Source organism: Oncorhynchus nerka, linkage group LG7, assembly GCF_034236695.1.
Source record: "Oncorhynchus nerka isolate Pitt River linkage group LG7, Oner_Uvic_2.0, whole genome shotgun sequence".
Lineage (NCBI taxonomy): Eukaryota > Metazoa > Chordata > Actinopteri > Salmoniformes > Salmonidae > Oncorhynchus > Oncorhynchus nerka.
In genome coordinates this window covers 87,174,119-87,246,207 of record NC_088402.1, presented here as the reverse complement: position 1 = coordinate 87,246,207, position 72,089 = coordinate 87,174,119, and the positions used below count along the sequence as shown (strand labels likewise).

At 46.2% G+C, this 72,089-nt stretch overlaps 2 protein-coding genes across 3 annotated transcripts; one reads left to right on the top strand and one right to left on the bottom strand.

The window, feature by feature from the left end:
• The first annotated feature begins 12,317 nt into the window (after nt 1–12,317).
• Nucleotides 12,318–18,595, top strand: LOC115122753 (LHFPL tetraspan subfamily member 5 protein-like). The gene is made up of 4 exons (XM_029652000.2): nt 12,318–13,323; nt 14,292–14,462; nt 17,856–18,092; nt 18,262–18,595. The coding sequence occupies exons 1-4, from the start codon at nt 13,047–13,049 to the stop codon at nt 18,270–18,272; spliced, it is 696 nt and encodes a 231-aa protein (XP_029507860.2). The 5' UTR covers nt 12,318–13,046; the 3' UTR covers nt 18,273–18,595.
• A 4,544-nt stretch (nt 18,596–23,139) lies between these two features.
• Nucleotides 23,140–63,632, bottom strand: LOC115122752 (SRSF protein kinase 1-like). Of its 2 annotated transcripts, none has more exons than XM_065020940.1 (15): nt 63,557–63,632; nt 62,845–62,899; nt 51,969–52,105; nt 49,284–49,392; nt 48,780–48,867; nt 48,432–48,626; nt 44,706–44,871; nt 44,539–44,564; nt 42,136–42,376; nt 41,156–41,827; nt 39,981–40,081; nt 39,604–39,711; nt 38,327–38,396; nt 36,075–36,167; nt 23,140–24,875 (listed from the first exon to the last, which is right to left on the bottom strand). In XM_065020940.1, the coding sequence occupies exons 1-15, from the start codon at nt 63,567–63,569 to the stop codon at nt 24,688–24,690; spliced, it is 2,262 nt and encodes a 753-aa protein (XP_064877012.1). In that variant the 5' UTR covers nt 63,570–63,632; the 3' UTR covers nt 23,140–24,687. The 2 variants fall into 2 exon arrangements, with proteins under 2 accessions (XP_064877012.1, XP_064877011.1); XM_065020939.1 differs by lacking the exon at nt 36,075–36,167 and adding an exon at nt 25,266–25,358 and having other exon boundaries at nt 63,557–63,629.
• Between the last annotated feature and the right edge of the window lie 8,457 nt (nt 63,633–72,089).

The following is a 72,089-nucleotide window of genomic DNA, read 5'->3' as shown; positions in this document are numbered from 1 at the left end:
CTGTTAACCATTTACCATTTACCATTTACTGTTAACCATTTACCATTTACTGTTAACCATTTACCATTTACTGTTAACCATTTACCATTTACTGTTAACCATTTACCATTTACCGTTTACCATTTACCATTTACTGTTAACCATTTACCATTTACCATTTACCATTTACTGTTAACCATTCACCATTTACTGTTAACCATTTACCATTTACCGTTTACCATTTACCATTTACAATTTACTGTTAACCATTTACCATTTACTGTTAACCATTTATCATTTACTGTTAACCATTTACCATTTACCATTTACTGTTAACCATTTACCATTTACTGTTAACCATTTACCATTTACTGTTAACCATTTACCATTTACCATTTACTGTTAACCATTTACCATTTACTGTTAACCATTTACCATTTACTGTTAACCATTTACCATTTACTGTTAACCATTTACTGTTAACCATTTACCATTTACTGTTAACCATTTACCATTTACCATTTACTGTTAACCATTTACCATTTACTGTTAACCATTTACCATTTACTGTTAACCATTTACCATTTACTGTTAACCATTTACCATTTACCATTTACTGTTAACCATTTACCATTTACTGTTAACCGTTTACCATTTACCGTTTACCATTTACCATTTACTGTTAACCATTTACCGTTTACTGTTAACCATTTACCATTTACTGTTAACCATTTACCATTTATTCTTAACCATTTATAATTTACTGTTAACCATTTACCATTTATTCTTAACCATTTATAATTTACTGTTAACCATTTACCATTTATTCTTAACCATTTATAATTTACTGTTAACCATTTACCATTTATTCTTAACCATTTATAATTTACTGTTAACCATTTACCATTTATTCTTAACCATTTATAATTTACTGTTAACCATTTACCATTTACTGTTAACCATTTATTGTTAACCATTTACTGTTAACCATTTACTCTTAACCATTTACTGTTAACCATTTATAATTTACTGTTAACCATTTACTGTTAACCATTTATAATTTACTGTTAACCATTTACTGTTAACCATTTATAATTTACTGTTAACCATTTACTGTTAACCATTTATAATTTACTGTTAACCATTTACAAACACACTGAGACAGTCGCGAAGTGGGCACGGCAAAATCTATTCCCCCTCAGTAGATTTGGCATCGGTTCTCAGATCCTCCAAAGATTCTACAGCTGCACCATCGAGAACATCCTGACCGGTTGCATCACCGCCTGGTATGGCAACTGCTCGTCCTCCGACCGCAAGGCACTACAGAGGGTAGTGCGAACGGCCCAATACATCACTTGGGCCAAGCTTCCTGCCATCCAGGACCTCTATACCAGGCGGTGTCAGAGGAAGGCCCTAAAAATTGTCAAAGACTCAGCTACCCTAGTTATAGACTGTTCTCTCTGCTCCCTCAAGGCAAGCGGTACCGGAGCACCAAGTCTAGGTCCAAGAGGCTTCTAAACAGCTTCTACCCCCAAGCCACAAGACTCCTGAACATCTAATCAAATGGCTACCCAGACTATTTGTATTGCACCCCCTCCCCCTCTTTTACACCGCTGCTACTCTCTGTTGTTATCATCTATGCATATAGATGTACATATTACCTCAACTAACTGGTGCCACCACACATTGACTCGGTAGCGGTACTCCACCGTATATAGTCTCGCTATTGTTATTTTACTGCTGCTCTTTAATTACTTGTTACTTTTATTTCTTATTCTAATCCGTATTCGATTCCAGGCTGTATCACAGTGATCTAAGGCACTGCATCTCAGTGCTAGAGGCATCACTACAGACCCAGGTTCGATTCCAGGCTGTATCACAGTGGTCTAAGGCACTGCATCTCAGTGCTAGAGGCATCACTACAGACCCAGGTTCTATTCCAGGCTGTATCACAGTGGTCTAAGGCACTGCATCTCAGTGCTAGAGGCATCACTACAGACCCAGGTTCGAGTCCAGGCTGTATCACAGTGGTCTAAGGCACTGCATCTCAGTGCTAGAGGCATCACTACAGACCCAGGTTCGATTCCAGGCTATATCACAGTGGTCTAAGGCACTGCATCTCAGTGCTAGAGGCATCACTACAGACCCAGGTTCTATTCCAGGCGGTATCACAACCGGCCATGATTGGGAGTCCCAAAGGGCGGCGCACGATTGGCCCAGCGTCATCCTGGTTAGGGTTTGGCCGGGGAAGGCCGTCATTGTAAATAAGAATTTGACTTGCCTAGTTAAAAAAAAAAAAAGAGAAAGAGAGAGAGCAAAATTCTTCAATCCCTGTCCTGAGTAGCAGAGGCATTGCTGGTTCTGTCCACTGGAGGGTACTGTTGACCATATTTTTTTACTAGGGTTTATACATTGTTCCCACATAACACTCACATGATGACCAAAATGGCTCCGTGCCCATGTGAGTTTGTTTACCCCCATCAGACGCGGTTTGGACATGCAGGTTCAAATATCAATTCGTGTTCTGAACCAACTGCCAGTGGTGGAAAAAGTAGTCAAAGTCAAACTGTAGTAAAGTAAAGATCCCTTCATAAAAAATGACTCAAGTAAAAGTGAAAGTCACTCAGTAAAATTCTACTTGAGTAAAAGTATTTGGTTTACAATATACTTAAGTATCAAAAGTAATCGCTAAAATATACTTAAGTATCAAAATCATTTCAAATTCCTTATATTAAGTAAACCAGAGGGCACCATTTTCTTGTTTTTTAAATGTACAGATAGCCAGGGTCACACTGACAACTCAGACATAATTTACAAACTAAACATGTGTTTAGTGAGTCTGCCAGATTAGAGTCAGTAGGGATGACCAGGGATGTTCTCTTGATAAATACGTGAATTGGAAAAAAATGTCTGTCCTGCTAAGCATTCAAAATGAAACGAGTACTTTTGGGTGTCAAGGAAAATGTATGGAGTAAAAAGTAATTATTTTCTTTAGGAATTTAGTGAAGTAAAAGTAAAAGTTGTCAAAAATATAAAGAGTAAATTAAATTACAGAAAAAAAACTGCTTCTGTAGTACTTTAAAGTATTTTTTACTTAAGTATGTTACACCAATGCCAACAACTATATATTCATTTGGGGACAGGTCGAAACACATATGAAATAATCATGAACATTTAGCTATCTAGCTTGCTTGCTAATTTGTCCTGGGATATAAACATTGGGTTGTTATTTTACCTGAAATGTACATGGTCATTTTTGTTGTTGTTGCTGGATCTTTGTAGAATGTTGACCAGTTGTGGACACAAAACCGTGTGTTCTCTGATCCAACAATTAAATGACAGATAAAAGGAGAACTCTCGTTTCTCTCCTCTTTAAGTCTTCTTCTTCTGTGGATTGTATATGGTGGTTGACAACCCACTTTAAGTTCTATTTTAGAACCAAATTCTATTTTTTAGAGACAATTGACACTTACATGCAACTTCTGCTATCAGCATAAGAAGATGGCATTGAAAAGACAGGTCTAGATGCACAAATGTTGCTTTGTGGTCTGATTGTGTTCAGATCTGGCTGACTTCTTCAGGTGTATGGATTTCTCCTCAGTCTGGACGCAAATCAGGCTACCGAAATCACATACAGTGGGCGAAGTCCTCAGCATTCCTCACACTAGTCTCCAGAAAACGTGTGTTTTGTGACCCAGGGGCACCTCATAAATGTTATCATAAATGTCTTATATTTAGAAATAAAAATGTTTTGTTTGGCTAGCGTTATGCTAACCCGTTTGCGATCCCTTTAGCGTTGCTTGCTAGCTTGCTGACTAATTCTCCTAAAGTAGTTAGTTACCGTCATCAGTTGTTGTGTTATTATCATATTTAGCCTATTCCACCATTTGTAGAATAGAAACTGGCATTTGATTATAGAGCAGGGACAGGAAATCCAGACACATTCATGTAGATGTAGATGCATGACCGTTCGGAATTCCATGATCAGAACTCGATGATAAATTCTAAAGCTGCATGAACTGTCAAGTCTAGACACGGGCCTATGTCGGCCTTCCCTCGTCTGCGGTGGAAGGTGGCCAAGCAACAGCGGTGTTTGTCAGACCATGAGACATCCAGAAAATCTATCTTCTCACAAAAAACGTCTGTAGTGTCTGAATGGTTGGCCTAATATGACGACTTAAGGGAAAGATTTTATTCTTACAAATGCCATTGTGTTCTCCGCAAGTGTCACGGGACCAGTCTGAAGGTAGCTGTTACCGGTTTTTAAAATGAATGGATGTATAGAGAGGTACAGTGGGATGAAAATGTATGTGAACCCTTTAGAATTACCTGGATTTCTGCATAAATTGGTCATAATATTTGATCTGATCTTCATCTAAGTCACAACATTTAAGTCATTTAGCAGACGCTCTTATCCAGAGCGACTTACAAATTGGTGCATTCACCTTATGACCTCCAGTGGAACAGTAGTGCATCTAAATCTTTTCAGGGGGAGGAGGGGTGAGAGGGATTACTTTATCCTATCCTAGGTATTCCTTAAAGAGGTGGGGTTTCAGGTGTCTCCGGATGGTGGTGATTGACTCCGCTGTCCTGGCGTCGTGAGGGAGTTTGTTCCACCATTGGGGGGCCAGAGCAGCGAACAGTTTTGACTGGGCTGAGCGGGAACTGTACTTCCTCAGTGGTAGGGAGGCGAGCAGGCCAGAGGTGGATGAACGCAGTGCCCTTGTTTGGGTGTAGGGCCTGATCAGAGCCTGGAGGTACTGAGGTGCCGTTCCCCTCACAGCTCCGTAGGCAAGCACCATGGTCTTGTAGCGGATGCGAGCTTCAACTGGAAGCCAGTTGACGTGAGAGAACTTGGGAAGGTTGAACACCAGACGGGCTGCGGCGTTCTGGATGAGTTGTAGGGGTTTAATGGCACAGGCAGGGAGCCCAGCCAACAGCGAGTTGCAGTAATCCAGACGGGAGATGACAAGTGCCTGGATTAGGACCTGCGCCGCTTCCTGTGTGAGGCAGGGTCGTACTCTGCGGATGTTGTAGAGCATGAACCTACAGGAACGGGCCACCGCCTTGATGTTAGTTGAGAACGACAGGGTGTTGTCCAGGATCACGCCAAGGTTCTTAGCGCTCTGGGAGGAGGACACAATGGAGTTGTCAACCGTGATGGCGAGATCATGGAACGGGCAGTCCTTCCCCGGGAGGAAGAGCAGCTCCGTCTTGCCGAGGTTCAGCTTGAGGTGGTGATCCGTCATTCACACGGATATGTCAGCCAGACATGCAGAGATGCGATTCGCCACCTGGTCATCAGAAGGGGGAAAGGAGAAGATTAATTGTGTGTCGTCTGCATAGCAATGATAGGAGAGACCATGTGAGGTTATGACAGAGCCAAGTGACTTGGTGTATAGCGAGAATAGGAGAGGGCCTAGAACAGAGCCCTGGGGGACACCAGTGGTGAGAGCACGTGGTGTGGAGACGGATTCTCGCCACGCCACCTGGTAGGAGCGACCTGTCAGGTAGGACGCAATCCAAGCGTGGGCCAAGCGCCGGAGATGCCCAACTCGGAGAGGGTGGAGAGGAGGATCTGATGGTTCACAGTATCGAAGGCAGCCGATAGGTCTAGAAGGATGAGAGCAGAGGAGAGAGAGTTAGCTTTAGCAGTGCGGAGCGCCTCCGTGATACAGAGAAGAGCAGTCTCAGTTGAATGACTAGTCTTGAAACCTGACTGATTTGGATCAAGAAGGTCATTCTGAGAGAGATAGCGGGAGAGCTGGCCAAGGACGGCACGTTCAAGAGTTTTGGAGAGAAAAGAAAGAAGGGATACTGGTCTGTAGTTGTTGACATCGGAGGGATCGAGTGTAGGTTTTTTCAGAAGGGGTGCAACTCTCGCTCTCTTGAAGACGGAAGGGACGTAGCCAGCGGTCAGGGATGAGTTGATGAGCGAGGTGAGGTAAGGGAGAAGGTCTCCGGAAATGGTCTGGAGAAGAGAGGAGGGATAGGGTCAAGCGGGCAGGTTGTAGGGCGGCCGGCCGTCACAAGACGCGAGATTTCATCTGGAGAGAGAGGGAGAAAGAGGTCAGAGCACAGGGTAGGGCAGTGTGAGCAGAACCAGCGGTGTGTTTGACTTAGCAAACGAGGATCGGATGTCGTCGACCTTCTTTTCAAAATGGTTGACGAAGTCATCTGCAGAGAGGGAGGAGGGGGGGAGGGGAGGAGGATTCAGGAGGGAGGAGAAGGTTGCAAAGAGCTTCCTAGGGTTAGAGGCAGATGCTTGGAATTTAGAGTGGTAGAAAGTGGCTTTAGCAGCAGAGAGAGAAGAGGAAAATGTAGAGAGGAGGGAGTGAAAGGATGTCAGGTCCGCAGGGAGGCGAGTTTTCCTCCATTTCTCGGCTGCCCGGAGCCCTGTTCTGTGAGCTGCAATGAGTCGTCGAGCCACGGAGCGGGAGGGGAGGACCGAGCCGGCCTGGAGGATAGGGGACATAGAGAGTCAAAGGATGCAGAAAGGGAGGAGAGGAGGGTTGAGGAGGCAGAATCAGGAGATAGGTTGGAGAAGGTTTGAGCGGAGGGAAGAGATGATAGGATGGAAGAGGAGAGAGTAGCGGGGGAGAGAGAGCGAAGGTTGGGACGGCGCGATACCATCCGAGTAGGGGCAGTGTGGGAAGTGTTGGATGAGAGCGAGAGGGAAAAGGATACAAGGTAGTGGTCGGAGACTTGGAGGAAACGAGGTTAGTGAAAGAACAGCATCTAGTAAAGATGAGGTCGAGCGTATTTCCTGCCTTGTGAGTAGGGGGAAGGTGAGAGGGTGAGGTCAAAAGAGGAGAGGAGTGGAAAGAAGGAGGCAGAGAGGAATGAGTCAAAGGTAGGCGTGGGGAGGTTAAAGTCGCCCAGAACTGTGAGAGGTGAGCCGTCCTCAGGAAAGGAGCTTATCAAGGCATCAAGCTCATTGATGAACTCTCCGAGGGAACCTGGAGGGCGATAAATGATAAGGATGTTAAGCTTGAAAGGGCTGGTAACTGTGACAGCATGGAATTCAAAGGAGGCGATAGACAGATGGGTAAGGGGAGAAAGAGAGAATGACCACTTGGGAGAGATGAGGATCCCGGTGCCACCACCCCGCTGACCAGAAGCTCTCGGGGGGTGTGCGAGAACACGTGGGCAGACGAAGAGAGAGCAGTAGGAGTAGCAGTGTTGTCTGTGGTGATCCATGTTTCCGTCAGTGCCAAGAAGTCGAGGGACTGGAGGGAGACATAGGCGGAGATGAACTCTGCCTTGTTGGCCGCAGATCGGCAGTTCCAGAGGCTACCGGAGACCTGGAACTCCACGTGGGTCGTGCGCTGGGACCACCAGATTAGGTGGCCGCGGCCACGCGGTGGAGCGTTTGTATGGTCTGTGCAGAGAGGAGAGAACAGGGATAGACAGACACATAGTTGACAGGCTACACAAGAGGCTACGCTAATGCAAAGGAGATTGGAATGACAAGTGGACTACACGTCACGAGTGTTCAGAAAGTTAAGCTTACGTAGCAAGAATCTTATTGACTAAAATGATTAAAATGATACAGTACTGCTGAAGTAGGCTAGCTGGCAGAGGCTGCGTTGTTGACTATGTAGGCTAGCTGGCATTGGCTGCGTTGTTGACACTACACTAATCAAGTCGTTCCGTTGAGTGTAATAAACACAGTCTGCTTAAACTAATAACACACAGACAATTATAATTGTTCATGTCTTTATTGAACACACCGTGTAAACATTCACAGTGCAGGGTGGGAAAAGTATGTGAACCCTTGGATTTAATAACTGGTTGACCCTCCTTTGGTAGCAATAACCTCAACCAAACGTTTTCTGTCGTTGCGGATCAGAGCTGCAAAACGGTCAGGAGGAATTTTGGACTATTCCTCTTTACAAAACTGTTTCAGTTCCACAATATTCTTATGATGTCTGGTGTGAACTGCTCTCTTGAGGTCGTGCCACAGCATCTCAATGTGGTTGAGGTCAGGACTCTGACTGGGCCACTCCAGAAGGTCAGGACTCTGACTGGGCCACTCCAGAAGGTCAGGACTCTGACTGGACCACTCCAGAAGGTCAGGACTCTGATTGGGCCACTCCAGAAGGCATATTTTCTTCTGTTCAAGCCATTCTGTTGTTGATTTACTTCTGTCTTTTGGGTTGTTGTCCTGTTGCATCAACTAACTTCCGTTGAGCTTCAATTGGCGGACAGATAGCCTTACATTCTCCTGGAAAATGTCTTGATAAACTTGGGAATGTCTTTTTCGGTCGATGACAGCAAGCTGTCCAGGCCCTGAGGCAGCAAAGCAGCCCCAAACCATGATGCTCCCTCCACCATACTTTACAGTTGGGATGAGGTTTTGATGTTGGTGTGTTGTGCCTTTTTTTCTCCACACATAGTGTTGTGTGTTCCTTCCAAACAACACAACTTTAGTTTCATCTGTCCACAGAATACTTTGCTAGAAGCGCTGTGGAACATCCAGGTGCTCTTTTGCGAACTTCAGTCATGCAGCAATGTTTTCTTTGGACAGCAGAGGCTTCTTCCGTGGTGTCCTCCCATGAACACCATTCTTGTTTAGTGTTTTACGTACTGTAGACTCATCAACAGAGATGTTAGCATCTTCCAGAGATTTCTGTAAGTCCTTAGCTGACACTCTAGGATTCTTCTTAACCTCATTGAACATTCTGCGCTGTGCTCTTGCATTCATCTTTGCAGGATGGCCACTCCCAGGGAGAGTAGCAACAGTGCTGAAATGTCTCCATTTAAAGACAATTTGTCTTTCCGTGGACTGATGAACATCAAGGCTTTTAGAGATACTTTTGTAACCCTTTCCAGCTTCATGCAAGGCAACAATTCTTAATCTTAGGTCTTCTGACATCTATTTTGTTCGGGGCATGGTTAACTTCAGGCAATACTTCTTGTGAATAGCAACTCAAATTTTGTGAGTGTTTTTTTATGGGGCAGGGCAGCTCTAACCAACATCTCCAATCTCATATCATTGATTGGACTCCAGGTTAGCTGACTCCTGACTACAATTAGCTTTTGGAGAAGTCATTAGTCTAGGGGGTTCACATACTTTTCCCAACCTTCTCTGTGAATGTGTGAATGATGTATTCAATATAGACAAGAAAAATACAATAATTTGTGTGTTATTAGTTAATTAAACACACTGTGTTTGTCTATTTTCGTGACTTAGATGAGGTTCAGATCACATTGTATGTCAAATCCAGGTAGTTCCAAAGGGTTCACATACTTTTTCTTGCCACTGTAGTTTTGTGCGAACAAAATAAGGGCTTAAACATGTGTCCGAGAAACCACATGAAAACCTTATTCCTTATCATTTATTTCTGGACTGTCTGTGTTGACATTTCTGAATGTGTTATTCAATGTGCTTCTATGGGCCCTAGTAGTAAAGGCCTCAGTCTATATTTTGTCAAATCATTTTTTAAATATTTGTTTTACACCTACAGGGGTCCTAAAATTCTAAATCGAATAACTAAATGATGGATGTAATGACCATCTTAAAACAATTCCATATGTTAGTTTAGTTGAACAATAGTAAATGTATCGTTAATCCTTGTCATTTTGGTTACATTTAATTTATGTAACTGCATTTATTAATCACAGTCGTTTTACCGTTCTCATTCTCAGAGTGGAAACGTTGTTTGCAGAGTTCACAACTTGCTACCACTTGGGAGAAACACGATTTTTGGTTTATGCCATAACCATCAAATCAAATGTATTTATAAAGCCCTTCTTACATCAGCTGATAACTCAGAGTGCTGTACAGAAACCCAGCCTAAAACAGCAAGCAATGCAGGTGTAGAAGCATCATTTACGAGTTTTATATAAATACATGTTTGTTGTGCTCCATGTGAACAAAGAGCACGTGTCTGTCTGTTCTGTCCTGTTAATGTTGAGGGAGCCTGAACATAGAAGTACTTTCTTCTCCGCAGAATGTAGGAAAGTCAACTGTTTTTTTTTAGTATCCATTGCGAATGATAATATAGCCTATTAAAACTATAGTTCCTCACAGTAAGTTATTTAAAAAATATATTTCCTACAATCTCCCCCTCAATAAACAACTAGCCTCGGTGTGAAAGAGCAACATATAATGATCTGAAGATCCCATATAACCAGTGGACATTTCTTCAAATACCTCAACACTTTTTCCCTTGTGCAAAAAGAGCTGTCTGTCCCGAGCTCAGTGGCCCGTTGATAAGTTAGTTGATAAGATGTTGATAAGGCTAGTTGTTAAGGCTAGTTGATAAGGCTAGTTGATAAGATGTTGATAAGGCTAGTTGATAAGATGTTGCAAGTTCCCTGGCGAAAGCTTCAGGACAGACACGATTGATTGATTTGATACAAATGTTGCATTTCACTATAATGATTAGCTCAAGACAGATAGAAGGGGAGGCAGAGAGGCTGAGTAGAGAGTTCAATGTGATTGAAAGAAACTGAGTTTATCATCATATTTTCTACTGTTTTTATTTGTCAGCATTATGTAGGCCTATTTTTTTTTACATAGTTAGCTATTAAAAGTATAGGCCTACTGCTGGAATGGTCTATAGGATATGAGTTCCTATAGGATATGCGCTCATTTCTTTACCCGCCAATGATCACAGTGAATCAGAGCGTTGGGCCAGTAACCGAAAGGTTGCTGGATCGAATCCCAGAGCTGATAAGGTAATAAATATGTCGTTCTGCCCCAGAGCAGGGCAGTTAACCCACTGTTCCCCTGGGCACCTAAGACGTGGATGCTGATTAAGGCAGCCCCCCACACCTTTCTGATTCAGAGGGGTTGGGTTAAATGCGGAAGACACATTTCGGTTGACGAGGTATATCCATTTCCATATAGCAGAGGCTGGTGCTCTCGAATTAGTAGTTTTTACTTTTTGATGTTTATCATTTTAATTGACTGACAGGGACCCTAAAAAATTATTGGAACATTAAGTAAATTGTTTTCAATATTAAATTATGAAAGTATCATCAATAATATAATATTGTATTTACAATGTACTAATAAAACGAACAGTTTATTTTTATTTTCTTGTTTTTGGAAAAACGTCAACTTCACCGTCATCGACGGGGCTGTAGTGGAGCAGGTTGAGAGCTTAAAGTTCCTTGGTGTCACATCACCAACAAACTAGAATGGTCCAAGCACACCAAGACAGTCGTGAAGAGGGCTATTCCCCCTCAGGAAACTTAAAAGATTTGGCATGGGTCCTCAGATCCTCAAAAGGTTCAACAGCTGCACCATCGAGAGCATCCTGGTTGCATCACTGCCTGGTATGGCAATTGCTCTGTCACCGACCGCAAGGAACTACAGAGGGTAGTGTGTATGGCCCAATACATCACTGTGGCTAAACTGCCTGCCATCCAGGACCTCCACACCATGCGGTGTCAGAGGAAGGCCCTAAAAATTGTCAAAGACCCCAGCCACCCCTCTCTACTACTGCATGGCAAGCGGTACCGGAGTGCCAAGTCTAGGACAAAAAAGCTTCTCAACAGTTTTTACCCCGAAGCCATAAGAATCCTGAACAGGTAATCATCTATTTGTATTTAGAATTGTTGCTTGATTATAATTATAAAAGCACATGCTTTACTCCAGCAGCAACCAGATGAGGATCTGCAGGAGAAATCCCTTTCAAAATATGCTGTGCTTGTGTGATAGTTGTGTTGGATAAATAAGATACATTTACAACTAACGAAAATACACACAGGCCAATTTAATTCCACACAATTATGCAAATTCTTTTTTTTTTAAAAATATATATATTTCTCCCGGTCATTTTGACCGGAAACAGTTTTATTTATCAGCTTTTCATTTAAAAATAAAATTGGCCAAAAAACAGCAAATGTCGGCTAATGGAAACCATGGGCCAGAGCTATATAATGTTTCTACAGTATTTAGCTATGCCTTGTGCTAGAATGACTGCCCCCTCTCACTGCTAGAATGACTGCCCCCTCTCCCGAGAATGACTGCCCCCTCTCATTGAAGCAAGTTCAAGGCCGACCGCGGTACTGCAGAAAACATGATCGGGAATGGGGAAATGGCAATCTTCGTGGTGAATCTTCACTTGAAACGATTATTTTTTTGAATTGCACACATAAAAGTTCTAATGATAATTTAGTTGCTGTCGGCGTTCAACTTAAGTTACTCAATTAGAGGGGGCAGCACTGAGAATTCACATCCTGGAGAACCTCAAACTGCGCGTATTATGTCTCCATGAGATGCCATCTTAACCGATTTAACTAGGCGTTAATGCGCTATTGAGTCTTCAAATAGAAATGAATGGTGTTAAGTAATTGATGTCTTTGTACTGAAATGTTACCCAGAAACGATTTGATATTGAGATAAAAACGGGTACATTGGACATTTAATATTGTAACAAAGCTATATTGTGTTATTAAAAACAACTACTTTTTGCGTTTGTGAACAATGTTGAGGTTAAAACATCACATTGGAGAATTGTCCCGTTAGTCAACAGCCTTATAAATAAATCAAATGATTAACACGTAGCTAGATGTATCTGGTTCCACTAAGCAACGTGGTCCATCACTCCTAACGCCTCTCATCTCCTTACCTTGAATAATTCAACATATCACACCCTTACTGGCACGGTTTGATTCCAACACCTTAGGAGACACGCCAACTCTTAACAAGTAGGATCTGTCTGCTGCTACAGAGCACTGATCTTCTCACGGACTTCAAGGCAAAGTAAAACATGATCTGAGCGCTCAGTGGGTCTTGTATTAGAAAGTTTTGTGGACTTAAATCTTTATTTTATACATTAAATTATCATTTTATATGACAAGTTCATCTGGATCCTTGGAAGTGTCTGGCAGACGACCAAACGGAGCGTTCACTGAAAACAAGTTGGCATTGAAGAGAAACTCAAACTGACAGTAACTGAGAGTAAGCCCTGAGAAGTATCTCACCTGAAAGCTTCATGCTCATACTCTCTGCTGACTCAAAGCGGGTGACTTTCTGGTGACTCGAGAAGAGTTATCTGCGCATCTTCCACGTCTTCACCCTCACCACCCTCTATTTCCTCGTCAACAAGATGTCAACAACAGAGAAAGTTGAGACCAAATCAAAAAGTGATAAAATGCTCCCTGCACAGGAGGCGGCCAAAATCTATCACACCAACTACGTCAGGAACGCGCGAGCCGTCGGTGTCCTGTGGGCGATATTCACCATCTGCTTTTCCATCATCGAAATGGTGGTGTTCATCCAACCGTACTGGATCGGGGACAGCGTCAACACCCCGCAGGCCGGATACTTCGGCCTGTTTCACTACTGTATCGGCAACGCGCTGACCTCGGAGCTCATCTGTAAAGGCAAGGCACTTAACGGGCCAATCTGCAATTGCTACATCCATTTTTGGACATAAAAATAAGTGATATGAACCCGTTGATTCTTGAAGAATATAACTTATGAGCTTAGTTAAACTTAGTTAAACTATTGTACCTCATCAGAACCCAAAACTATAAAATTGTTTTACTCCAAATGTTTGTAATCAAAGTACATGTTTTCAATCACTGTACAGCCTGAAGGTATGGTTACAAATATTATTTTGATATCATGGATGGTCAGTCCTTGCATCCATAGCTCTGTCTATACATTTGAGAGTGGTAAAATGTATCCAGCCCGTCCCTCTGATTTTTACCGAAAGGAGTCGCTTTGTATTTGTTTCAACAGCAGATTGCCCCTTTAAAGAGTCACTTTACACAATAACTATCTTTTAGTATTTTGTTCATTAGTCCACAGTTGACACAATGTCAGCAGTTCATTCTTCAGTACAGAGTATCTGTGATGAGAATGAAAAAAGGCATCCCCTTGAACCATTGTTATAATCACTAAACTCCTTAATGGGCTGCCCTCTGCTCCAGCCTCTCCAACCCACAGAGATCCTATACTAATAACACGATGTCATCTTCTGCTCCAGCCTCTCCAACCCACAGAGATCCTATACTAATAATACGATGTCATCTTCTGCTCCAGCCTCTCCAACCCACAGAGATCCTATACTAATAATACGATGTCATCTTCTGCTCCAGCCTCTCCAACCCATAGAGATCCTATACTAATAATACGATGTCATCTTCTGCTCCAGCCTCTCCAACAACCCACAGAGATCCTATACTAATAATATGATGTCATCTTCTGCTCCAACCTTTCTGTATGTGTAGCCTATTCTGTGTGTCTTTCGGAGGGGTTTGAATAACGCAGAAGACAGAAGATTTTTCAGTGGACATCAGAGATCATTGCAGTAATCTTCTTCTTCTCTTCCTCCTCCTTCATAAAGGAAGTGCCTTGGACTTTGCTTCCATCCCGTCCCCAGCCTTTAGGACAGCCCTCTTCTTCGTGGGTACATCCATGCTGCTGATAGTGGGCTGTATGGTCTGTTTCACACTGTTCTGGTTTTGCAACACCGGGAGCGTCTACAAGATCTGTGGGTGGATGCAGTTTGCATCAGGTGAGATTAGAAGGCATTCTCTAACCTAACTAACTTGTACATTTTAATGTATAGTGTCCTGTGTTTGGTGAGACAACATGTACGTCCAGGAGTGGACCTAGGGGAGATTGGGTGGGGGGGGGTTCAAAATGCCCTTGCTGGTCAACCTCTTTATCCAGCCTCTAGGCAACCTTGGCTCACAAACAGTCATACGGCATGTACAGTCATACCGGCCTCTGGTTGTAGTTGTCATCCCCGTTGTCCAGAAGAGTTGACAAACCTATCGGGTACAGTCATGTGACTCCCCAGTGTCATCTCTCCTCTTTCAGAGGTGGCTTGGGTCCAGTGCTATTGTCAGCAGGTGACAACAACACTGTGGACGCCAGCCCAAAGGGATTCTGTTTGAGTCCAGATTCTGACACCTACGTTCAAGCCTACCTTCAGGGGGTGGATGGATTACATGGAACATGATACATGTGATGTTTTGTCTCTTAGTGCAAGTCTATATCTGTATGAAAGCCTCCGTACATACTCAGGTTTTACAACTGACATACAAGGCTTTTGACACAACAGTTATGATACATCAGATATTATTGGCACAACCATTGTGGATAGCCTGCCCGCCCGCCTGCCCATATTACCTCAATCATTCACTGTATTTCTATACATTCACCTCCATATGCATTCAGACAGTAAATTGTAAATGTGTCTCTATACTCCAGCGAGGCGCTAGTACAGAATATCACCTTTTATTTTGAGGATTTTTTTCATACATATCTGTTAAAACGTTTAGAAATAAAATGGGCAGAAACAAATACTTTTTTTCTGAAACTCGTCAGTCTGTTCTTGTTCTGAGAAAGTAAGGCTTTTCCATGTGAGAAATTGCCAAGAAACTGAAGATCTGGTACAACGCTGTGTACTACTCTCTTCACAGAACAGCGCAAACTGGCTCTAACCAGAATAGAAAGAGGAGTAGGAGGCCCCGGTGCACAACTGAGCAAAATGACAAGTACATTAGTCAGAACAAGTACATTTCTCAGAACAAGAATAGACTGATGAGTATCAGAAGGAAGGTCTTTGTTTCTGCCCATGTTGAGCCTGTAATCAAACCCACAAATGCTGATTCTCCAGATACTCAACTAGCCTTAAGAAGGTCAGTTTTATTGCTTCTTTAAATCAGAACAACAGTTTTCAGCTGTGCTAACATAATTACAAAGGGGTTTTCCAATGATCAATTAGCCTTTTAAAATGATAAACTTGGATTAGCTAACACAATGTGCCATTGGAACACAGGAGTGATGGTTGCTGATAATGGGCCTCTGTACACCTATGTAGATATTCCATTAAAAATCTGCCAATTCCAGCTACAATAGTCATTTACAACATTAACAATGTCTATAACTGTATTTCTGATCAATTTTATGTTATTTTAATGGACGGAAAATGTGCTTTAAAAAAAAAAAAGGACATTTCTAAGTGACCCCAAACTTTTGAATGGTAGTGTATATACAGTAGCAGTCAAAAGTTTGGACACACCTACTGATTCAAGGGTTTTTCTAAAAAAAAAAAAACTATTTTCTGCATTGTAGAATAATAGTGAAGACATCAAAAATATGAAATAACATGTATGGAATAATGTAGTAACCAAAAAAAGTGTTAAAGAAATCAACATATATTTTAGATTCTTCAAAGTAGCCACCCTTTTCCTTGATGACAGCTTTGCACACTCTTGGCATTCTCTCAACCAGCTTCACCTGGAATGCTATTCCAACTGGCTTGAAGGAGTTTCCACATATGCTGAGCACTTGTTGGCTGCTTTTCCTTCACTCTGCGTTCCAACTCATCCCAACCATCTCAATTGGGTTGAGGTCGGGTGATTGTGGAGGCCAGGTCATCTGATGTAGTACTCCATCACTCTCCTTCTTGGTCAAATAGCCCTTACACAGCCTGGAGGTGTGTTGGGTCATTGTCCTGTTGAAAAACAAATGATAGTTCCACTAAGCGCAAACCAGATGGGATGGTGTATTGCGGAAGAATGCTGTGGTAGCCATGCTGGTTAAGTGGGCCTTGAATTCTAAATAAATCACAGGCAGCGTCACCAGCAAAGCACCATTACACATCACACCTCCTCCTCCATGCTTCACGGCGGAAACGACACAAGCGGAGATCATCCGTTCGTTCACCTACTCTGCGTCTCACAAAGACACGGCGGTTGGAACCAAAAAGCTCAAATTTGGACTCATCAGACCTAAGGACAGATTTCCACCGGTCTAATGTCCATTGCTCGTGTCTCTTGGCCCAAGAAGCAAGTATCTTCTTCTTATTGGTGTCTTTTAGTGGTGGTTTCTTTGCAGCAATTCAACCATAAAGGCCTGATTCACACAGTCTCCTCTGAACAGTTGATGTTGAGATGTGTCTGTCACTCAGTGTCCAATGTTTTGTAAATTATATTTTAGAAATATAGTTCTTTAAGTAAAAACGATCTCAATCAACATTGAAAAAAATAATAATTGAAACTATAATTTAATATGGACCTACACTTACAGTCTCTTCACTGTCCATCTAGATAAGAGTCATCTATAGTCTCTCCACTCTGTCCAGCTAGATAACAGTCATCTATAGTCTCTTCACTCTGTCCAGCTTGATAACAGTCATCTATAGTCTCTTCACTCTGTCCATCTTGATAACAGTCATCTATAGTCTCCTCACTCTGTCCATCTAGATAACAGTCATCTATAGTCTCTCCACTCTGTCCAGCTTGATAACAGTCATCTATAGTCTCTTCACTCTGTCCAGCTTGATAACAGTCATCTAGTCTCCTCACTCTGTCCATCTTGATAACAGTCATCTAGTCTCCTCACTCTGTCCATCTTGATAACAGTCATCTATAGTCTCCACTCTGTCCATCTAGATAACAGTCATCTATAGTCTCTCTCTTCCAGCTAGATAACAGTGTCAGTCTCTTCACTCTGTCCAGCTTGATAACAGTCATCTATAGTCTCTTCACTCTGTCCAGCTTGATAACAGTCATCTAGTCTCCTCACTCTGTCCATCTTGATAACAGTCATCTAGTCTCCTCACTCTGTCCATCTTGATAACAGTCATCTATAGTCTCCTCACTCGGTCCATCTTGATAACAGTCATCTATAGTCTCTCCACTCTGTCCATCTTGATAACAGTAATCTATAGTCTCTTCACTCTGTCCAGCTTGATAACAGTCATCAAAACAAAATCTAAACAGTCAGGGAGCATCAAAAATTCCAAAAGTGACGGATAGAAAATTACACTATTTATAACAAATTTGACTGAATATTTTTAAGTGCGGCCCTCCGGCCCACTGTGAAAATGAGTTTGGCACACCCTAACCCTAATGGTAATGTCTGTCTGTCTGTCCGTCCCTCCCTCCCTCCCCAGCCATCCTGATGGTGATGGGCTGTATGATCTACCCTGACGGCTGGGACGCCCCAGAGGTGAAGAGGATGTGTGGCGAGAGGACAGACAAGTACACCCTGGGGAACTGTACAGTGAGGTGGGCCTACATCCTGGCCATGATCTGTGTCTTGGACACTCTCATCCTTGCCTTCCTGGCCTTTACACTGGGTAACAGACAGGACAAACTGCTGCCGGATGACTTCGAAGTGGAGGGGCAAGGTGAGAGAATAAAATTAGGTGATATTTGTTGTGCGAAGTCAATTTTTGTAGCATGGAGGGATACAGAAGAGTAAATAGCTTGGAGTGTGTGACACCGGGATTATCTCAAGACATCTCCCTACTTTTTTATTTATTTATCTAATTTTCATTCATCCTGTTTCCATTCCAGAAAAGCAATGAGGCGCTGGAGTATGAAGAGATGGAAGAACAATGCATCATTCTGGCACTCATGACTATCAGGCCAGGGATACGGCAAGGTCTCCACAGATAGTGTTTTTACAATATACACAAAGGTGTCCTTTCCTCACAACATGTTTTTTGGCTCATTATGCGAAAGGGCAGTTCTTTAGACTGTCCGGTCCCCAATGACACCGTTTTCATTTGGTGTTTTGCCCTCTTTTCAGCCTTGGAAAATTAAAGTTTGATTTTAATATTTTGGATGAATTAAAATGTTTTCTGTAAAAATAAGTGTACAATCCGTCAATACACATTTTACTTTCTGAATGAAATTCTAAAGTTTTCTGTTCCTTGGTAAGTTCATTGTACTTCTCGTGAAAAACAGTCCCATCAACAGTAGTTAGGCAAAGAATCAAGCTAGACAAGAGGCTGAACTCATAGTATGAAGACATTTTGTTTTACTGCACAGTGTGGGGTGGTATACAATTTTATAGTGTCTTAAATTGACATTTTAAATGTGTGATTAACCCCGACGGGCGAAATGGAGCTTGATGTACAGTTGAAGTGGGAAGTTTACATACATCTTTCACAATTCCTGACATTTAATCCTGGTAAAAATTCCCAGTCTCAGGTCAGTTAGGATCACCACTTTATTTTAAGAATGTGAAATGTAAGAATAATATTAGAGAGAATTATTTATTTCAGCTTGTATTTCTTTCATCACATTCCCAGTGGGTCAGACGTTTACATACACTCAATTAGTATTAGGTAAATTGCCTTTAAATGGTTTAACTTGGGTAAAACGGTTTGTGTAGCCTTCCACAAGCTTCCCACAATAAGTTGGGTGAATTTTGGCCCATTCCTCCTGACAGAGCTGGTGTCAGGTTGGTAGGCCTCCTTGCTCGCACACTTTTTCAGTTCTGCCCACAAATTTTCTTGGGGATTGAGGTCAGGGCTTTGTGATGGCCACTCGAATACCTTGACTTTGTTGTCCTTAAGCCATTTTGACACAACTTTGGAAGTATGCTTGGGGTCATTGTCCATTTGGAAGACCCATTTGCAACCAAGCTTTAACTGATGTCTTGAGATATTGCTTCAATATATCCACATAATTTTCCACCCTCATGATGCCATCTATTTTGTGACGTGCACCAGTCCCTCCTACAGCAAGGCACCCCCACAATATGATGCTGCCATCCCCGTGCTTCACGGTTGGGATGGTGTTCTTGAGCGTGCATATCTCCCCCTTTTCCCTCCAAACATAATGATGGTCATTATGGTCAAACAGTTCTATTTTTGTTTCATCAGACCAGAGGACATTTCTCCAAAAAGTACAATCTTTGTCCCCATGTGCAGTTGCAAACCGTAGTCTGGCTTTTTTATGGCAGTTTTGGAGCAGTGGCTTCTTCCTTGCTGAGCGGCAATTCAGGTTGTGTTGATAAAGGACTTGTTTTTGCAGTGGATATAGATACTTTTGTACCCGTTTCCTCCAGCATCTTCACAAGGTCCTTTGCTGTTGTTCTGGGATTTATTGGCAGTTTTCACACCAAAGTACATTCATCTCTAGGAGACAGAATGCATTTACATTACATTTAAGTCATTTAGCAGACGCTCTTATCCAGAGCGACTTACAAATTGGTGCATTCACCTTATGACATCCAGTGGAACAGCCACTTTACAATAGTGCATCTAAATCTTTTAAGGGGGGGGTGAGAAGGATTACTTTATCCTATCCTAGGTATTCCTTAAAGAGGTGGGGTTTCTGGTGTCTCCGGAAGGTGGTGATTGACTCCGCTGTCCTGGCGTCGTGAGGGAGTTTGTTCCACCATTGGGGGGCCAGAGCAGCGAACAGTTTTGACTGGGCTGAGCGGGAACTGTACTTCCTCAGTGGTAGGGAGGCGAGCAGGCCAGAGGTGGATGAACGCAGTGCCCTTGTTTGGGTGTAGGGCCTGATCAGAGCCTGGAGGTACTGAGGTGCCGTTCCCCTCACAGCTCCGTAGGCAAGCACCATGGTCTTGTAGCGGATGCGAGCTTCAACTGGAAGCCAGTGGAGAGAGCGGAGGAGCGGGGTGACGTGAGAGAACTTGGGAAGGTTGAACACCAGACGGGCTGCGGCGTTCTGGATGAGTTGTAGGGGTTTAATGGCACAGGCAGGGAGCCCAGCCAACAGCGAGTTGCAGTAATCCAGACGGGAGATGACAAGTGCCTGGATTAGGACCTGCGCCTCTTCCTGTGTGAGGCAGGGTCGTACTCTGCGGATGTTGTAGAGCATGAACCTACAGGAACGGGCCACCGCCTTGATGTTAGTTGAGAACGACAGGGTGTTGTCCAGGATCACGCCAAGGTTCTTAGCGCTCTGGGAGGAGGACACAATGGAGTTGTCAACCGTGATGGCGAGATCATGGAACGGGCAGTCCTTCCCGGGAGGAAGAGCAGCTCCGTCTTGCCGAGGTTCAGCTTGAGGTGGTGATCAGTCATCCACACTGATATGTCTGCCAGACATGCAGAGATGCGATTCGCCACCTGGTCATCAGAAGGGGAAAGGAGAAGATTAATTGTGTGTCGTCTGCATAGCAATGATAGGAGAGACCATGTGAGGTTATGACAGAGCCAAGTGACTTGGTGTATAGCGAGAATAGGAGAGGGCCTAGAACAGAGCCCTGGGGACTCCAGTGGTGAGAGCACGTGGTGAGGAGACAGATTCTCGCCACGCCACCTGGTAGGAGCGACCTGTCAGGTAGGACGCAATCCAAGCGTGGGCCGCGCCGGAGATGCCCAACTCGGAGAGGGTGGAGAGGAGGATCTGATGGTTCACAGTATCGAAGGCAGCCGATAGGTCTAGAAGGATGAGAGCAGAGGAGAGAGAGTTAGCTTTAGCAGTGCGGAGCGCCTCTGTGATACAGAGAAGAGCAGTCTCAGTTGAATGACTAGTCTTGAAACCTGACTGATTTGGATCAAGAAGGTCATTCTGAGAGAGATAGCGGGAGAGCTGGCCAAGGACGGCACGTTCAAGAGTTTTGGAGAGAAAAGAAAGAAGGGATATTGGTCTGTAGTTGTTGACATCGGAGGGATCGAGTGTAGGTTTTTTCAGAAGGGTGCAACTCTCGCTCTCTTGAAGACGGAAGGGACGTAGCCAGCGGTCAGGGATGAGTTGATGAGCGAGGTGAGGTAAGGGAGAAGGTCTCCGGAAATGGTCTGGAGAAGAGAGGAGGGGATAGGGTCAAGCGGGCAGGTTGTTGGGCGGCCGGCCGTCACAAGACGCGAGATTTCATCTGGAGAGAGAGGGGAGAAAGAGGTCAGAGCACAGGATAGGGCAGTGTGAGCAGAACCAGCGGTGTCGTTTGACTTAGCAAACGAGGATCGGATGTCGTCGACCTTCTTTTCAAAATGGTTGACGAAGTCATCTGCAGAGGGAGGGGGGAGGAGGATTCAGGAGGGAGGAGAAGGTGGCAAAGAGCTTCCTCAAGAGGCAGATGCTTGGAATTTAGAGTGGTAGAAAGTGGCTTTAGCAGCAGAGACAGAAGAGGAAAATGTAGAGAGGAGGGAGTGAAAGGATGCCAGGTCCGCAGGGAGGCGAGTTTTCTTCCATTTCCGCCCGGCTGCCCGGAGCCCTGTTCTGTGAGCTCGCAATGAGTCGTCGAGCCACGGAGCGGGAGGGGAGGACCGAGCTGGCCTGGAGGATAGGGGACATAGAGAGTCAAAGGATGCAGAAAGGGAGGAGAGGAGGGTTGAGGAGGCAGAATCAGGAGATAGGTTGGAGAAGGTTTGAGCAGAGGGAAGAGATGATAGGATGGAAGAGGAGAGAGTAGCGGGGGAGAGAGCGAAGGTTGGGACGGCGCGATACCATCCGAGTAGGGGCAGTGTGGGAAGTGTTGGATGAGAGCGAGAGGGAAAAGGATACAAGGTAGTGGTCGGAGACTTGGAGGGGAGTTGCAATGAGGTTAGTGGAAGAACAGCATCTAGTAAAGATGAGGTCGAGCGTATTGCCTGCCTTGTGAGTAGGGGGGGAAGGTGAGAGGGTGAGGTCAAAAGAGGAGAGGAGTGGAAAGAAGGAGGCAGAGAGGAATGAGTCAAAGGTAGACGTGGGGAGGTTAAAGTCGCCCAGAACTGTGAATGTGTCTCCTTCCTGAACGTTATGAGGGCTGCGTGGTCCCATGGTGTTTATACTTGCGTACTATTGTTTGTACAGATGAACGTGGTACCTTCAGGCATTTGGAAATCGCTCCCAAGGATGAACCAGACTTGTGGTCTACAATAATTTTTCTGAGGTCTTGGGTGATTTCTTTAGATTTTCCCATGTCAAGAAAAGAGGCACTGCGTTTGAAGGTAAGCCTTGAAATATATCCAAAGGTACACCTCCAATTGACTCAAATGATGTCAATTAGCCTATCAGAAGCTTCTAAAGCCATGACATCATTTTCTGTAATTTTCCAAGCTGTTTAAAGGCACAGTCAACTTAGTATATGTAAACTTCTGACCCACTGGACTTGTGATACAGTGAAATAATCTGTCTAAACAGTAATGTCCTAACCAACTTGCCAAAACGATAGTTTAACAAGAAATTTGTGGAGTGTTTGAAAATCGAGTTTTAACGACGACAACCTAAATGTATGTAAACTTCCGACAACAACTATAAAATGCCCTTCTCTTCCAGTAGATTCCCAATAACTCAAAAAGGTGTAAAACATTTACTTAGGACATCACTACAGTATGGAAATTAAGAGGAACCCGAGGATATCATTTAGACGTGTGAAAATGATCTTTGCATATTGCAGTGCCTCCCCCCCCATCTCCAAACCCTGACCATTAGATCACATCTTAAGGACAAATAAAAGACCTTAACAGCTGACGGACGTTCACACAACAGAGCTTTCACACTTCTTCCATATGCTTTATTGACACAGTACTACCCAGACATAGTAGTGTCCACCTTAAATGGCACCCTACATAGGGAAAAGGGTGCCATTTCAGCCACACACTACGATTGGTTAAAAACTGTACACAGCTGTAATATACAGAAAGTCAAATTCCTTGGTACAGTTATTTATATATATACACACATACAAACACACAGCCACACGTAATTTTATATATCTTTCCACAATCTCTTCTTTCGGGTGGTGTTCTTATGAACATATATTATTTAGTTAAACCCACAAAACCAGTCTCCCATTGGCTCAAAGTGAATATATGCAAAGTTGGTATTATAACAGATTTTGAAAATGGTTTTTAACTGGCTGATCTAAAAATAGCAAGACAGTCCTCCATTGTATTTATGTGTGGTGGAGACCTACAAATAGTTCAGTCAGAAAGGAGAGTAGAGTGCAAACCTACGAGTTCGTTCATCTGCCCTATGTGCAACTACCTAATACTACGCTTAATACAAACAAAATGCCTTATGGGTGAAGCAGTAACACAAGAAGAACTCTTCAAGTGAACACAGACAGACATCAATGACATTTTATCAGAGGAGAGAAAACAAGTGGTATCAAGTTATTTAACGGAAACAGGATTACAAAAGTGAAGGGAAGTTCATTGATCTTGATTTTTTTTCCAGGTCTTGTGCCGGTATAAAACGAAACAAGATGGTGGTGAGAGAGTCACAATAACAACAATTACAAAGACTACTCACTTGTATGAGGACTTGTGTACGGAGCACAGAATTCTGGACCGCCAAAATGACCATAAACCAACGTTGCCTACAGGCTTATTTAAACACAATAAGTACAAAGGAAAGAAACAAATACAAACGTTAGACGCTCCTTGATGATAATAAGAACACAATGTAAGAAAACAAAACTAAAAACAGAAATAAATAAGTCATCTCAGATATGGTTGAATTGGAAAGTGCTCTGTTGCAACAAGTCTCTTGTGAGGGGTTTAATTTGCATCGCAGTGACCAGAGACGACCACTAGAGGGAATACATCCAGGGGTGTATTTAGGAAAATGAAAAGCTCATTTTACTTTTCACTCATTTAGCAGACACCTAGTCGCTCTGGATAAGCGTATCTGCTAAATGACAAAATGTCAAAACGTGACATTGAAGATAGAAACTGAATGAATAAAGTGGACCCAATTCCCTATTCTATTTGTCAGATGATCGTATCTCTGTTCAACACCATACATCTGAAGGTTCAGTAGCTTTACTTCCTCCTGAACATGGCCACATGGTTTTACATTGCAGTGGTTGGAAGGCTCCATTGGGGAGGCCAATCCAGGCCAAGGGGGTGCATTCAGCAGAACAAAACGTTCTGGAATGTTCTGATAGAAGTCTCTTAATGTAGAACATTAATGCCTCTATGACACGTAGAAAAGGGAATCATGTCACCTCTAGTCATGACAGTTATCTGCAACATTCCACAATGTTTGCCTACTGAACAGGCATCGGGGTATTTTGATTTGCAGTACTGGAGGCTGTCACTGGGGGGCGATCCAGGGGTGGCGCAGGCAGTCCGCGGCCGTGGCCCTCTTCTCTGGTACCAGCTCTAGCATGGGGAGGAGGAAGTCGGCGAAACAATCAGTCTCCTCTTTGGGCCACTCATACTTATCCTGCAGCACCTCTAGTAACCCCCATGGCTTCAGCTTGGTGATGTGCTTCAGGTCACCTAGGAAAGAGAGCAGGGTTAGACACAGAGACAGCACAGTCAGTCTCAGAAAGAGAGCAGGGTTAGGTAGGTCAGTCAGACGGGGTTTCTCATCACACCACCATGACAGGGGGACATAACAATCACAATGACAAAACTCCCCACCATGACAGACACACACACACACACACACACACACACACACACACACGGTCATTAAAACATTCTTTATTCTCTTGCTACACATAACATTTAAGACCGTCATTCAGCAGTAAACCTGTGATTGTGATTTAACAGAATACTATTGAGGAACATCCAGAAAAACATTCAACATCACTATGAACAACACACACACCAAAGTTGGCATTTACAACAATGGGGTGGACAGGTCTTCATTTAAAAAAACATTACCTTTCTTGGTGAAAAAATCCTTGGAATATTTCCCAGCCGTTATGAGTTTGCGTGGGACTTGCCCCAGCAGCTCAATGATCAATGCAATATGGTCTGACAAAATAAGAGTAAGAAAAGAGAGGGTGGGGTGGGGGGGGTGGACGACACCAACATTATATTCATCAGACAGTGTTCCAGTCACAGGCCCACCCTGGGTGGAGGGGCGAGGGGGGTTGAGAGAGGGTCAGTCTGACAGCACTTAGAAGAACCCACCATTACTTTTGTGGTGTACAATCCCTTTTAAACCCACTGAAAACTAAGTACAGGGGTCAATCAGTTTAAATTCAATTACTTTTTGACAGCATACGTTTAGATTTAAACATGTTTGCCTATGAAAGAAGTGGTTAGAAAGTCACTTTTTGGACCCTAATGCCAAAACATTCAGGAGATAAAAATATATATAATTTTTTTTTTTTTAAAGGTATCATTTAACGACAATTATCTATTTAAAAAAATGGTAAACTCCATAATTATTTAGCCTATTCGCATATGTTGTAGTTTAGACCACATTCCACATAATCGGAGGTTGTGTTGTGCCCACCATCGGTTGAGACACAACATTTTGAATTCAATTAGGTAGTTGCCATGACGCCCTGGCAGCAGTGTACTCTAGACAGAGAGTGCCTGTAAGTTGTTACATATTTAGTTATTTTAAAAAGTGTATTTTAAATGTTTTTGGAACTAACATTTTTGTTTTTGATAACAATTCGTTTTTATTGCAAATATCTGGTGGTTTTGAGTCATGGATTTGCAGATTTGACTGACAGGTCAACTCCTTTTTGCCTCGGCTAGGTTGGAATCCTAAAATCCTAAAAGGTTGCTTCCTAAAAGGTTGCTTTGCTTCCTAACTAAAGGTTGCTTCCTAAAGGTTGCTTAAGATTCAAACCTTCTCAAACAGCCCAATTCATTCTCTTAGAGGAGGTGCTCCCACAATAATGTCATTTGTACCACATAGAAGTTAAAGTATTGTATCCTTCACACACACACCACACTAATCAAGCATTTAGCGACACCCGCAATAGCATCTGCTAATCACATGTATGTGACCAATAAAATACAATTTGATCCCATTCCACTACATTTTCAAGCTTGTTTACTATTATATGAAAGCAAGCTTTGCTTTAGACTTACAAGACCATCATGTTTGATTGAGTGAGCCGTTTTGTATTGTATTAACGTGGTGCCTGACTAGTTCGTTAAACCTTTATTTAGCAATGTCATTGAGAAACATATATATTTCCATAAAACAACGTTGGTCAGTAGGTGCCCAACATTACACCAAGTGGTGGCCTGTTAAGATGCAGTCCCTCGTACAGAGGTCTATAGAGCCTGGGAACGTCTGTATTGTCAGAGGTCTATAGAGCCTGGGAACGTCTGGATTGTCAGAGGTCTATAGAGCCTGGGAACGTCTGGATTGTCAGAGGTCTATAGAGCCTGGGAACGTCTGGATTGTCAGAGGTCTATAGAGCCTGGATTGAGAGGTCTATAGAGTCTGGATTGTCAGAGGTCTATAGAGCCTGGGAACGTCTGGATTGTCAGAGGTCTATAGAGCCTGAGAACGTCTGGATTGTCAGAGGTCTATAGAGCCTGGGAACGTCTGGATTGTCAGAGGTCTATAGAGCCTGGGAACGGCTGTATTGTCAGAGGTCTATAGAGCCTGGGAACGTCTGGATTGTCTTAGCAATTGTTATAAACAAGCAAAGGGTAAAAAAAAAATATGCTTCAAATATGCTTCAAATTAAAACCGTGATGACTGCATTAAAATACAGTAGCTTGCATTGGCCTATATATTTAAATGATATTGACATCCATTTTATGTTCAATTAATAGAGTTCTGTTTTGCTAATTGTAGGATACTGTCAATTGTTTTTGCACCAATTTCTTGATATGTAGGCCCTAACACATGCACAATGTGTCAGATATTTGCTTTAGTGCATAGCCTAAGCATTAAAATAAGCCGCCTCAATATTTGTTTTCTCACGAGGATCTGATCCATGATCAGTATCTAAATGTTAAGGAAATATTTGAATGGAGAACGTTGAACAGAGAGCAACACTGCTCCCTCAAGTTATTTGCTTGTTGACGGTTATTTCGTATTACGGGGACCTACACCGACACCTTTTGGACTTATTTGTTTTGGTGCGGTCCGGACTGGCCTTGGCGTAGAAGTGCACGGACGGGATATTCCCCAGAAACACGCCACTTCGATACAAATAACTTTTCGTAGCAGGTTAGGAGAGCATTTTCGCTAAGCCTAATCCTTTTTCCTAACCTCATCCTAATTCTCCTAACCTGCTAAATTACATTCTCCTAACTAGCTGGATCGAAGTGGTGTGTTTTAAAGAGAATCTCTTCCATGGACGTTGATTTGTGGTCCAAACCTTGGTGGAAAAGACTTTAGGACACAGAAAGGGGACAGCCCTGGTGAGTCAGATGTGAGCTGGTTTTGAGGTAGTCATCTGAATGTTCCCCGGAACAACGGTGATCTACTCTGGCATCACACAGTGGAGTGGGAGGAGGACATCAACAAGCCCATAGAGATGGCCCAGTGGGAGGCCATCAACAAGCCCATAGAGATGGCCCAGTGGGAGGAGGACATCAACAAGCCCATAGAGATGGCCCAGTGGGAGGCCATCAACAAGCCCATAGAGATGGCCCAGTGGGAGGAGGACATCAACAAGCCCATAGAGATGGCCCAGTAGGAGGCCATCAACAAGCCCATAGAGATGGCCCAGTAGGAGGCCATCAACAAGCCCATAGAGATGGCCCAGTGGGAGGAGGACATCAACAAGCCCATAGAGATGGCCCAGTGGGAGGCCATCAACAAGCCCATAGAGATGGCCCAGTGGGAGGCCATCAACAAGCCCATAGAGATGGCCCAGTGGGAGGCCATCAACAAGCCCATAGAGATGGCCCAGTGGGAGGCCATCAACAAGCCCATAGAGATGGCCCAGTGGGAGGCCATCAACAAGCCCATAGAGATGGCCCAGTGGGAGGCCATCAACAAGCCCATAGAGATGGCCCAGTGGGAGGAGGACATCAACAAGCCCATAGAGATGGCCCAGTGGGAGGAGGACATCAACAAGCCCATAGAGATGGCCCAGTAGGAGGCCATCAACAAGCCCATAGAGATGGCCCAGTAGGAGGCCATCAACAAGCCCATAGAGATGGCCCAGTAGGAGGCCATCAACAAGCCCATAGAGATGGCCCAGTAGGAGGCCATCAACAAGCCCATAGAGATGGCCCAGTAGGAGGAGGCCATCAACAAGCCCATAGAGATGGCCCAGTAGGAGGAGGCCATCAACAAGCCCATAGAGATGGATGGCATCAACAAGCCCATAGAGATGGGGAGGCCATCAACAAGCCCATAGAGATGGCCCAGTAGGGGGAGGCCATCAACAAGCCCATAGAGATGGCCCAGTGGGAGGAGGACATCAACAAGCCCATAGAGATGGCCCAGTGGGAGGAGGACATCAACAAGCCCATAGAGATGGCCCAGTGGGAGGAGGACATCAACAAGCCCATAGAGATGGCCCAGTGGGAGGAGGACATCAACAAGCCCATAGAGATGGCCCAGTGGGAGGAGGACATCAACAAGCCCATAGAGATGGCCCAGTGGGAGGAGGACATCAACAAGCCCATAGAGATGGCCCAGTGGGAGGAGGACATCAACAAGCCCATAGAGATGGCCCAGTGGGAGGAGGACATCAACAAGCCCATAGAGATGGCCCAGTGGGAGGAGGCCATCAACAAGCCCATAGAGATGGCCCAGTGGGAGGAGGACATCAACAAGCCCATAGAGATGGCCCAGTAGGAGGCCATCAACAAGCCCATAGAGATGGCCCAGTGGGAGGAGGACATCAACAAGCCCATAGAGATGGCCCAGTGGGAGGAGGCCATCAACAAGCCCATAGAGATGGCCCAGTGGGAGGAGGCCATCAACAAGCCCATAGAGATGGCCCAGTGGGAGGAGGCCATCAACAAGCCCATAGAGATGGCCCAGTGGGAGGAGGCCATCAACAAGCCCATAGAGATGGCCCAGTGGGAGGAGGCCATCAACAAGCCCATAGAGATGGCCCAGTGGGAGGAGGCCATCAACAAGCCCATAGAGATGGCCCAGTGGGAGGAGGCCATCAACAAGCCCATAGAGATGGCCCAGACATCAACAAGCCCATAGAGATGGCCCAGAGGAGGCCATCAACAAGCCCATAGAGATGGCCCAGTGGGAGGAGGCCATCAACAAGCCCATAGAGATGGCCCAGTGGGAGGAGGCCATCAACAAGCCCATAGAGATGGCCCAGTGGGAGGAGGCCATCAACAAGCCCATAGAGATGGCCCAGTGGGAGGAGGACATCAACAAGCCCATAGAGATGGCCCAGTGGGAGGAGGACATCAACAAGCCCATAGAGATGGCCCAGTGGGAGGAGGACATCAACAAGCCCATAGAGATGGCCCAGTGGGAGGAGGCCATCAACAAGCCCATAGAGATGGCCCAGTGGGAGGAGGCCATCAACAAGCCCATAGAGATGGCCCAGTGGGGGAGGAGGCCATCAACAAGCCCATAGAGATGGCCCAGTGGGAGGAGGACATCAACAAGCCCATAGAGATGGCCCAGTGGGAGGCCATCAACAAGCCCATAGAGATGGCCCAGTGGGAGGCCATCAACAAGCCCATAGAGATGGCCCAGTGGGAGGCCATCAACAAGCCCATAGAGATGGCCCAGTGGGAGGCCATCAACAAGCCCATAGAGATGGCCCAGTGGGAGGCCATCAACAAGCCCATAGAGATGGCCCAGTGGGAGGAGGACATCAACAAGCCCATAGAGATGGCCCAGTGGGAGGAGGACATCAACAAGCCCATAGAGATGGCCCAGTGGGAGGCCATCAACAAGCCCATAGAGATGGCCCAGTAAGAGGCCATCAACAAGCCCATAGAGATGGCCCAGTGGGAGGAGGCCATCAACAAGCCCATAGAGATGGCCCAGTGGGAGGAGGCCATCAACAAGCCCATAGAGATGGCCCAGTGGGAGGAGGCCATCAACAAGCCCATAGAGATGGCCCAGTGGGGAGGAGGCCATCAACAAGCCCATAGAGATGGCCCAGTGAGGAGGCCATCAATGGCCCAGGCCCCATAGAGATGGCCCAGTGGGAGGAGGCCATCAACAAGCCCATAGAGATGGCCCAGTGGGAGGAGGACATCAACAAGCCCATAGAGATGGCCCAGTGGGAGGAGGACATCAACAAGCCCATAGAGATGGCCCAGTGGGAGGAGGACATCAACAAGCCCATAGAGATGGCCCAGTGGGAGGAGGACATCAACAAGCCCATAGAGATGGCCCAGTGGGAGGAGGCCATCAACAAGCCCATAGAGATGGCCCAGTGGGAGGAGGCCATCAACAAGCCCATAGAGATGGCCCAGTGGGAGGAGGCCATCAACAAGCCCATAGAGATGGCCCAGTGGGAGGAGGCCATCAACAAGCCCATAGAGATGGCCCAGTGGGAGGAGGCCATCAACAAGCCCATAGAGATGGCCCAGTGGGAGGAGGCCATCAACAAGCCCATAGAGATGGCCCAGTGGGAGGAGGCCATCAACAAGCCCATAGAGATGGCCCAGGCCATCAACAAGCCCAGATGGCCCAGTGGGAGGAGATGGCCCAGTGGGAGGAGGCCCAAGCCCATAGAGATGGCCCAGTGGGGGAGGCCATCAACAAGCCCATAGAGATGGCCCAGTGGGAGGAGGCCATCAACAAGCCCATAGACAGGCCATCAACAAGCCCATAGAGATGGCCCAGTGGGAGAGATGGCCCAGTGGGACATCAACAAGCCCATAGAGATGGCCCAGTGGGAGGAGGACATCAACAAGCCCATAGAGATGGCCCAGTGGGGGAGGACATCAACAAGCCCATAGAGATGGCCCAGTGGGAGGAGGACATCAACAAGCCCATAGAGATGGCCCAGTGGGAGGGAGGCCATCAACAAGCCCATAGAGACAGGACATCAACAAGCCCATAGAGATGGCCCAGTGGGAGGAGGACATCAACAAGCCCATAGAGAGATGGGAGGAGGACATCAACAAGCCCATAGAGCCCAGCCCATAGAGATGGCCCAGTGGGGGAGGAGATGGCCCAGTGGGAGGAGGCCATCAACAAGCCCATAGAGATGGCCCAGTGGGAGGACATCAACAAGCCCATAGAGATGGCCCAGTGGGAGGAGGACATCAACAAGCCCATAGAGATGGCCCAGTGGGAGGAGGACATCAACAAGCCCATAGAGATGGCCCAGTGGGAGGAGGACATCAGAACAGGGCTCCGGGCAGCCGAGCGGAAATGGAGGAAAACTCGCCTCCCTGCGGACCTGGCATCCTTTCACTCCCTCCTCTCTACATTTTCCTCCTCTGTCTCTGCTGCTAAAGCCACTTTCTACCACTCTAAATTCCAAGCATCTGCCTCTAACCCTAGGAAGCTCTTTGCCACCTTCTCCTCCCTCTTGAATCCTCCTCCCCCCCTCCTCCCTCTCTGCAGATGACTTCGTCAACCATTTTGAAAAGAAGGTCGCGACATCCGATCCTCGTTTGCTAAGTCAAGCGACAGTGCTGGTTCTGCTCACACTGCCCTACCCTGTGCTCTGACCTCTTTCTCCCCTCTCTCTCCAGATGACATCTCGCGTCTTGTGACGGCCGGCCGCCCAACAACCTGCCCGCTTGACCCTATCCCCTCCTCTCTTCTCCAGACCAGTGTGACCTTTCCTTACCTCACCTCAGCTCATCAACTCATCCCTGACCGCTGGCACGTCCCTCCCGTCTTCAAGAGAGCGAGAGTTGCACCCCTTCTGAAAAACCTACACTCGATCCCTCCGATGTCAACAACTACAGACCAGTATCCCTTCTTTCTTTTCTCTCCAAAACTCTTGAACGTGCCGTCCTTGGCCAGCTCTCCCGCTATCTCTCTCAGAATTACCTTCTTGATCCAAACTAGTCAGGTTTCAAGACTAGTCATTCAACTGAGACTGCTCTTCTCTGTATCACGGAGGCGCTCCGCACTGCTAAAGCTAACTCTCTCTCCTCTGCTCTCATCCTTCTAGACCTATCGGCTGCCTTCGATACTGTGAACCATCAGATCCTCCTCTCCACCCTCTCCAGTTGGGCATCTGTGCGGCCCACGCTGGGCGTCCTACCTGACAGGTCGCTCCTACCAGGTCGTGGCAGCAGTCCTCACCACGTTCTCACCACTGGTGTCCCCCAGGGCTCTGTTCTAGGCCCTCTCCTATTCTCGCTATACACCAGTCAGCTCTGTCATAACCTCACATGGTCTCTCCTATCATTGCTATGCAGGCACACATTAATCTTCTCCTTTCCCCCTGAGACCAGGTGGCGTCGTTCTGCATGTCTGGCAGACATATCAGTGTGGATGACGGATCATCACCTCAAGCTGAACCCAGCAGCTGCTCTTCCTCCCGGGAAGGACTGCCGTTCCATGATCTCGCCATCACGGTTGACAACTCCATTGTGTCCTCGTCCCAGAGCGCTAAGAACCTTGGCGTGATCCTGGACAACACCCTGTCGTTCTCAAATAACATCAAGGCGGTGGCCCGTTCCTGTAGGTTCATGCTCTACAACATCCGCAGAGTACGACCCTGCCTCACACAGCAAGCGGCGCAGGTCCTAATCCAGGCACTTGTCATCTCCCGTCTGATTACTGCAACTCGCTGTTGGCTGGGCCCCTGCCTGTGCCATTAAACCCCTACAACTCATCCAGAACGCCGCAGCCCGTCTGGTGTTCAACCTTCCCAAGTTCTCTCACGTCACCCCGCTCCTCCGCTCTCTCCACTGGCTTCCAGTTGAAGCTCGCATCCGCTACAAGACCATGGTGCTTGCCTACGGAGCTGTGAGGGGAACGGCACCTCAGTACCTCCAGGCGCTGTCAGGCCCTACACCCAAACAAGGGCAGTTCATCCACCTCTGGCCTGCTCGCCTCCCTACCACTGAGGAAGTACAGTTCCCGCTCAGCCCAGTCAAAACTGTTCGCTGCTCTGGCCCCCAATGGTGGAACAAACTCCCGCACAACGCCAGGACAGCGGAGTCAATCACCACCTTCCAGCAGAAACCCCACCTCTTTGTACCTAGGATAGGATAAAGTAATCCTTCTCCCCCTCCCCCCTTAAAAGACCTAGATGCCTATTGTAAAGTGCTGTTCCACTGGATGTCATAAGGTGAAAGCACCAATTTGTAAGTCGCTCTGGATAAGAGCGTCTGCTAAATGACTTAAATGTAATGTAAATGTAAATGTAATGGCCCAGTGGGAGGCCGACATCAACAAGCCCATAGAGATGGCCCAGTGGGAGGCCGACATCAACAAGCCCATAGAGATGGCCCAGTGGGAGGCCGACATCAACAAGCCCATAGAGATGGCCCAGTGGGAGGCCGACATCAACAAGCCCATAGAGATGGCCCAGTGGGAGGAGGACATCAACAAGCCCATAGAGATGGCCCAGTGGGAGGAGGACATCAACAAGCCCATAGAGATGGCCCAGTGGGAGGAGGACATCAACAAGCCCATAGAGATGGCCCAGTGGGAGGAGGACATCAACAAGCCCATAGAGATGGCCCAGTGGGAGGATGACATCAACAAGCCCATAGAGATGGCCCAGCTCTCTGTCAACCAGCTGGGTGTTTGCATTTCTATGTGACAGGCGTATGCCCACCCACACTACACCCCCCCCCCCGGGCAGTACAATAGGCCCCCTACCATCCAGCAGTGTGTTCCTGGGCAGTACAATAGGCCCCCCTACCATCCAGCAGTGTGTGGTTGATGGCCTCCTCCCACTGGGCCATCTCTATGGGCTTGTTGATGGCCTCCTCCCACTGGGCCATCTGGGCAGTACAATAGGCCCCCTACCATCCAGCAGTGTGTTCCTGGGCAGTACAATAGGCCCCCTACCATCCAGCAGTGTGTTCCTGGGCAGTACAATAGGCCCCTACCATCCAGCAGTCTGTTCCTGGGCAGTACAATAGGCCCCTACCATCCAGCAGTGTGTTCCTGGGCAGTACAATAGGCCCCTACCATCCAGCAGTGTGTTCCTGGGCAGTACAATAGGCCCCCCTACCATCCAGCAGTGTGTTCCTGGGCAGTACAATAGGCCCCTACCATCCAGCAGTGTGTGGTTGATGGCCTCCTCCCACTGGGCCATCTCTATGGGCTTGTTGATGGCCTCCTCCCACTGGGCCATCTGGGCAGTACAATAGGCCCCCTACCATCCAGCAGTGTGTTCCAGGGCAGTACAATAGGCCCCTACCATCCAGCAGTGTGGCAGTACAATAGGCCCCTACCATCCAGCAGTGTGTTCCTGGGCAGTACAATAGGCCCCCTACCATCCAGCAGTGTGTTCCTGGGCAGTACAATAGGCCCCTACCATCCAGCAGTGTGTTCCTGGGCAGTACAATAGGCCCCCTACCATCCAGCAGTGTGTTCCTGGGCAGTACAATAGGCCCCTACCATCCAGCAGTGTGTTCCTGGGCAGTACAATAGGCCCCCTACCATCCAGCAGTGTGTTCCTGGGCAGTACAATAGGCCCCTACCATCCAGCAGTGTGTTCCTGGGCAGTACAATAGGCCCCTACCATCCAGCAGTGTGTTCCTGGGCAGTACAATAGGCCCCTACCATCCAGCAGTGTGTTCCTGGGCAGTACAATAGGCCCCTACCATCCAGCAGTGTGTTCCTGGGCAGTACAATAGGAATGGTGTGCATCTTACAGATGAGGGCAATAACCTCGTCCCTTGAGAGTCAGAGCAAATGTAAATGTAGCAAGACGCATAATTTGCCTGCTGCCATAATCAAATTAACACTGTATGCAAACATACTCAAGCAGGCAATGATTCTGATGTTTTACCTGTGCAGCACCATCACACCCAGACTACTTTTTACATTCAGATTTTCTGGGCACACACTGAAAAGTAACTTGGCACTTTATCAGAATGCCAGAATTGACTCTACATGTTTGAAACAGCGCTGCTGTCAGTCTGGTAAGTTGCTAGCATGCATTTGTACACTTGCAGTGCACAACTGAACCGAGGCTTTGTTTACATGTGCGTATGGGGTTCAACCATTTGCTATATGCAGTTCAACATAGCTAGCTTACCGTTTCTTAAATGCATTTTTCTCGGCTATGGTGTGTGTTGTAGTCTTGGTTATTCTTAGGTAGATGAAATGTAGCATAGCTAACTGCAGTGTTTGTCCTGTTTGAAATCGGTCTACCTTGTCTTACTGTAGCTTACTCTATTGAGTAGCTGTTGGCCTTACAAACATATTTCAGTGCAAAAAGGTGACAAGTCCAATGATCAATTTATGGATGCTGTCGTCTCCTCCTTATCCAACACCGACATATTGAGCTATGATATGTTAGGTTGGGGCAAGAAATTGACATTTTTTCACCTAATGCTAAATGACCCTGTTAAAAATCCAGTACGTGGTTCTCGGTAACGGCTGGGCAGCTCATGACGAGAGACGAGGAGTGTGTTGGTTTACCTCCAATCAAGTTGATTAGCAAATGTTCTTCAACATTGGTGCCATAGTGGCTTAGATCGGATGGTCGGGAGATTTTAATTGAACTTCAAACAATCCCTAGTATAGTTTGTACCAACCGGACATTGGAATGTTAGCAATTGGGATGGTGGGACTTCTGTTGCGGTCAGAGGACCTTGCCTACGTTACCTCCCTACTCTTCCCACACCCCTCCCACGTCCCCCAGGGCAGGCCACAGACACACAGTAGCATACCTCTTCTGGTGAAGTATTCCTGTGAGAATTTCCCACTCAGTGCATAGTGGCGGGGAACTTTCCCCAACAGCTCAATAATCAGAGCTAGGTGGTCTGGAGGCCCCGGGTAGATCACAGAGAGAGAGAGAGAGATAGAACAGGGAACGAGGAGAGAGCAGAAAGAGAGGAGGGAGACAAAGTGGAGGAGAGAAAGCAGGGGATACAGGGAAATAGAGGGGATGGTGAAGAAGCAGAACAGAGCCAAGTGGCAGCATATTAAGACAAATGGATAAAGATGACGGCGTAATGGCATGAAATGACGCACGTGTACAACAAAACCCTGGAATGATTCTAATTCTACAGAGAAAAGCCCAGTCTCTTTGCCAACATAAACAGCTGCAGTGGTTTGAAAAGAGGTTTTTAAGTGCAGAAAGCCTCTGTATCAGTGGACTGAAGCCTTGTGACAATGACCAAAGGAGTTGGGCAAGACGGCACAAACACATCTGGAGCACGATACTTGGTTTCTGTTTCACATAAGACACGCCAGTAAGATGGAGAATGGCAATGAAGTCATTCATTGGGGTTAGCTGTTAGAAACCCATCACGGCAGTATACACACACACACAGCCAATCTATAAGGAAGTGTTTAGATGCAAGGTGTGAGCAGTAGGAGGTAGATAGCTGTAGCTGACAGCAGAACCTGAAGACATCATAGAGTAAACTGAAATGACATTCCTCCTTATAAGGCTGCACAAGCCAAGGCGTGCCAGTTAGATGTAGCGTAGCCCAGGGCTTTTCTCAGGCAACAACACGCCACTGAAACAATCAAGCCACTGCAAACTGAAAAAGGTTACTGCACATGCAGATGTGAGCAAAGCATGGTACAGAGGCAGCAAAGGAGGTGGAGAACAGCTGAAGAGTAACGTAGGGATGAGGTGAATGAGGGATGAGTAGGGATGAGGTGAATGAGGGATGAGGTGAATGAGGGATGAGTAGGGATGAGGTGAATGAGGGATGAGTAGGAAAAGGGGTGGGGATATGTGGGCACCATCTTCAGAAATATGGCTCCAATTTGTTAATAGTGGAAATAGACACAGGAATGCAAGTAGGTACCCAACATCACATGATCATAGATTTACTCATAACAATAATGTCCAATAAACACCAAACAGGTTTTCTTGGACTAAAAAGCGCTTTCAATGGAAGATCTACACTGAACGTGGTTTTTAGTCCAAGACTAGGCTTAAAATATCTGGGAAACTGGCCCTCTATAACTGCTGCTGCCAACTCTTCTGGAAATATATGGCATGACAATGATGGAATAGTTGGCTAAAAGCACAATGTATAGGACCAGGCTAGCTGACGTATGCTAAACCAGGACTCTCCAACCCTGTTCCTGGAGAGCTACCCTCCTGTAGGTTCACTTCAACCCTGTTCCTGGAGAGCTACCCTCCTGTAGGTTCACTCCAACTCTGTTCCTGGAGTTACTCTCCTGAGAACCTATAGGACGGTAGCTCTCCAGGAACAGGGTTGGAGTGAGAACCTACAGGACGGTAGCTCTCCAGGAACAGGGTTGGAGTGAGAACCTACAGGACTATAACTCTCCAGGAACAGGGTTTGAGAACCCAAATGGCTATTCAACTAATATCACTTAAAGGACTTACACAAACCGTGGTGTTTATATTGTCATCTGGACCCCCTTAAAAGACCTAGATGCACTATTGGAAAGTGGCTGTTCCACTGGATGTCATAAGGTGAAAGCACCAATTTGTAAGTCGCTCTGGATAAGAGCGTCTGCTAAATGACTTAAATGTAAATGTAATGACTACTATTCAAATCATACAATAGTGTACCACCAAACGCATTGCACAGTATCGTACCATCGAATACACACCACCTACTGCAAAAAGCGTCATTGTTGATTTTTAAATCATTAATTCATAATTAGGACCAACTAAAACCCTAAAAGTGATGGAGATTAAATGACAACGCATTCATATTTTGGTAAAGCTTTTCACAGTAGGCCAATGCTTAATATCACAAATCCAAAATGGCTCTTCCTTGCATATTAGGCAGCTGAAGCAATTTCCAACATATGTACATATCTGCCATTTTCAAATGAAAATTTTCAAATGAAAATATAAAATATAGCTCTACATTCAACATACATTAAAAACAGACTGCTATAGCGTAGAGACAACCATCGAAACACTAAAACAGGAAAAGACCAGCTTAAGTAGAACCAAATCAAGCAGCAGAGTACGTATCACTACCTTCGTCCCTGGAGTAATCTTCCCCGGAATGGGGCTCAAACAAGTAGTCCCCAGTAGCCAGCTCAAAAGCCTGCAGAGACAAGTAAACAAACTATAAACATAAATAGCAACAAAACACAGACAGGAAACAGACACTATACTGTAGGGAGAAAGACAGTCAGCCATTCTAAATATTATCTACTTCCTGTACAGACGTTCCTCTTCCCGTAAAGTCAAATATCCTTTAATATCCCTAAGTTAGGAAATTTACTTGGCTAGTAAAAAAGGGAATTCTAGTCCTTAACTTTGTGATCCATCTAAGACGACCTAAGTTAGTCAGTAAATAAATAATGAAGCCAATTTGTATATTGCTGATTCATGATCTATGTTAGGGTAGGTGCAGATATCCAAGGTTTTGAGACGTTCAGTAGAGGTAATAATACATTAACAGAAGACTAATCGACAAGATAACAAAATATCTGAAGTTAGTCAGGGAAATTGAAACTATAAAAACATTTCCGTGGTGCCCCAACTTCCTAGTTAATTACTATTCTGTGATTCTTTGAAATACAGAATACACAGAGAATTGATTTGATAATATACATTCTTCACATTTAATGACAGAAAACGCCACGGCAGAGGGCATAGGTCCACCCACTGGGGAGCCTGGCCCAGCCAATCAGAGTTTTTCCACACAAAAGGGGTTTATTACAGACAGAAATACTCCTTCAGACGATCCCACAGGTGAAGAAGCCGGGGGTCCTGGGCTGGCGTGGTTACACGTGGTCTGTGGTTGTGAGGCCGGTTAGACGTACTGCCAAATTCTCTACAACGACGTCGGAGGCAGTTTATGGTAGAGAAATTAACATTACATTTTCTGGCAACATCTCTGGTGGACATTCCTGCAGTCAGTATGCCAATTGCACGCTCCCTTAAAACTTGAGACATCTGTGGCATTGTGTCATGTGACAAAACTGCACATTTTAGAGTGGCCTTTTATTGTCCCCAGCAGAAGGTGCATCTGTGTATTGATCATGCTGTTTAATCAGCTTTTTGATATGCCACACCTGTCAGGTGGATGGATTATCTATTGCAAAGGAGAAATGCTCACTAACAGGGATGCAAACAAATTTATGCACAACATTTGAGAGAAATACATTTTTTGTGGGTATGGAACATTTCTGTGATCTTTTATTTCAGCTTATGAAACATGGGACCAACTCTTTACATGTTGCGTTTATATTTTTGTTCAGTATGTATGCATGTAAAGTGTGTAAGTGGTTGTTGTCCAGTCTTACCATGCAAGCTGTACTCCATATGTCAGCTGGTGTGTGGTAGCCAGAGCCAATGAGCACCTCTAGAGAACGGTACTGTCTCGTCTGAATGTCTTCTGTAAAGTGCTTGTGCTGCGGAGGAGACACAAAGGTCAACGGGACTACGAACTACGGTTTCTACTCAGATCAGTTCAAATAGAGAGAGAGAGACAGGTAGACCCTGATCTGAGTAGAAACAGTAGTTAGTAGTCCCGTTGACTAAGAGTGAGCATTTCAGTGAGTCTATTTGGAGGGTGCCCATTTTCCATTGCACCAGGCAAGCTCAACTAAGCAGGCAGGCAACATCGATACCTGGTAGACTTAAGCAGGAAATCCCTTGGGTCATCTGCACAGATACTCACCACCCAGCAGGCGTTCCCCAGGTCTGCTATCTTGACCTTCAGTCTGCCTGCATTAAGTGGCTCCAGGGGGTTGACCAGGAGGTTTCCTGCTGCTAGTTTGGCTGCATCCCAAGAGAGCGCGAGGGAAGGAGAGAGAGAGCAAGGGGAAGGTGGAGGGAGAGAGAGAGAGAGAGAGAGGGGAAGGTGGAGGGAGAGAGAGAGAGAGGGAAGGGGGGAGGGGAGGGAGAGAGAGAGAGAGAGAGGGAGGAAGGGGAAGGTGGAGGGAGAGAGAGAGAGAGGGAGGAAGGGGAAGGTGGAGGGAGAGAGAGAGAGAGAGAGGGAGGAAGGGGAAGGTGGAGGGAGAGAGAGAGAGAGAGGGAGGAAGGGGAAGGTGGAGGGAGAGAGAGAGAGGAAGGGGAAGGTGGAGGGGAGAGGAGAGGAGAGGGGGAAGGTGGAGGTGGAGGGAGAGAGAGAGAGAGAGGGAGGAAGGGGAAGGTGGAGGGAGAGAGAGAGGGAGGAAGGGGAAGGTGGAGGGGAGAGGAAGGAGGAAGGGGAAGGTGGAGGGAGAGAGAGCGAGAGAGGGAGGAAGGGGAAGGAGAGAGAGAGAGAGGGAGGAAGGGGAAGGAGAGAGAGAGAGGGAGGAAGGGGAAGGTGGAGGGAGAGAGAGAGAGAGAGAGAGAGAGAGAGAGAGAGGGAGAGGAAGGTGGAGGGGAAGACAACCAGCCATTTCAACACTGACCTGACAGTAAAATAAAGGACAAACACAAACTACTGTACTTAAAACTCAGATGAGGCGATCACTTTGTTCAATCATAACTAACCTTCTGGTTGAATCGCTAGAGATAAACATATAGCCATGGAGAAGCTCCACCACAAGGCAGGGCTCTGAAAGTCACACCATTTTACTGTGCGACCTGACATTTTTATTTAGGAGCACCAGTGCGCCTAGAAAAATTATCACCCAGATGATAACTGTTGCATCGTAGAGTAGCCCTGCAACGTAGAGCAGCTCTGCAACGTAGAGCAGCCCTTGGGTGCCATGGAGATTCATGAACGTCGTTCTTACAGTTACGACAAAGAAAACGTTGTTACATCAAATATTTTTTCATTGTGCTCCTACATTTTTTTCAGCTTAGGAACAAACGTGCTCCACCCTGCATAGCAGCGTAATGTTCACCACAAGATGGTCTACTCACCATCCTTTAGACTCTCCTGTTCTCCTCCATACTGGATGTTATCCAGCATCTCTGTGGCCTCCTCCTCCTCCCCATGACTCCTGTTCTGCTCCTCCTCCTCCCAACTCCTATCCTGCGCCTCCTCCGTGACTTCCTCCTGATTCTTCTTCTCCTGTTCCTCCTCTTCCGGTGACAGCTCCTCCTCCTCCCGGACCCTGAAGCTTGTTGACTCCATCTCAGATGCTTCTCTCCTTATCTCAGTCACCTTCCTGGGTAGAGCTCCACGCCCCTCACTCTCTGGGGTCTTAGGTTCCTCTGTTTCTGGGGACACCAGGCCGTTACACACGGGTTGAGGAGGTGGAGACTCCTGACCATTTGACACCTTTTTTGGCCCCTGTGGGTTTGATAATATTGACCCCTGTGGGTTTGATAATATTGACTCCTGTGGGTTTGATAATATTGACTCCTGTGGGTTTGATAATATTGACTCCTGTGGGTTTGACTCCTGAAGAACACCGTGATCTTCTGCTGGGTCTGTGTTACCGTTGTGTTGGTCTTCCTCCTTCCACTGTGCCTTCCTCTCCTTTGTTTCATCTTCCTCTTCCTCAGGACGAAGGCCGTTAAAGTTCACCTCTACCTCAGTTATTATGCTTTCTGGTACGATCCGCGAAACTTCCGCACCCGCAATGTACGCTGGGTAAACAAGAAAAGAACACATCATTAGATTTAGTGGAGGCTGGACTACTAGTTCCCTTCTAATTAGTCTGATTCTGTGTTGTTCTTCATCCTGGTCTTGGAGACCCACTGGGTGTGCAGGTTTTTGTCCCAGCCCAGCTGGGCTTGATAATTAGTAGATTAGTTGAGTCAGGTGCATCAGTGCTGAGCAAAAAGCCTGTAGAAACCAGTGTGGATCTCCAGGCCCATGATTGAAAAAGACTAATCTAACCAACTTCCCCTTGAGAGACAATAGATTTGTAATGAGTTGAATTCCAGACACTCACCGGTTGTGTCTTGGCTGGCTATCTCCTGTAAGGAAACCTGTCTGAGAGGAGCACAATATGTCCGCTGCTGTTTGGAAGAGACTGGAGACTCTGGGTCCTCTTCATCTTCATCCTCCTCATCTCCCCTCCCCGGAGCCTTCTCCATCTCCTCCAGATCCAGAATGCACTTCTCCAACAGCTCCGCCTGACGCTTCTGCTTCTTCTTTAACTTCTTCTTCTTGTTCTTGGACATTTTGGCCACCTGGAGAAGAGGAAGACAAACAGTGAGCCAGACAGAACACAACAGGGATTTAGTAACAACAGGGGTTCAGTAACAACAACGACAGGGGTTCAGTAACAACAACGACAGGGGTTCAGTAACAACAACGACAGGGGTTCAGTAACAGCAACAGGGGTTTAGTAACAACAGGAGTTTAGTAACAACAGGGGTTCAGTAACAACAAGTAACAACAGGGGTTCAGTAACAACGACAGGGGTTCAGTAACAACGACAGGGGTTCAGTAACAACAAACAACGACAGGGGTTCAGTAACAACAAACAACGACAGGGGTTCAGTAACAACAAACAACGACAGGGGTTCAGTAACAACAAACAACGACAGGGGTTCAGTAACAACAAACAACGACAGGGGTTCAGTAACAACAAACAACGACAGGGGTTCAGTAACAACAAACAACGACAGGGGTTCAGTAACAACAAACAACGACAGGGGTTCAGTAACAACAACGACAGGGGTTCAGTAACAACAACGACAGGGGTTCAGTAACAACAACGACAGGGGTTCAGTAACAGCAACAGGGGTTTAGTAACAACAGGAGTTTAGTAACAACAGGGGTTCAGTAACAACAAGTAACAGGGGTTCAGTAACAGCAACAGGGGTTTAGTAACAACAGGAGTTTAGTAACAACAGGGGTTCAGTAACAACAAACAACGACAGGGGTTCAGTAACAACAAACAACGACAGGGGTTCAGTAACAACAAACAACGACAGGGGTTCAGTAACAACAAACAACGACAGGGGTTCAGTAACAACAAACAACGACAGGGGTTCAGTAACAACAAACAACGACAGGGGTTCAGTAACAACAAACAACGACAGGGGTTCAGTAACAACAAACAACGACAGGGGTTCAGTAACAACAAACAGCGACAGGGGTTCAGTAACAACAAACAGCGACAGGGGTTCAGTAACAACAAACAGCGACAGGGGTTCAGTAACAACAAACAGCGACAGGGGTTCAGTAACAACAAACAGCGACAGGGGTTCAGTAACAACAAACAGCGACAGGGGTTCAGTAACAACAAACAGCGACAGGGGTTCAGTAACAACAAACAGCGACAGGGGTTCAGTAACAACAACGACAGGGGTTCAGTAACAACAACGACAGGGGTTCAGTAACAACAACGACAGGGGTTCAGTAACAACAACGACAGGGGTTCAGTAACAACAACGACAGGGGTTCAGTAACAACAACGACAGGGGTTCAGTAACAACAACGACAGGGGTTCAGTAACAGCAACAGGGGTTTAGTAACAACAGGAGTTTAGTAACAACAGGGGTTCAGTAACAACAACGACAGGGGTTCAGTAACAACAACGACAGGGGTTCAGTAACAACAACGACAGGGGTTCAGTAACAACAACGACAGGGGTTCAGTAACAACAACGACAGGGGTTCAGTAACAACAACGACAGGGGTTCAGTAACAACAACGACAGGGGTTCAGTAACAACAACGACAGGGGTTCAGTAACAACAACGACAGGGGTTCAGTAACAACAACGACAGGGGTTCAGTAACAACAACGACAGGGGTTCAGTAACAACAACGACAGGGGTTCAGTAACAACAACGACAGGGGTTCAGTAACAACAACGACAGGGGTTCAGTAACAACAACGACAGGGGTTCAGTAACAACACGACAGGGGTTCAGTAACAACAACGACAGGGGTTCAGTAACAACAACGACAGGGGTTCAGTAACAACAACAGGGGTTTAGTAACAACAACAGGGGTTTAGTAACAACAACAGGGGTTTAGTAACAACAACAGGGGTTTAGTAACAACAACAGGGGTTTAGTAACAACAACAGGGGTTTAGTAACAACGACAGGGGTTCAGTAACAACAACGACAGGGGTTCAGTAACAACAACGACAGGGGTTCAGTAACAACAACGACAGGGGTTCAGTAACAACAACGACAGGGGTTCAGTAACAACAACGACAGGGGTTCAGTAACAACAACGACAGGGGTTCAGTAACAACAACGACAGGGGTTTAGTAACAACAACAGGGGTTTAGTAACAACAACGACAGGGGTTCAGTAACAACAACGACAGGGGTTTAGTAACAACAACGACAGGGGTTTAGTAACAACAAACAAATCTCAAGCAGAGACAACTTACTGTTTTTGGAGCTGGTGCTGTGCTGACTGAAAAGAGACAGAGCCAAGTAAGAATACAAACCAATAATAACCTTGTGCCCAAACCCAGAAAAAGCAGGGCCTCCCAATAAACTGGAAGTAGGGCACTGCATCACAGTACTCAGTGTGTACTGTGTGTATAGCCCCTACCTGCGGACCCTGAGGGAGGGGGAGCCCCTGCTTTCTGCCACTCTGTAGCCTCTGCTGCCAGCCTCCTCACATAAGGCTCATTCACCGTCAGCAGGATGTTCTCTGGCTTGATGTCAGTGTGGATGATCTCACACTTGGTGTGAAGGTAGTCCAGGCCTTGGAGAACCTGAATAACATTACATTTGAGTCATTTAGCAGACGCTCTTATCCAGCGTGATTTACTTTCAATTAAAGGAAGATAAAACAACCACATATCAGATATGGCAAGTAAAACCTTCAAACATCCACAAACACTTATAGGGGGAAACAATGTCTCTCATCACACATTGTTTAGATAAATGTGGATTCGAGTAGCTAGCTAGGTAGCACACGCAATATTTGGTTCTGGATTCTGAGATTAGGGTAGCCAAGGTACTAGTTACCAGTCACGTGTCGCTCTTGCTACTAGTTACCCGTCACGTGTCGCTCTTGGTACTAGTTACCCGTCACGTGTCGCTCTTGGTACTAGTTACCAGTCACGTGTCCCTCTTGGTACTACTAGTTACCAGTCACGTGTTGCTCTTGGTACTAGTTACCAGTCACGTGTCGCTACTGGTACTACTAGTTACCAGTCGCGTGTCGCTACTAGTTACCCGTCACGTGTCGCTCTTGGTACTACTAGTTACCCGTCGCGTGTCGCTCATGCTACTACTAGTTACCCGTCGCGTGTTGCTCTTGCTACTACTAGTTACCCGTCGCGTGTTGCTCTTGCTACTACTAGTTACCCGTCGCGTGTTGCTCATGCTACTACTAGTTACCCGTCACGTGTTGCTCTTGCTACTACTAGTTACCAGTCGCGTGTTGCTACTAGTTACCCGTCACGTGTCGCTCTTGGTACTACTAGTTACCCGTCGCGTGTCGCTCTTGCTACTACTAGTTACCCGTCGCGTGTCGCTCTTGCTACTACTAGTTACCCGTCGCGTGTCGCTCTTGCTACTACTAGTTACCAGTCGCGTGTCGCTCTTGCTACTACTAGTTACCCGTCGCGTGTCGCTCTTGGTACTACTAGTTACCCGTCGCGTGTCGCTCTTGGTACTACTAGTTACTCGTCGCGTGTCGCTCTTGCTACTACTAGTTACCAGTCGCGTGTCGCTCTTGCTACTACTAGTTACCCGTCGCGTGTCGCTCTTGCTACTACTAGTTACCCGTCGCGTGTTGCTACTAGTTACCCGTCACGTGTTTCTCTTGCTACTACTAGTTACCAGTCGCGTGTTGCTACTAGTTACCCGTCACGTGTCGCTCTTGGTACTACTAGTTACCCGTCGCGTGTCGCTCTTGCTACTACTAGTTACCCGTCGCGTGTCGCTCTTGGTACTACTAGTTACCCGTCGCGTGTCGCTCTTGGTACTACTAGTTACCCGTCGCGTGTCGCTCTTGGTACTACTAGTTACCCGTCGCGTGTCGCTCTTGCTACTACTAGTTACCCGTCGCGTGTCGCTCTTGCTACTACTAGTTACCCGTCGCGTGTCGCTCTTGCTACTACTAGTTACCCGTCGCGTGTCGCTCTTGGTACTACTAGTTACCCGTCGCGTGTCGCTCTTGGTACTACTAGTTACCAGTCGCGTGTCGCTCTTGCTACTACTAGTTACCCGTCGCGTGTCGCTCTTGCTACTACTAGTTACCAGTCGCGTGTCGCTCTTGCTACTACTAGTTACCAGTCGCGTGTCGCTCTTGCTACTACTAGTTACCCGTCGCGTGTCGCTCTTGCTACTACTAGTTACCCGTCGCGTGTCGCTCTTGCTACTACTAGTTACCCGTCGCGTGTCGCTCTTGCTCCTAGTTACCCGTCGCGTGTTGCTACTAGTTAACCGTCACGTGTTTCTCTTGCTACTACTAGTTACCAGTTGCGTGTTGCTACTAGTTACCCGTCACGTGTTGCTCTTGCTACTACTAGTTACCCGTCACGTGTTGCTCTTGCTCCTAGTTACCCGTCGCGTGTTGCTACTAGTTACCCGTCGCGTGTTGCTCTTGCTACTACTAGTTACCCGTCACGTGTTGCTCTTGCTCCTAGTTACCCGTCGCGTGTTGCTACTAGTTACCCGTCGCGTGTTGCTACTAGTTACCCGTCGCGTGTTTCTCTTGCTACTACTAGTTACCCGTCGCATGATGCTCTTGGTACTACTAGTTACCCGTCACGTGTTGCTCTTGGTACTACTAGTTACTCGTCACGTGTTGCTCTTGCTACTACTAGTTACCCGTCACGTGTTGCTCTTGCTACTACTAGTTACCCGTCGCGTGTCGCTCTTGCTACTACTAGTTACCAGTCGCGTGTCGCTCTTGCTACTACTAGTTACCCGTCGCGTGTCGCTCTTGCTACTACTAGTTACCCGTCGCGTGTCGCTCTTGCTACTACTAGTTACCCGTCGCGTGTCGCTCTTGCTCCTAGTTACCCGTCGCGTGTTGCTACTAGTTAACCGTCACGTGTTTCTCTTGCTACTACTAGTTACCAGTTGCGTGTTGCTACTAGTTACCCGTCACGTGTTGCTCTTGCTACTACTAGTTACCCGTCACGTGTTGCTCTTGCTCCTAGTTACCCGTCGCGTGTTGCTACTAGTTACCCGTCGCGTGTTGCTCTTGCTACTACTAGTTACCCGTCACGTGTTGCTCTTGCTCCTAGTTACCCGTCGCGTGTTGCTACTAGTTACCCGTCGCGTGTTTCTCTTGCTACTACTAGTTACCCGTCGCATGATGCTCTCGGTACTACTAGTTACCCGTCACGTGTTGCTCTTGCTACTACTAGTTACCCGTCACGTGTTGCTCTTGCTACTACTAGTTACCCGTCGCGTGTTGCTCTTGCTACTAGTTACCCGTCGCGTGTTGCTACTAGTTACCCGTCGCGTGTTGCTACTAGTTACCCGTCGCGTGTTGCTACTAGTTACCCGTCACGTGTTGCTACTAGTTACCCGTCGCGTGTTGCTACTAGTTACCCGTCACGTGTTGCTACTAGTTACCCGTCACGTGTTGCTACTAGTTACCCGTCACGTGTTGCTACTAGTTACCGTCACGTGTTGCTACTGTTACCCGTCACGTGTTGCTACTAGTTACCCGTCACGTGTTGCTACTAGTTACCCGTCACGTGTTGCTACTAGTTACCCGTCACGTGTTGCTACACGTGTTGCTACTAGTTACCCGTCACGTGTTGTTACCCTCACTACTAGTTACCCGTCACGTGTTGCTACTAGTTACCCGTCACGTGTTGCTACTAGTTACCCGTCACGTGTTGCTACTAGTTACCCGTCACGTGTTGCTACTAGTTACCCGTCACGTGTTGCTACTAGTTACCCGTCACGTGTTGCTACTAGTTACCCGTCACGTGTTGCTCTTGCTACTACTAGTTACCAGTCGCGTGTTGCTCTTGCTACTACTAGTTACCCGTCGCGTGTTGCTCTTGCTACTACTAGTTACCCGTCACGTGTTGCTCTTGGTACTAGTTACCTGGCGTATGTTGCTCTTGCTCCTAGTTACCCGTCACGTGTTGCTACTAGTTACCCGTCATGTGTTGCTCTTGGTACTAGTTACCTGGCGTATGTTGCTCTTGCTCCTAGTTACCCGTCACGTGTTGCTACTAGTTACCCGTCACGTGTTGCTCTTGGTACTAGTTACCTGGCGTATGTTGCTCTTGCTCCTAGTTACCCGTCACGTGTTGCTACTAGTTACCCGTCATGTGTTGCTCTTGGTACTAGTTACCTGGCGTATGATGCTCTTGACGCAGGGCAGTGGAAGGCCCTGGTAGTTGGACTTGATGATCCACTTCAGTAGGTGGTGCCCCAGCACCTCAAACACCATGCACACATGAGTCCCGTTGACACCAGAGATCTTGAAGTCATCCAGTAGCTGAACCACCATCTCCCTCTTGGGATCGTCAGGGTCTGTGTTTCTCACCTACGAAGCAAAGCCAGAAAAAAAAAAAAAAAAAACTTATCAGAACAAATGTGTCTGAAAGGAAAATAGAGGAGAATAAAGGAGGCATTTTACAGATTAAAACATCAGCCTGATGTTATGTTGGGTATAAATGACTGTTAAGGTAGTACTCACAGATCTGAGCAGTTTGATCTCATCCACGGCTGTCTCGGTGTAATGCTCTGCACTCTTCACAACCTTCATAGCCACAAACCGCTTCACCCTACAACACAGACTGTCAAGTCAGTCAAGCTGACACAGAAGACAGTCTCTCTGTCCCAAATGCACCCTATTCCTTATATAGCCCAATACTTACAGTGGGGCAAAAAATTTAGTCAGCCAACAATTGTGCAAGTTCTCCCACTTAAAAAGATGAGAGGCCTGTAATTTTCATCATAGGTACACTTCAACTATGACAGACAAAACGAGATTTTTTTTCTCTCCAGAAAATCACATTGTAGGATTTTTTTATGAATTTATTTGCAAATTATGATGGAAAATAAATATCTTTTTAAGTGTGAGAACTTGCACAATTGGTGGCTGACTAAATACTTTGTTGCCCCACTGTATGGTGGTGAGCCATTTCAAAATTTGCTTTGCATGTGTGTTAACAGAGAGAAACAGAGAAGAAGCTCTTACTGTATGTCCCAGGCCAGCCACACAGTGGAGAAGTGTCCCCAGCCCAGCTTCCTGATCACATGGTACCTCCCATTGAACAGGTCTCCTATCTTTACATGGTGGTAGCCACCTAGACAAACAGGAGAGGGAGAATGGAGACAGAAGAAAAGCAAGTTCAACATTCATTATTAGGACTAATAATGTGAAATATATATATTACACACACACACACACACAATGAACTAAAATATTAACATGCAATAATTTCAACAATTTTACTGAGTTACAGTACATGTAAGGAAATCAGTTAATTGAATAAATAAATTAGGCTCTAATCTATGGATTTCACATGACTGGGCAGGGGTACAGCCATGGGTGGCAATAGGATCACCCACTAAGGAGCCAGGCCCACCCACTGGGGAGCCAAGCCCAGCCACTAAGGAGCCAGGCCCACCCACTGTGGAGCCAAGCCCACCCACTGTGGAGCCAAGCCCAGCCACTAAGGAGCCAGGCCCAGCCACTGTGGAGGCAAGCCCAGCCACTGTGGAGGCAAGCCCAGCCACTGTGGAGGCAAGCCCAGCCACTGTGGAGGCAAGCCCAGCCACTGTGGAGCCAAGCCCAGCCACTGTGGAGCCAAGCCCAGCCACTGTGGAGCCAGGCCCACCCACTAAGGAGCCAGGCCCACCCACTGGGCCAGGCCCACCCACTAAGGAGCCAGGCCCACCCACTAAGGAGCCAGGCCCACCCACTGGGGAGCCAGGCCCACCCACTAAGGAGCCAGGCCCACCCACTAAGGAGCCAGGCCCACCCACTGGGGAGCCAGGCCCACCCACTAAGGAGCCAGGCCCACCCACTGGGGAGCCAGGCCCACCCACTAAGGAGCCAGGCCCACCCACTAAGGAGCCAGGCCCACCCACTGGGGAGCCAGGCCCACCCACTGGGGAGCCAAGCCCACCCACTGGGGAGCCAAGCCCACCCACTGGGGAGCCAAGCCCACCCACTGGGGAGCCAGGCCCACCCACTAAGGAGCCAGGCCCACCCACTGGGGAGCCAAGCCCACCCACTAAGGAGCCAGGCCCACCCACTAAGGAGCCAGGCCCACCCACTAAGGAGCCAGGCCCACCCACTGGGGAGCCAGGCCCACCCACTAAGGAGCCAGGCCCACCCACTGGGGAGCCAAGCCCACCCACTGGGGAGCCAAGCCCACCCACTAAGGAGCCAGGCCCACCCACTAAGGAGCCAGGCCCACCCACTGGGGAGCCAAGCCCACCCACTGGGGAGCCAAGCCCACCCACTGGGGAGCCAAGCCCACCCACTGGGGAGCCAGGCCCACCCACTAAGGAGCCAGGCCCACCCACTGGGGAGCCAAGCCCACCCACTAAGGAGCCAGGCCCACTAAGGAGCCACCCACTGGGAGCCAGGCCCACCCACTAAGGAGCCAGGCCCACCCACTGGGGAGCCAGGCCCACCCACTAAGGAGCCAGGCCCAGCCCCACCCACTGTGGAGCCAAGCCCACCCACTGGGGAGCCAAGCCCACCCACTGTGGAGCCAGGCCCACCCACAAGCCCACCCACTGTGGAGCCAAGCCCACCCACTAAGGAGCCAGGCCCACCCACTAAGGAGCCAGGCCCACCCACTGGGGAGCCAAGCCCAGCCAATCAGAATATGTTTTTCCCCACAAAAAGAGCTTTATTACAGACAGAAATAATCCTCAGTTTCATCAGCTTTACGTTGTGAGGCGGTTTGGACGTACTGCCAAATTCTCTAAAACGATTTTTAAGGTGGCTTATGGTAGAGAAATCAACATCTCTGGTGGACATTCCTGCAGTCAGCATGCCAATTGCACGCTCCCTTAAAACTTGAGACATCTGTGGCATTGTGTCATGTGACAAAACTACACATTTTAGAGTGGCCTTTTATTGTCCCCAGCACAAGGTGCATCGATGTACTGATCACACTGTTTAATCAGCTTCTTGATATGCCACACCTGTCAGGTGGGTGGTTTATCTTTGCAAAGGAGAAATGTTCACTAACAGGGATGTCAACAAATCTCTACACAAAATAAGAAATTTCAGCTTTTTCTGCATATGGAACATTTCTGGGATCTTTTATTTCATTAAAATATAAATGTGAGGGCCTCCCGGGTGGCGCAGTGGTTAAGGGCGCCGTACTGCAGTGCCAGCTGTGCCACCAGAGACTCTGGGTTCGCGCCCAGGCTCTGTCGTAACCGGGAGGTCCGTGGGGCAACGCACAATTGACCTAGTGTCGTCCGGGTTAGGGAGGGTTTGGCCGGTAGGGAAATCATTGTCTCATCGCGCACCAGTGACTCCTGTGGCGGGCTGGGCGCAGTGCACGCTAACCAAGGTTGCCAGGTGCACAGTGTTTCCTCCGACACATTGGTGCGGCTGGCTTCCGGGTTGGATGGCGCTGTGTTAAGAAGCAGTGCGGCTTGGTTGGATTGTATATCGGAGGACGCATGACTTTCAACCTTCGTCTCACCCTTTATTTTTTATTTTTAAAGTAAAATGTGTGAAATTTCCATTTAAGTTTTGTAACTAAACTCTTCAAATATACATTTTGGATACTGTCGGTATTTCACTTATTTTCACCCAGATCCGGGTTCCGTGGCAACCGAGTGGATCCAAGTTCCGTGGCAACCGAGTGGAGTCTCGGGTACTTCCTGGAAGACCTCTAGGACAACTCACCTTTGCAGTAATCGTTGGGGTCTTCCTGCTCCTCGTCATCAGAGCCAAGGATCTCCTCAGGCTCATCTGGCTCCTGGGGAGAGGCCTCTGGCTGGGGCTGCTGCTGGGCTGCTGTACCCCTGGGGTGGGCAGGATGCCTGAAAGACACACATGAATGTTATGACAGTATAATAACAGAACATAGTGCCTTCAGAAAGTATTCATAGTATGCAGTATTTTGTTTGATCATTCTTGAGACGTCGTTACAACTTGGAGTCCACCTGTAGCCAATTCAATTGTTTGGGCGTAATATAAAGAGCAACACAACCTGTCTATATAAAAAGGTCCTATTGTTAACAGTGCATGTCAATGCAGAAACTATAGCATGAAATCCAAGGAATTGAACTCTGAGATAGATAGGGGTAGCAGGTAGCCTAGTGGTTAAAGGGTTGGGCCAGTAACAAAAAAGTTGCTAGATCAAATTCCCGAGCTGACAAGGTTAACAATCTGTCGTTCTGCCCCTTAACAAGGCAGTTAACCCACTGTTCCTAGGCCGCCATTGTAAATAAGATTTTTTTTTTTAACTGACTTGCCTAGTTTAATAAAGGTTAAATAAAATAAATTAATAGAATTGTGATGAGGCATACCTGGGGAAAGGGTTTTAAAAGAGTCTATAGAGTTGTAAGTTTCCAAGAGCACAGTGGTCTCCATCATTGGGGAATATAAAAAATGATGTAACTACCCAGACTCTGATTAGAGCTGGCCGTCTGACCAAACTACGCAACAGGGCAAGAAGGACCTTGGTCAGGGAGGTGACCAAGAACACAATGACCACTCTGACAGAAGTACAGAGTTCCAAGGCTGAGGTGGGAGAACCTTCCAGAAGGACAACAGTCTCTACAGCACTTCATCCATCTGGGATTTAAGGGAGAGTGGCCAGACGGACGCCACTCCTGAGAAAAATGGTACATGACAGCATGCTTGGAGTTTGCAATTAGGCAGCCCGTCTGGTGTTCAACCTTCCCAAGTTCTCTCACGTCACCCCGCTCCTCCGCTCTCTCCACTGGCTTCCAGTTGAAGCTCGCATCCGCTACAAGACCATGGTGCTTGCCTACGGAGCTGTGAGGGGAACGGCACCTCAGTACCTCCAGGCTCTGATCAGGCCCTACACCCAAACAAGGGCACTGCGTTCATCCACCTCTGGCCTGCTCGCCTCCCTACCACTGAGGAAGTACAGTTCCCGCTCAGCCCAGTCAAAACTGTTCGCTGCTCTGGCCCCCAATGGTGGAACAAACTCCCTCACGACGCCAGGACAGCGGAGTCAATCACCACCTTCCGGAGACACCTGAAACCCCACCTCTTTAAGGAATACCTAGGATAGGATAAAGTAATCCTTCTCACCCCCCCCCCTTAATAGATTTAGATGCACTATTGTAAAGTGGCTGTTCCACTGGATGTCAAAAGGTGAATGCACCAATTTGTAAGTCGCTCTGGATAAGAGCGTCTGCTAAATGACTTAAATGTAGGCACGTGAGAGACTTCGAGCATAACGATTATGGTCTAATGAGAAATAAAATGGAACTTTGGCCTGAATGCAAATCGCCACGTCTGGAGAAAACCAGGGACAGCTCGTCACCCATCTAACACCCTCCCTACCGTGAAGCATGGTGGTGGCAGCATCATGCTATGGGGATGCTTTTCAGCAGCGGGGACTGGGAGACTGGTAAGGATAGAGGGAACAATGAATGGAACCAAATACAGGCAAATCGTTGATGATAACTTGCTTCAGAGTGCCAACGACAGGCTGGGGCGAAGATTTTACGTTCCAACAGGACAATGACCCAAAGCAATGTTGGAATGGCTTAAGAACAAGAATGTGAACGTCATTGAGTGGCCCAGCCAAAGCCCAGACTTGAATGCCATTGAAAATCTGTGGAAAGACAGATTGCTGTTCAGAGCTTGAGAAAATCCCCAAATCAAGACGACTCAAAACTGACAGACATACCCAAGACGACTCAAAGCTATAATCGCCACCAAAGGTGCTTCTACAAAGTATTGACTCAAGGGGTGTGAATACTTATGCAAATGAGATTTCTGTATTTAAATGTTCAATACATTTGCTAATATTTCTAAAAAAACATGCTTTCACTTGGTTATTGAGTGTTTAGATAGGCGAGAGAGAAAGAAAAAATAAATCTACGTAATCAATTCTGAATTCAGGCTGTAACAACAAAACATGGAATAAGACAAGGGGTATGAAAACTTTATGAAAGCACTGTTTTTAGAACATAGAGGCCCCTGTTTCAGGTTGCTGCTGGGACCCTGTCCCCCTGGGGTGGGCTGGCTGCCTGGAGGACAGTCTAGTATGAGTGATGCAAGTAACTACAGTAAAATAATAACAAAATATCATTATCGATTATCGCATTTTAACATCGTCTCGCACGCTAAATGCAGTATTCAATTCTAACCATCCCTTGTCATAAGAATAGACATTTTCCCATGGATGACAAACTTTTCCCCCTAGAGATGAGTGACTTGCCTTGGCATTTACACTGACATTTGATACAGGACTGTTGCCCTTTCCATTCAAGACATCCCAAAGCAGTGACAGCCAGCTAACTGCCTTACTGCTCTCAAAATAAACTCAAGTTATTCACATACATTGGATGACTGCAGAGAGGATATCCATTGTTAGAAAAATACAAAAAGTATTTGCCAGAACTCTAGGCTGTGTTGTTCTGGGTGCAGACGAGACTAGGCTGTGTTGTTCTGGGTGCAGACGAGACTAGGCTGTGTTGTTCTGGGTGCAGACGAGACTAGGCCGTGTTGTTCTGGGTGCAGACGAGACTAGGCCGTGTTGTTCTGGGTGCAGACGAGACTAGGCCGTGTTGTTCTGGGTGCAGAGGAGACTAGGCTGTGTTGTTCTGAGTGCAGACGAGACTAGGCCGTGTTGTTCTGGGTGCAGACGAGACTAGGCCGTGTTGTTCTGGGTGCAGACGAGACTAGGCTGTGTTGTTCTGGGTGCAGCCGAGACTAGGCAGTGCTATTCTGGGTGCAGCCGAGACTAGACTGTGTTGTTCTGGGTGCAGCCGAGACTAGGCTGTGCTGTTCTGGGTGCAGCCGAGACTAGGCTGTGTTGTTCTGGGTGCAGACGAAACTAGGCTGTGTTGTTCTGGGTGCAGACGAAACTAGGCTGTGTTGTTCTGGGTGCAGACGAGACTAGGCAGTGCTGTTCTGGGTGCAGCCGAGACTAGACTGTGTTGTTCTGGGTGCAGCCGAGACTAGGCTGTGCTGTTCTGGGTGCAGCAGAGACTAGGCTGTGTTGTTCTGGGTGCTGACGAGACTAGGCTGTGTTGTTCTGGGTGCAGAAACTGCCATAAGCTCTGATAATGCCTTAATGGGCCGGGCATTTCCACCATCCATAATGTCACGCTTCAGTTAACCCGTGCTGCGAACTTCATCGTTCTCCTGCTGCTATAAATATAGCAGCACAGCAGATAGGCATTACATAACATAGGACGTCTGCAATGTGTGATGACATAGTGTGGGTCGGCTTGGCTGTTGGGGATAAACCACAACCATCTTCATTCTTTCTATAATAGGACAAGGGCTGCACATTTAGGGGAACATTCAGGAGAAGGAAACTTTCCGTGGTAATTAAACAGGAATATATGGGAATTAACGGAAATATATGGAAATTAATATTAATACCATTTAAAATGTAGATATTTACCATATGATATGGAGACAGAAACATAAACATTTTACCTCATCACAAGTAGACAATTGCAAATGATTAAATCCTTCCAATAGAAAAATATATATAATTTAGTAACGAATTGAACTAATTAAATGAGTTGACTCTTCATGGGATGATTTCACTGAACAACAAAGGGAATATTGAATGATCCATCACATCTCCCAAAATCGTTTTCAACATACATCTGTAAAATGATAGTCTAGAAACTAAAGCTTTGGTTGTCTTCCTCTCAGGCTTCCATATATTCTCCCTGGACCTCCTCAATGTCCACCTCTTGAACGTCAGACTCTGAGGCCTCATCTTCACTGTCACTTTCCAACCTTGTTGATGATGGCTCGTTGTCAGGTTCAAAAAGCCTCAAATTTGCCCAGATGGCCACCATTTTGTAAACTCTTGTATTGGGTCTGCCTGTTGCATAATTTGGTGTGTGTGTTCCCAAGCGAGGACCAGTTGCAGTCTGAGACGGCTGATGTTGGTGGGATTTGGAGGATGATGGAGGCAACAGGGGAAAGAGCCTCAGATCCACAAAGTCCCTTCCACCAGGTGGCTGATGAGATATGTTGGCACGACTGCCATATTGCATCTCCATCCCAAAGCCCTTGCTTAGAAGTGTACTTTTCCAGACAAGAACCTTTCCCTCATCCAGATCGTGGCGAGACACGGTAGTGATGACACCATAGGCCTTGTTGATCTCTGCACCAGACAGGATGCTCATTTTCACCTCGAATAGAAGTAGAGGGACTTTTGTCAGAGGTTGCTTGTTGAGCGCCGAGGGAACTTTATGCACTTGGCCAGATGATTCTGTATCTTTGTTGCATTCTTCACATATGATTTGGTACAGTATTTGCAAATGTACACAGCTTTTCCTTCTACATTAGGATGCAGTGAAATGTCTCCACACACCAGATAGTGCCCGTGGCATTTTCCTGTAAAGATTAGGAAAAATTAAACATGTATGGAAACAGGTGAATTAACACTCCTCAGTTAGCAGGCTCAAGCAAGCAAACCCCCACATGGTAGCAAAAACTAACTAGCAGAAATTGTCAACAAGTTAAAAAATGATTTCAACTCACTTTGCTGTAGGCTACTATTTACTAGTTAACAAAAAAAATCATGCATGTCATAAAATATATTCACCCCACCCAGTATTGTAATCAAAACTTACCAGAATGCATGTAGTCCTTGGCTCAGACAGTATAGTAGTGTGGGCTTAATAACATCTCATTAGTGGGCAAGATCTTGAGAATCAGCTGTACATGCAGAGGGTTGCAATTCCATTGAATTGGGGATAGTTTAACCAAAATATGCCACAAGACCTAGAATTGCCTTACGTGTATCCCACAAAAAAAGGTTCACTGTTATAAGCTAAATTTTTTTGATGAATTTACGCAAAATTCCCCAAATTCGCATGCACTTCTGTTTTTGTTTTGTTTCCACTTCCCATGGGAAAACTCCCCAAAAAATACCACAAATTTACCACAACGTTTCCGACCCTTTGCAACCCTAAACAGAATTTACTAAAATACTCTACATCATTCACAATATTCAACATGGGTGTTTAAAGGATTACTTGAGGTATAATGTCATTCTGGACAGGGCCAAGAGTCACCAACATGTGTACTAAACTGGTGTACCTGTCGTGGGATACTTTAATCTGACCCAGTTACTTCTGGCCGCTTTACATCTTGTGATATATAATTAGGGACTGGTTTACTGTAGACCTGGGACACCAATTAACAAATTAACTGAGTACAAGTAAGTGTCAGATGGATACAAAACAAAAACAGAAGTGCATTCAGACTCTCAGGAGTGGCCCTGCTGTATGGATTCAGACCCCCAGGAGTGGCCCTGCTGTATGGATTCAGACCCCCAGGAGTGGCCCTGCTGTATGGATTCAGACTCTCAGGAGTGGCCCTGCTGTATGGATTCAGACCCCCAGGAGTGGCCCTGCTGTATGGATTCAGACCCCCAGGAGTGGCCCTGCTGTATGGATTCAGACCCCCAGGAGTGGCCCGGCTGTATGGATTCAGACGCCCATATCTGACTTGGGCGTGCCGTGGTCAGAGTCACAACCACACACAGGTGTGATGTCACTCTGTAAATATTGATATTATTAGCTCATGACATTTCCAGATATGCTGCATTCCTCCTGCCTCCAGAGAATAGACACGCCGTATTCCTCCTGCCTCCAGAGAATAGACACGCCGTATTCCTCCTGCCTACAGAGAATAGACACGCCGTATTCCTCCTGCCTACAGAGAATAGACACGCCGTATTCCTCCTGCCTACAGAGAATAGACACGCCGTATTCCTCCTGCCTACAGAGAATAGACACGCCGTATTCCTCCTGCCTACAGAGAATAGACACGCCGTATTCCTCCTGCCTACAGAGAATAGACACGCCGTATTCCTCCTGCCTACAGAGAAGACACGCCGTATTCCTCCTGCCTACAGAGAATAGACACGCCGTATTCCTCCTGCCTACAGAGAATAGACACGCCGTATTCCTCCTGCCTACAGAGAATAGACACGCCGTATTCCTCCTGCCTACAGAGAATAGACACGCCGTATTCCTCCTGCCTACAGAGAATAGACACGCTGTATTCCTCCTGCCTCCAGAGAATAGACACGCCGTATTCCTCCTGCCTCCAGAGAATAGACACGCTGTATTCCTCCTGCCTACAGAGAATAGACACGCTGTATTCCTCCTGCCTACAGAGAATAGACACGCCGTATTCCTCCTGCCTACAGAGAATAGACACGCCGTATTCCTCCTGCCTACAGAGAATAGACAAGCCGTATTCCTCCTGCCTACAGAGAATAGACACGCTGTATTCCTCCTGCCTACAGAGAATAGACACGCTGTATTCCTCCTGCCTACAGAGAATAGACACGCTGTATTCCTCCTGCCTACAGAGAATAGACACGCTGTATTCCTCCTGCCTACAGAGAATAGATACGCTGTATTCCTCCTGCCTACAGAGAATAGATACGCCAGAGGCCATATAGTTCAAACACTCAAAGTCTGAAATGAATCAACTGCTGCTATGGAAACCAAAAGGACAGGTGCCATTTAAAGTATTCTCAGAAACTTCACACAAAACATGCACTGCATTGTCTATATCACCACCATGCAGAGTCAGAACAATGCACTAGGCCTACTGTGTACACAAAACATTAAGAACACCTTAATATTGGGTTGACACAAACCGGTGCGCCTGGCACCTACAACGCCCCTCTGAATGGCACACACAAACAATTAATCTCAAAGCTTAAAAATCCTTATTTAACCCGTCTCCTCCCCTTCATCTACACTGATTGAAGTGGATTTAACAAGTGACATCAATAAGGGATCATAGCTTTCACCTGGATTCACCTGGTCAGTGTTATGAAAACAGGAACCCTCAACCCCTCTTGGAAAGAGGAGAGGTGTAGGCTGTGTCTTTGGCATGTAAGAAGAGAGAGTAATAGTAATGGTGTCTTTTTCTAGGCAACAACTCAGCCATAGTTCGTTGGTCAAAGCCAATGGGGAAATTAATGTTTTTATTTTTTATAAACACTGAAAATAAGGCCTGTGGTAAACAAGTATAGGAGATCTTATTTCATTTTGTTCTATCGGCTAACATCACTTTGTGAATTTTGAAGCATTTAGGTAATAAAGAAGAAAATGCTTCATAATTCATAAAGGTCATGTTAACTGACTCATATAATCAGAACAAAACATATAAGATCTCATCAGCCTAGGATAACCTCAGACCTTCAGTTCAGCATTTATCCCAACACCGTATTCTTCCTCATAGTAATGGTTGAACGAACCAGAGGTAACAAGTTCGCGAGCTCTATTGTCTCGCTGAAAAAAAGAAAAGTGGACCAGGATTATATTTTAAGAAAACGGAGGCAGGTTTTCTTCACTTTTTTACCTGGGCCTCTCTCTGCCATTTTACCAACTGTCAACAACTATGGCGTAGTGGAGGACGCCAAAATAATTAATTCCTCGACTCCCAATTCCGCAAGGAATCGACTCCTAAGATTCAGAATTTTTGGAACGGGGGAGACTGATTAGTCGCCGTACTTCCAAGAACACCAACACTTGAATCTTTTATAGTGAGCTAGCGAGGGACGGAGAGACAGGAGAGGGGCACAGTATAGGCAGGTCAGCCACCATGCAGACAGGCCTAGTGCATGGTTCTGACTATCTATCAGTATAGGCAGATCAGCCACCATGCAGAGAGTCAGAACAATGCACTAGGCCTATCTATCAGTATAGGCAGATCAGCCACCATGCAGAGAGTCAGAACAATGCACTAGGCCCATTATCAGTATAGGCAGGTCAGCCACCATGCAGAGAGTCAGAACAATGCACTAGGCCCATTATCAGTATAGGCAGATCAGCCACCATGCAGAGAGTCAGAACAATGCACTAGGCCCATTATCAGTATAGGCAGGTCAGCCACCATGCAGAGAGTCAGAACAATGCACTAGGCCTATCTATCAGTATAGGCAGGTCAGCCACCATGCAGAGTCAGAACAATGCACTAGGCCCATTATCAGTATAGGCAGGTCAGCCACCATGCAGAGTCAGAACAATGCACTAGGCCCATTATCAGTATAGGCAGGTCAGCCACCATGCAGAGAGTCAGAACAATGTACTAGGCCTATCTATCAGTATAGGCAGGTCAGCCACCATGCAGAGAGTCAGAACAATGCACTAGGCCCATTATCAGTATAGGCAGGTCAGCCACCATGCAGAGAGTCAGAACAATGCACTAGGCCCATTATCAGTATAGGCAGATCAGCCACCATGCAGAGAGTCAGAACAATGCACTAGGCCCATTATCAGTATAGGCAGGTCAGCCACCATGCAGAGAGTCAGAACAATGCACTAGGCCCATTATCAGTATAGGCAGGTCAGCCACCATGCAGAGAGTCAGAACAATGCACTAGGCCCATTATCAGTATAGGCAGGTCAGCCACCATGCAGAGAGTCAGAACAATGCACTAGGCCCATTATCAGTATAGGCAGGTCAGCCACCATGCAGAGAGTCAGAACAATGCACTAGGCCCATTATCAGTATAGGCAGGTCAGCCACCATGCAGAGAGTCAGAACAATGCACTAGGCCTATCTATCAGTATAGGCAGGTCAGCCACCATGCAGAGAGTCAGAACAATGCACTAGGCCTATCTATCATTATAGGCAGGTCAGCCACCATGCAGAGAGTCAGAACAATGCACTAGGCCCATTATCAGTATAGGCAGGTCAGCCACCATGCAGAGAGTCAGAACAATGCACTAGGCCTATCTATCAGTATAGGCAGATCAGCCACCATGCAGAGTCAGAACAATGCACTAGGCCTATCAGTATAGGCAGGTCAGCCACCATGCAGAGTCAGAACAATGCACTAGGCCCATTATCAGTATAGGCAGATCAGCCACCATGCAGAGTCAGAACAATGCACTAGGCCCATTATCAGTATAGGCAGATCAGCCACCATGCAGAGTCAGAACCGTGCACTAGGCCCATTATCAGTATAGGCAGATCAGCCACCATGCAGAGTCAGAACCGTGCACTAGGCCCATTATCAACAATCAAAAGCTGTATCTTGCAATTTCATGGTTTGCAATCTCTCTCAACTTCAGGAAAGCAGGGCCAGTCATCGATGAACAGGCTAGGATATTGAAATGAGCAAGATGCAATACTTCACTCTCACACAGTATCTGCGCATGTGCACAGGTTGGCTTCACGCATAGCCAGGGGAAACACGCCAGCAGAGAAGTCGACCCACTATTCTGTTTTCTTTCAGCATCTACGTCATATTGCTGAGTGTATCTTTACACAACTTTCCCCCAGGCCTATATAGACTATTGTCTCGTTAGGTTATAACACACAAAATGATCTGTTTTGTGATAACGGCACAGTGATAGAAATTGTGAGGGTTAAAATGATTAATTTTGTTTATAACGGACCCTTAATGCTGCCAAAACAACACTTGAAAATACAGAGTGTTTCATTCGGTTGTGTGTTGCTTCGGATTTGAAACAAAGCTGTAGTTTGTAATTTAGGTCAAAAAGTTGATGTCTTTGCCATGTTATCTTTTGCTGTATTACTTAATGGCCTTTTAGAAAACAGAATGGATGATTTGGAGTGGAATTGTTTTAACACAGGCTTCCTTCTTTTCACTTTGTCACACTGGCCATTAATGTGGAGTGAACGCAATGTAGATCCTTTTGCAATTTCAAGTGTTGTTGTGGTGGCAGCATCATGTTATGGGTATGCGTATCACCCACAGGGACTGGGGAGTTGGTAACAATCAAAAGATACATATGAAAGGAGCAAAGCCCAGGTAACATGCATACCCATAACATGACACCTCAGTCTTCTGAAAACCTTTTATTTTTCTGTGCCAAAGACAAACTAGAATGGCTTTCCAAGAGGTGTTGTGTTCCTGAATGTTCCAGTCTCCTTCCTGACTTAAATCTGCTTTTAAAAAATAATCCGAGACCAGGTTTGACAATTGCTGTCCATCAATGATTCCCAACCAGATTGACTGAGTGAGGAATTTTTACAAAAACAATGGATATACAGTATGTTACCCTAACAGTTGTGCAAGGTCGGTAGATTAGTATTCAAAACAATTCACAGCTGCCAAAAGGTGCTTCACCAAGTATTAACTATGGGATGTGAAGACAATCAATAAAACCTCATTTTGTATTTCTAAGTGGAATAGGTTGTATAGATCGATTGGGGGAACATTTGAATGTAATCCATTTTAATTTTAAGGCAGCAAAATGTGAAGACTGTGCAAGGGGTGTGGAGAGATTCACACGGAACTAATTCAACCTAAATAAATAATGAACTAGGTGTTATGGTGTGTGGTAGAAAAACGGATGGCTATTGCAAAATCAGAACAGTCTGCTGTGAAAGTCTGGAGTGGACAGCACGTGTAAGTCTAGTAGCAATGTGACTGTCACAGACCACAACGCCGAGGCAAGACAGTACTTTTTAGCACACAACGGAAACTGGACCTTTGGGCCTCGAGCTGATTCAACGCCTTGGTAAACAAAAACAACAACAAATGACTATGTCATTAGACACATGTTTGTTGGCCAGTATGTTTGTGCATTGCAGAATGACTCACTTCTTGCTGGACTTCTTCGCTTTTGCCCTCTTCTTCCTCGCTTGAAGAGCTAAAACTAATGCAATGAAAGAGATGTATTCAATATCTAGGTAGCCATCACTTCAGCAGTATATTTATCTAGCTGTGTGTCCATGTAGTGACTCACTGGACGAAACGTTATGTGCTTGCTAGACATCTGAAAGCTGGCCTGTGAGCCAACTAGCAAATTAATTATTAGCCAGCTAACATTAGCCAAAGTTGTTAGCTAACTATAGACAAAATTAAATTGTGGTCGCATTAGCTTACATAAGTGAGCTACTGGTTGAAGATATTCAATAACGTCCTCTTTTAAAAAGGAAGAGACAACTGCGATGTTTGGCCAGCTAACTAGCGTGCAACCACCACTCACTGAATATCTGCTCATGCCAATGGCACAAACAAATACATGACTCCGTCCACGTTTACTCAATTACTTTATCATAGTTTGCAATGACATTAAAATCAATGGATTGTAGTTAAGGGGTCAGGTTGATGGTACTAGCTTAGTTAGCATTAGCTAGCTGCGCCAGTGCGTTCAGGGGACATGCAATTCCACAAAACATTTCGTACATAAAGAGTACGTCGATACAATGAACAGTAACTTTAAATACGACACTAAAATCACGTTTGTTCATATATATTATGTGAACACCAAACAGATTAATTGTGTATTTTATGCCTTTATAACAATTACCTTTTCTCTCCATGTTGGTCGGGAAGCTCGCGTTCTGCCAACAGCACAAACGATGACGTCACGTGCATATGTAATGACAGAACTTTCAAATTAAAAGCCCACGTTTCAACACCAACAAAACCGACGCATACGCAACTATGTGGCAAACAGACGGGGTTGGCTTGGATTGTTAACAACATATAAACTATATTTGGTCTCCAATGTTTGTTGAAAACATGAATACATCTCCATAGACACACATTGGCAGTTCTCTAGTGTGATGAATCACGCTTCACCATCTGGCAGTCCGACAGAAGAATCTGGGTTTGGCAGATGCCAGGAGAATGCTACCTACCCGAATGCATAGTGACAACTGTCAAGTTTGGTGGAGGAGGAATAATGGTATGGGGCTGTTTTTCATTGTTCGGGCCCCTTAGTTCCAGTGCAGGGAATCTTAACGCTACAGCATACAATGACATTCTAGACAATTCTGTGCTTTCAACTTTTCTGCAACAGTTTGGGGAAGGCCCTTTCCTGTTTCAGCATGACAATGCCCCCATGCACAAATCTATTTCCACACAGAAATGGTTTGTCGAGATCAATATGGACGAACTTGACTGGCCTGCACAGAGCCCTGACCTCAACTATATCGGACACCTTTGGGATTAAATGGAGTGCTGACTGCAAGCCAGACCTAATCGCCCAACATCAGTGCCCGACCTCACTAATGCTCCTGGACACATGACCAAATGTACGTGGACAGCTGCTCGTCGAACATCTCATTCCAAATTCATGGGTATTAATATGGAGTTGGTCCCCCTTTGCTGCTATAACAGCCTCCACTCTTCTGGGAAGGCTTTCCACTAGACGTTGGAACATTGCTGCTATAACAGCCTCCACTCTTCTGGGAAGGCGTTCCACTAGACGTTGGAACATTGCTGCTATAACAGCCTCCACTCTTCTGGGAAGGCTTTCCACTAGACGTTGGAACATTGCTGCTATAACAGCCTCCACTCTTCTGGGAAGGCTTTCCACTAGACGTTGGAACATTGCTGCTATAACAGCCTCCACTCTTCTGGGAAGGCTTTCCACTAGACGTTGGAACATTGCTGCTATAACAGCCTCCACTCTTCTGGGAAGGCGTTCCACTAGACGTTGGAACATTGCTGCTATAACAGCCTCCCCTCTTCTGGGAAGGCGTTCCACTAGACGTTGGAACATTGCTGCTATAACAGCCTCCACTCTTCTGGGAAGGCTTTCCACTAGACGTTGGAACATTGCTGCAGGGACATAATTCCATTCAGCCACAAGAGCATTAGTAAAAAATAACAGTATTTTCAGGGGGGTGCCGGTACAGAGTCAGTCAGTTAACATGACCTTCATGAATTATGAAGCAATTATGTGCTTTTTTATGATTCCATAAATGCTTCAAAATGAACAAAAAAGTTACGTTAGCTCATGAAGATGATCTCATAGAACAAAACGTTTAAGATTTCCCAAGTCTGTGTTTACCACAGACCTTATGTGCAGCGTTTATCCAAACATCCTACAACAACTAAAAAACATTAATTTCCCCATAGGTTTTGTCCAACGAACCATGTTCGGAGTTAGTGCCTCTCTATACACTGTATTACATATTGGGCTAGAGAGGGGAAAAACCTTACCGTCTCAGCTAAAGTGGGGTGAAAAAAAGTAGTAGTAGTAGGGTCTCTACTAATCAAATATGTTTAGGTTTTGAGAGGGACTCTCATACATATTCAGCAGCATGGCATACTCCCCCTCCTTTTAAATAGGTTTGAACCAATGATTTATATTTAGTATACACTGGATCAGAGGTACTCAGGGTTTATATACAATATACACTGGATCAGAGGTACTCAAGATTTATATACAATATACACTGAATCAGAGGTACTCAAGATTTATATACAATATACACTGGATCAGAGGTACTCAAGATTTATGTACAATATACACTGAATCAGAGGTACTCAAGATTTATATACAATATACACTGGATCAGAGGTACTCAAGATTTATATACAATATACACTGGATCAGAGGTACTCAAGATTTATATACAATATACACTGGATCAGAGGTACTCAAGATTTATATACAATATACACTGGATCAGAGGTACTCAAGATTTATATACAATATACACTGGATCAGAGGTACTCAAAATGTATATACAATATACACTGGATCAGAGGTACTCAATATTTATATACAATATACACTGGATCAGAGGTACTCAAGATTTATATACAATATACACTGGATCAGAGGTACTCAAGTACTATTTGATAAGGTTCGGTCACACAAATGTCCTAGGTGACAAAGGCCTGGATGGATATTGTCATTTATCGGCATAGTAACAAATCCCCACCTCACAACCCATGTGACCCCAAACTGTTTACACCCTTCTTGTTGGCAGAGAATTGTTGTTGTTGTGTGTTTATATGATTTCCTACAATTTATTTGTCTGGACCCACGATCCGTATTGATCCCGTTCTTGGTCCAGATACGGACCGCCAGTCGAGTATGAGGGCACTAGATGACTGATAGGGGGCACTAGATGACTGATAGGGGGCACTAGATGACGGATAGGGGGCACTAGATGACTGATAGGGGGCACTAGATGACTGATAGGGGCACTAGATGACTGATAGGGGCACTAGAAACTCCAGTTTCAACTGTTCTGCCTTACTATTATTCAACCATGCTGGTCATTTATGAACATTTGAACATCTTGGCCACGTTCTGTTATAATCTCCACCCGGCACAGCCAGAAGAGGACTGGCCACCCCACATATGCTCTCTCTAATTCTCTCTTTCTTTCTCTCTCTCGGAGGACCTGAGCCCTAGGACCGTGCCCCAGGACTACCTGACATGATGACTCCTTGCTGTCCCCAGTCCACCTGACTGTGCTGCTGCTCCAGTTTCAACTGTTCTGCCTTATTATTATTCGACCATGCTGGTCATTTATGAACATTTGAACATCTTGGTCATGTTCTGTTATAATCTCTACCCGGCACAGCCAGAAGAGGACTGGCCACCCCACATAGCCTGGTTCCTCTCTAGGTTTCTTCCTAGGTTTTGGCCTTTCTAGGGAGTTTTTCCTAGCCACCGTGCTTTTACACCTGCATTGTTTGCTGTTTGGGGTTTTAGGCTGGGTTTCTGTACAGCACTTTGAGATATCAGCTGATGTACGAAGGGCTATATAAATACATTTGATTTGATTTGATTTGACTAGATGACTGATAGGGGGCACTAGATGACTGATAGGGGCACTAGATGACTGATAGGGGCACTAGATGACTGATAGGGGCACTAGATGCACTAGATGACTGATAGGGGGCACTAGATGACTGATAGGGGCACTAGATGACTGCACTAGATGACTGGGGCACTAGATGACTGATAGGGGCACTAGATGACTGATAGGGGGCACTAGATGACTGATAGGGGCACTAGATGACTGATAAGGGGCACTAGATGACTGATAGGGGCACTAGATGACTGATAGGGGCACCAAATGACTGATAGGGGGCACTAGATGACTGATAGGGGGCACTAGATGACTGATAGGGGGCACTAGATGACTGATAGGGGACACTATATGACTGATAGGGGACACTAGATGACTGATAGGGGTCAGTAGATGACTTTTTTGTGCATATCGGAAATGTCTGAGATCTTTTATTTTAGCTCATGAAACATGGGACCAACACTTTACATATTGCATTTATATTTGTGTTCAGTATACATCATTGGTTTGAACATACAAGTATTTGTGTAAACTTTCTAAAGTTATTCTGGTATATGTATTTTCCCTAGGTAGTTGCATTGCTGTGCAAAATGTTTCCAACGTTTAGCTTATTTTTGCAGGTGGGACTCTTATTTTGAGAAATAAAATACACGTTTGTGCTGCAGCATAAAATCCTGCTGCTAGCAGAATGGAGATGTGAAAACCTATTCAGCTGGCAAACTCAATTGACTGGGCAAGCCAATCAAAATCCAGTTTCTGAATCCGCAGCTTTCTATATAAAATAAAATCAAGGAATAAAATGTAGCTTATTGAAAAGATAAGATATATTAATTTGATTGCTACTTTTTTTCTGGATTGAAGGAAGTGACTGTCAAATTAGTTTATATTCTATCTTTAGTTTATAATCTTAACCGGAAGACAGTCAGACCGTCAATAAACAGGTTAACAGCGACCACTAGAGGCTGTTCAGGCTAGCTAAATAAATACAAATTACCATTATCATTACATAGCACGTACAACACACAGTACAATAAAATACATCTGGATTTTGTATTTATTAAATTAAAAGTAAGATCACATATCATACAACAATTTGCTTCACAATCAGAATTTCCTCATCTTATTATAGCCTGTTTCAACATCTCAAAATAGTTAAATCTGTTGGCCGGGGTGTAGAGATCAATCTGTTGGCACCATAGAGATCAATCTGTGGGCCGGGGTGTGGAGATCAATCTGTTGGCACCATAGAGATCAATCTGTTGGCCGGTGTGTGGAGATCAATCTGTGGGCACCATAGAGATCAATCTGTTGGCCGGGGTGTGGAGATCAATCTGTTGGCCGGGGTGTAGAGATCAATCTGTTGACCGGGGTGTGGAGATCAATCTGTTGGCCAGGGTGTGGAGATCAATCTGTGGGCACCATAGAGATCAATCTGTTGGCCGGGGTGTAGAGATCAATCTGTTGGCCGGGGTGTAGAGATCAATCTGCGGGCAGTGTAGAGATCAATCTGTGGGCCGGGGTGTGGAGATCAATCTGTTGGCCGGGGTGTAGAGATCAATCTGTTGGCCGGGGTGTAGAGATCAATCTGTTGACCGGGGTGTGGAGATCAATCTGTTGGCCAGGGTGTGGAGATCAATTTGTGGGCAGTGTAGAGATCAATCTGTTGGCCGGGGTATGGAGATCAATCTGTTGGCCGGAGTGTGGAGATCAATCTGTTGGCACCATAGAGATCAATCTGTTGGCACCATAGAGATCAATCTGTTGGCCGGGGTGTGGAGATCAATCTGTTGGCCAGGGTGTGGAGATCAATCTGTGGGCACCATAGAGATCAATCTGTTGGCCGGGGTGTAGAGATCAATCTGTTGGCCGGGGTGTAGAGATAAATCTGCGGGCAGTGTAGAGATCAATCTGTGGGCCGGGGTGTGGAGATCAATCTGTTGGCCGGGGTGTAGAGATCAATCTGTTGGCCGGGGTGTAGAGATCAATCTGTTGACCGGGGTGTGGAGATCAATCTGTTGGCCAGGGTGTGGAGATCAATTTGTGGGCAGTGTAGAGATCAATCTGTTGGCCGGGGTATGGAGATCAATCTGTTGGCCGGAGTGTGGAGATCAATCTGTTGGCCGGGGTATGGAGATCAATCTGTTGGCCGGAGTGTGGAGATCAATCTGTTGGCCGGAGTGTGGAGATCAATCTGTTGGCCGGGGTATGGAGATCAATCTGTTGGCCGGAGTGTGGAGATCAATCTGTTGGCACCATAGAGATCAATCTGTTGGCACCATAGAGATCAATCTGTTGGCCGGGGTGTGGAGATCAATCTGTGGGCACCATAGAGATCAATCTGTTGGCACCATAGAGATCAATCTGTTGGCCGGGGTGTAGAGATCAATCTGTTGACCGGGGTGTGGAGATCAATCTGTTGACCGGGGTGTGGAGATCAATCTGTTGGCAGTGTAGAGATCAATCTGTGGGCCGGGGTGTAGAGATCAATCTGTTGACCGGGGTGTGGAGATCAATCTGTTGGCCGGGGTATGGAGATCAATCTGTTGGCCGGAGTGTGGAGATCAATCTGTTGGCCGGAGTGTGGAGATCAATCTGTTAGCCGGGGTATGGAGATCAATCTGTTGGCCGGAGTGTGGAGATCAATCTGTTGGCACCATAGAGATCAATCTGTTGGCACCATAGAGATCAATCTGTTGGCCGGGGTGTGGAGATCAATCTGTGGGCACCATAGAGATCAATCTGTTGGCACCATAGAGATCAATCTGTTGGCCGGGGTGTAGAGATCAATCTGTTGACCGGGGTGTGGAGATCAATCTGTTGACCGGGGTGTGGAGATCAATCTGTTGGCAGTGTAGAGATCAATCTGTGGGCCGGGGTGTAGAGATCAATCTGTTGACCGGGTGTGGAGATCAATCTGTTGGCCGGGGTATGGAGATCAATCTGTTGGCCGGAGTGTGGAGATCAATCTGTTGGCCGGAGTGTGGAGATCAATCTGTTAGCCGGGGTATGGAGATCAATCTGTTGGCCGGAGTGTGGAGATCAATCTGTTGGCACCATAGAGATCAATCTGTTGGCACCATAGAGATCAATCTGTTGGCCGGGGTGTGGAGATCAATCTGTGGGCACCATAGAGATCAATCTGTTGGCACCATAGAGATCAATCTGTTGGCCGGGGTGTAGAGATCAATCTGTTGACCGGGGTGTGGAGATCAATCTGTTGACCGGGGTGTGGAGATCAATCTGTTGGCAGTGTAGAGATCAATCTGTGGGCCGGGGTGTAGAGATCAATCTGTTGACCGGGGTGTAGAGATCAATCTGTGGGCAGTGTAGAGATCAATCTGTGGGCAGTGTAGAGATCAATCTGTGGGCAGTGTAGCAATCTGAACATACTGTGTAGAGATCAATCTGTGGGCAGTGTAGAGATCAATCTGTGGACAGTGTAGAGATCAATCTGTGGACAGTGTAGAGATCAATCTGTTGGCCGGAGTGTAGAGATCAATCTGTGGGCAGTGTAGAGATCAATCTGTGGGCAGTGTAGTGATCTGAACATACCGTGTAGAGATCAATCTGTTGGCAGTGTAGAGATCAATCTGTGGACAGTGTAGAGATCAATCTGTGGACAGTGTAGAGATCAATCTGTTGGCCGGAGTGTAGAGATCAATCTGTGGACAGTGTAGAGATCAATCTGTGGGCAGTGTAGCGATCTGAACATACTGTGTAGAGATCAATCTGTTGGCAGTGTAGAGATCAATCTGTGGACAGTGTAGAGATCAATCTGTGGACAGTGTAGAGATCAATCTGTGGCTAGTGTAGAGATCAATCTGTGGCCAGTGTAGAGATCAATCTGTGGACAGTGTAGAGATCAATCTGTGGACAGTGTAGAGATCAATCTGTTGGCAGTGTAGAGATCAATCTGTGGGCAGTGTAGAGATCAATCTGTGGGCCGGGGTGTGGAGATCAATCTGTGGGCAGTGTAGAGATCAATCTGTGGGCAGTGTAGCGATCTGAACATTCAGTGTAGAGATCAATCTGTTGGCAGTGTAGAGATCAATCTGTGGACAGTGTAGAGATCAATCTGTGGCCAGTGTAGATATCAATCTGTGGCCAGTGTAGAGATCAATCTGTGGCCAGTGTAGAGATCAATCTGTGGCCAGTGTAGAGATCAATCTGTGGACAGTGTAGCGATCAATCTGTTGGCAGTGTAGAGATCAATCTGTTGGCAGTGTAGAGATCAATCTGTGGGCAGTGTAGAGATCAATCTGTGGCCAGTGTAGAGATCAATCTGTGGACAGTGTAGCGATCAATCTGTTGGCAGTGTAGAGATCAATCTGTTGGCAGTGTAGAGATCAATCTGTGGGCAGTGTAGAGATCAATCTGTGGGCCGGAGTGTAGAGATCAATCTGTGGGCAGTGTACAGATCAATCTGTGGGCAGTGTAGCGATCCGAACATTCTGTGTAGAGATCAATCTGTTGGCAGTGTAGAGATCAATCTGTGGACAGTGTAGAGATCAATCTGTGGCCAGTGTAGAGATCAATCTGTGGCCAGTGTAGAGATCAATCTGTGGACAGTGTAGCGATCAATCTGTTGGCAGTGTAGAGATCAATCTGTTGGCAGTGTAGAGATCAATCTGTGGGCAGTGTAGAGATCAATCTGTGGGCAGTGTAGAGATCAATCTTTGGCCAGTGTAGAGATCAATCTGTGGGCAGTGTAGAGATCAATCTGTGGGCAGTGTAGAGATCAATCTGTGGGCAGTGTAGAGATCAATCTGTGGGCAGTGTAGAGATCAATCTGTTGGCCGGGGTGTAGCGATCAATCTGTGGGCAGTGTAGAGATCAATCTGTGGGCAGTGTAGAGCTCAATCTGTGGGCAGTGTAGAGATCAATCTGTGGCCAGTGTAAAGATCAATCTGTGGGCAGTGTAGAGATCAATATGTGGGCAGTGTAGAGATCAATCTGTGGACCGGGGTATGGAGATCAATCTGTTGGCCGGAGTGTGGAGATCAATCTGTTGGCCGGAGTGTGGAGATCAATCTGTTGGCCGGGGTGTAGAGATCAATCTGTTGGCAGTGTAGAGATCAATCTGTGGACAGTGTAGAGATCAATCTGTTGGCCGGAGTGTAGAGATCAATCTGTGGGCAGTGTAGTGATCTGAACATACTGTGTAGAGATCAATCTGTTGGCAGCATAGAGATCAATCTGTGGACAGTGTAGAGATCAATCTGTGGACAGTGTAGAGATCAATCTGTGGACAGTGTAGAGATCAATCTGTGGCTAGTGTAG

What these genes read in the sequence shown, in the direction of transcription:
- LOC115122753 (XM_029652000.2), top strand. Translation starts at nt 13,047, where the DNA reads ATGTCAACAACAGAGAAAGTTGAGACCAAATCAAAAAGTGATAAAATG. An exon ending in CTCGGAGCTCATCTGTAAAG is followed by an intron (nt 13,324 to 14,291) that starts GCAAGGCACTTA and finishes TCCTTCATAAAG; the next exon opens with GAAGTGCCTTGGACTTTGCT. An exon ending in GTGGATGCAGTTTGCATCAG is followed by an intron (nt 14,463 to 17,855) that starts GTGAGATTAGAA and finishes CTCCCTCCCCAG; the next exon opens with CCATCCTGATGGTGATGGGC.
- LOC115122752 (XM_065020940.1), bottom strand. An exon ending in CCCCAACGATTACTGCAAAG is followed by an intron (nt 49,393 to 51,968) that starts GTGAGTTGTCCT and finishes CTGTTTGTCTAG; the next exon opens with GTGGCTACCACCATGTAAAG. An exon ending in TGGGGAACGCCTGCTGGGTG is followed by an intron (nt 39,712 to 39,980) that starts GTGAGTATCTGT and finishes TCTCCTCCGCAG; the next exon opens with CACAAGCACTTTACAGAAGA.